This window comes from Mesoplodon densirostris, chromosome 1, assembly GCF_025265405.1.
Source record: "Mesoplodon densirostris isolate mMesDen1 chromosome 1, mMesDen1 primary haplotype, whole genome shotgun sequence".
Lineage (NCBI taxonomy): Eukaryota > Metazoa > Chordata > Mammalia > Artiodactyla > Ziphiidae > Mesoplodon > Mesoplodon densirostris.
The window spans coordinates 117638868-117699815 of record NC_082661.1 but is presented as its reverse complement, the minus strand read 5'-3'; the positions used below and the strand labels follow the sequence as shown (position 1 = coordinate 117699815).

Below are 60948 nucleotides of genomic sequence, written 5' to 3'. Positions count from 1 at the left end.
GGAAGATTAAAAATTGATTCAATTTCTTGAATAGATATATGCCTATTCCGATTTATCCTTCTGTGAGTTTTGGCAGATTGTGTCTTTCAAGGAATTGGCCCATTTCATCTAGGTTATCAAATTTGTGGGCTCAGAGTTGTCCATAACATTTCTTTATAATCCATGTCATGCTCATGGGATCAGTAGTTACGGCTCTCTTTCATTCCTGATATTAGCAATTTGTGTCTTCTGTTTTTCTTAGTTAAACTGGCTAGAGATTTATCAATTTTATTGACCTTCTCAAAGAACCAGCTTTTGGTTTTACTGATTTTCTCTATTGGTTTCCTGTTTTCAATTACTCTGATATCTGCCCTAATTCTCATTATTCTTTTGTTTTTTATCCCTTGGACTTAATTTGCTCTTCTTTGTCTAGTTTCCTAAAATGGAAGCTTAGACTCTGTGTGCAATCTAAGATCATTTGATTATGTAATCTTAGATTATTAGCTTAACCTAATTATTTACAAAATCTGATCATGTAATTTAGTATATCACCTTTGCCCCGTCAATAAAAGCACCACTCTAGTTCTACTCTGGCCCTGCTCCAGGCTCAATCCTCCTTCTCACAGAATCAATAGTCATTAAGGACCCAGATCTCTGGGTACATCAGACCCTTGAATTTACAGTCTAATTTACAGCCCTGAGTGTCATCTAGTCTGAGGCTTCTTTCCTAGACCCTGTCTTGGAAAGCAGTTGCTTACACAGGGTTTGGGTAAATTTAGGCTGAAGGCTAGAGTATTTACATATGTATACTCAAGGCACATACATCACAGTTTGCGATGCACCATGGGTGAAAAGAGAAAAGGGGTAATGGGAGTAGGGCCTAGATATCCCCATGCATAGAATACATTTTATTGAACATTCTGTTATTTTGATATATATTTTAAAATGTTAGACATTAGCTTTGTGGGCTTCCTTTTATTGAACTGTTCCTCCAGGCCCTACACACATGGGAGATGTGCCTAATGTTGTTAACAACTGCTAAACTAGGAGTATCTATTTTCTATTCACAATTTCATTAAGTTCTGTTTTGTGTAGGAAACATATATAGTTCATGTAACGTACATACCTAAGCCCTGTGAACTTAAGGAATACTTCATAGGTGTTTAATGCTGTTGCCCTAATTACTCAATTTATCTGCTTTTAAAAAGCTTCATATTCAAATGGTTGCCAGAATCAGGGTGGCAGAAAGGCTGTGATTATTAATACAAGGGAACTTCTTACTGTGAAATCCTGATTCCTTTATAATCTTAATGTAATACAGATTCGATTCCTTTTTGATTTTGCAACCTGTGAAGGTTAACTCAAATATATAAACCACAAAATTTCATAGAAATACAGACACAAACACACAGACTACATGGTGAAATATGAATAAGGTGTGTATCTGACTTAGTAGTAGAGTACCATCAATTTCTTGTACTTGAGAATTGCTATGGTTATGTAACATTACTGTTAGAGGAAGCTTTGTAAAGGGCACATGAGAATTTTATGTACTATTACTGCAACTTCTTGTGAGTCTATTTTACTATTCTTTTCCTTTAGTTTTTAAAGCTTTACATTGTACAATATACATCTATAAATTACAATGTTTCCTAAAAATAATTATGACATCAAAACCAAAACACAACTTCTAACTTCTAATGTTAGATTACCTCTAAAGAAAATCTTCAAGCCATGTCTCAAATGGACAGACTTCTCCCCAACATAAATTATGACATAACCTAGTTTGTATTTTTGCTAAAATTTTTACAAAATCAAAATTATCTGTGAGGTTTTATGCCAGTATTAGTTACGAGACGTTCAGTGGAATGTTACCTCTTAACAAGACTGTCCTATACTTGTTGCAGTCTAGAGATTTGTCCCATGTCATTACTTTGGAGTAAAATAAGGCCAGTTTGTGGATGAAGGTTACTGAACATTCAAGATGTCAACAGAGCTTTCTCCATGGTGTGAATTCTCTGAAATGCTCAACATTTCTAATATTCGCTTCAATCATAAGATTTTTCTCCTGTGTGTGTTCTCTGATGTACAATGAGGTTTGACTTCTGAGAGAACGTTTTCCCACATGTGTTACATTTATAGGGCTTCTCCCCTGTGTGTGATCTCTGATGTTTAGCAAGGTCTGATTTACGGTAAAAAACTTTCCCACATTCATTACACTGACAAGACTTCTCCCCTGTGTGAGCCCTGTTATGCACCGTGAGGGATGATTTGTGACTGAAGGATTTCCCACATTCATTACATTCATAAGGCTTTTCCCCTGTGTGTTTTCTCTGATGCAAAATAAGTCCTGATTTCACACAGAAAGATTTTCCACATTCATTACATTTATAGGGCTTTTCTTCTGTATGTGTTCTCTGATGTACAATTAGAGCTGACTTATGGCAGAAAGCCTTTCCACATTCACTACATTCATAGGGTTTCTCCCCTATGTGAATTCTCTGGTGCTGAGTGAGCTGTGATTTCTGGCAGAAGGTTTTCCCACATTCACTGCACTCATAGGGTTTCTCCCCTGTATGTGTTCTGTTATGTTTAGTTAAGTATGATTTATTATAGAAGATTTTTCCACATTCATGACATTCATAGGGTTTCTCCCCTGTATGGGTTCTATAGTGTTGAGACAGGGTTGACTTATGGCTGAAAAATTTCCCACATTCAGGGCATGCAAAGGGTTTCTCCCCTGTGTGAGTTCTCTGATGTACTGTAAGGTCAGACTTCAAGCAGAAGGTTTTCCCACATTCGTAACATTCATAAGGTTTCAACCCTGTATGAATTATCTGATGCCTGGTGAGTACTGACTTGTGGTAGAAAGTTTTCCCACATGCACTGCATTCATAGGGTTTATCTCCTAAGTGAGTTCTCTGATGTTGTGTAAGATGTGACTTCTGACAGAAAGATTTCCCACACTCAGGACACTCAAAGGGTTTCTCACCTGTATGAGTTCTCTGATGTACTGTAAGGTGTGAATTCATACAGAAGGATTTCCCACATTCATAACATTCATAGGGTTTCAGTCCTGTGTGTGTTCTCTGATGTTTAGTGAGGTCTGACTTCTGGTAAAAAGTTTTCCCACATGCGTTACACTGATAGGGTTTCTCCCCAGTATGTGTTCTCTGGTGTAATGTGAGGGCTGACTTGTGGCTGAAGGCTTTCCCACATTCACTGCATTCATAGGGTTTCTCCCCTGTGTGTGATCTCTGATGTTTAGTGAGGTTTGACTTCTCCCAGAAAGTTTTTCCACATTCATTACATTGAAAACGTTTCTCTCCTGTGTGTATCCTCTGATGTCGAGTGAGGTGTGACTTCTCCCAAAAAGCTTTCCCACATTCATTACATTCAAAGTGTTTCTCTCCTGTATGAATTTTCTGAAGCTGTGAGAGGTACAACTTCCTTCTGAAATTATTCCCACTTTCCTCACATTCATAGTATTTCAAATGTGCCCCATGATGTTTCAAAAGGGTGGACTTCACACATAAGGATTTCCCACAATTACTAAGTTCATAGTGATTTTCCTTTGGGGGAGTTATCTGATGGAACAAGAAGGATGAGTTATCACAGAACCTTCTCCCATATTCATCATATTCACAGTCATTCCCTTCAGTGATCTCTCTTTTGTGTGTATACAATACTGCCTTTTCAAGGAAGGCTTCTTGATATATGCTATATTCAAAATTTTGCTCTAAAGTTTGAATCTTCTCAAGCTGAACAGGATCCTCATTATGACTGACCATTTTCCCATTTTTAAAAAATTCACTTTTTTCTCTAGTGTGAGTTTTCTCATGTTTAATATTGAGTAGCAATTTTCCACAGGCATTAATTTCATCAGTCTTTTTTCCTAAATAGTTTTTCTTATTGATAACGAATTGTGAAACATAGTTGAAGTTCATTCCACATGAGTCACACCCACAGAGTATTTTTCTGGAAGGAAAAGAATCTGTGTCCAAGTTAAGTGGTTTTCCTATTACATTACCTTGTTCTTTAGTCAGCATTTTGTTATTGATGAATACAACTTCCCACACATGTTTAGGCTGGTTTTCTTGGCTCCTTTCATTCATGTGATCAGTCTTCCAGACTTCTAGAAACAAGAAAAATTAATCTCATCACATGAACATTAACACATTTCTTATGCAACAAGACCTATATACTATATACAAATGCCCTACATTGTAGCTGACTTTGCTTTCTTGTCTATTCACCAGGGATGAAAATAACTGCAAGTATGTATTTTTTCTATTTCTAGGGTTTCATGTGAAAATACAAAAACAAGAAAGAAAAAGGCCAGTATAGTGGAAAAAGGGAGAGGAAACTGTTATTAGAACACATACATTTGGTTTCCAACATCTGAGGAATAACAGAAACTCTTTAAATTTGAATCTCTCCATGAATCCTCCAAAAAACTAAGAAGATTGATATAAGGAGAACAAATAAAATTACCAACAACAATCCATGACTTTGGCACAACTAGGAGATACAGAATACTACTAACTTCATATCACCACTAAGTAAGGAAATAAATATTCAAATACAGAAGAAACTAAAATAGAGCTCATATCGATGAAAAGAGTCAGCTGGAGACTGTAGCAAACACATGTAAAAGAAGAGACAGAAAACTTAGAGGTGATTAACCACAAATAAAAATCACTCCCAGCAAGAAAAAGTTCCACTGTGAGTCGCAAAATACTGAGATGATGTCACAGTTCTGATAGAGCTCAGACTACTGGGAAACCCAAATGAAGGGACTTGTAGTATGTGGGACTAAGGAGACAAGCATGGGCTGGTCAAAACTGTAAAAAACACAAAGTGACTTTAGGACTTAAATTACAAAGAATCAGATACAGACTGAATTGTGTCCCCCTCCCAAATTCCTATGTTGAAGCCCTAATCCCCAATGTGGATGTGCTCGGAGACAGAGACTTTAAGGAGGTAATGAAGGTTAAATGAGGTCATAAGGGTGGAGCACTAAGCCGATGGGAATGGGATCCTTATAAGAAGAGGAAGGGACACCAGAGCTCACTTGCTCTCCATATGTACACAGAGAAAAGGCCATGTGAGGACACAGTGAAAAGGTGCTGTCTGCAAGCTGAGGAGAGAGGCCTCACCAGAAACCAAACCTGCTGGCACCTTTATCTTGAACATCTAGTCTCTGGAATGTGAGAAAATAAATTTGTTTTGTAAGCTACTCAGTCTGTGGTATTTTATTATAGCAGCCCAAGAAGACTAATAGCCCAAAGAGAAAACAGACTTGACTGAAATTTTAATAAACAGCAATGGAAAAAAAAAAGGCATAAAAGCAGCAAAAACGCAAGAAAAAACTAAAAAAAGGAGAAAACTGAATAAGAAAGTAAATTCTGGATTAAAAAAGGTAGTCTAACTGTTAGTGGGAATGTAAGTTGGTGCAGCCACTATGGAAAACAGTATGAAGGTTCCTCAAAAAGCCAAAAAATAAAGTTACCACATGATCCAGCAATCTCACTCCTGGGCATATATCCAGACAAAACTATAATTGAAAAAGATACATGCACCCCTATGTTCATAGCAGCACTATTCACAATAGCTAAGACATGGAAACAACCTAAATGTCCATCAACACAGAAATGGATAAAGATGTAGTACATATATATGATGGAATACTACTCAGACATAAAAAAGAATGAAATAATGCCATTTGCAGCAATATGGATAGAACTAGAGAATATCATACTAAGTGAAGTAAGTCAAAAAGAGAAAAACAAATACCATATGATATCACTTATATGTGGAATATAAAATATAACACAAATGAACTTATCTACAAAACAGAAACGGACTCAAACAGAGAACAAACTTGTGGTTGCCAAGGGGGAGGGGGTTGGGGGAGGGATGAAGTGGGAGTTTGTTGTTAGCAGGTGCAAACTATTATACATAATATGAATAACAGCAAGGTCCTACTGTATAGCTCAGGAAACTATACTCAATATCCTGTGATAAACCATAATGGAAAAGAATATTAAAAAAAAGAATGTTCATATATGTATAACTGAATCACTTTGCTGTACAGCAGAAATTAACACATTGTAAATCATCTATACTTCAATAAAAAAATAAATTAAAAAAGAAAATACAGAGAAGCAAATGGAAAAAATAAACACCTATAATTTCACCATCCAGAAAAAAATGTAGTCTGTGAAAATGTAATAAATAAAAATTAAAACTGTATGTATGTGTGATTGTAGTCTCTAAAGACAAAAAATAGGGACTTCCCTGGTGGTGCAGTGGTTAAGAATCTGCCTGCCAATGCAGGGGACACGGGTTTGATCCCTGGTCTGGGAAGACCCCATATGCCATGGAGCAACTAAGCCCGTGTGCCACAACTATTGAATCTGCACTCTAAAGCCCGTGAGCCACAACTACTGAGCCCATGTGTCACAACTATGAAGCCCGTACGCCCTAGAGCCCGTGTGCCACAACTACTGAAGCCCACACGCCACAATGAGAAGCCACCACAATAAGCCCACACACTGCAACGAAGAGTAGCCCCCGCTCGCCACAACTAGAGAAAGCCCGTGCATGGCAACAAAGACCCAGTGCAGCCAAAAATAAAATAAAATTTAAAAAAATAAAGAGGAAAAAATAGAAAATAATGGAATAAATCTAAAATTAAAAACCATAATCTGAGAAAATTGTCCAGAGATAAAAGACCTAATCCACATATTCAAAAGGACCACCATGAACCTGGAAAAACTGAGCTGCAAGAGTCCTAAGACATACCTTAGTAAAACTACTAAAATGAAGAAAAATCCTCTGGACAAAAAGACTAAGTCTCAACAAAAACATAAATGTAGGTTTTGCAATAAACAAAACAAAGCTCAGTGGAGCACCATTTTCAAGAAAAGGAAGTGGGAGTCAAGCGGTTTTATCCTTTATTTATAATCCTTTAAGTAAAAGGCTATGGAAAAAGGCAAACCAGTTTAGATATTCACGAAGTTAGGTAATAACTGTAATCATGAAACCTTCTAGAAGAGAATAAACTTCAAGCAACCGAGATGTGACAGGAGACACTGGCAGAAAAACTAACACTGAATACATTTAACTGTAGCTCTACGACCAAAATAAGGATGAAAACAAGGCCAGAATAATAACACATAAATGTTACGTGTCCTGGTGAAGCAGAAATAATGTAATTTAAAAACTACAGGAAACAGAGAAAAAACAGGAAATAAGAATAAGCTCAGAAATAGCCACACGAAAAATAGAGTCTAAAGGATGTCACTAAAACCTGAAAAATCAAATAGAGGGTTAAGTAAGGAAATGGGTAACTAATGCCATTATTATCAGTATAAAAGTAAAACAAAAATTTCAGAATTTCCTAATTGCCTCCCCTCCAAAAACAACAAAGGAAAAAGAACAAATAGAAAAATTCAGTAAATGTGATACACTCATTAAATGTAACAAGACAAAATTGAGACCAAACATAGGAGTCATACCAATAAATATGAATGAGCTTAACTCACCAATAAAACCAAAATGCTTTTCAAAGTGAGTCACAGACAAAACCGAAATCTATACTGTATAGGGAAAACACCCTTAGGGAAAATGACACAAGAGTAGGCTAACAACAAGGGGATGGACAGTATCATTCCAGACAAAGGGAAACAAGAGGGAAGCAGAGGTGCAATCCTGATATCAGGAAGGACAAAGAAACACTTTACAATGCTAAAATCTCTAACTTTGAGTGCAGAAATAACAGTTATGAGTACCTACACAGACCAAACAACTTTATGAAGAACTCAGAGAAGCAAGGAAAAACAGAAAAATGCTAATACGAAAAGTATTTCAAGACGGATTAAAGCAAAAAGTGAGGGGTATAGAAAACTTAAGTATAATAATTACACACATATTACAAATTCATATCTAATTTTATAATATCAAAACTTATAACAGAAAATATACTTACATCTCAAGGGTACATGAAACATTCACAAAAACTGATATAGATAACATGCATGGGTAATAATACAGTAAAAATAGAAATTAATGGGGAAGAATGACCTTTCATCTGGACCTGAAAAACAACTCTGTAGTAAATTGCTCTTTGGTGAGAGGGGAAACACAAACCAAAGCTGAGTAAGTTCTAAAACGAAAAGCTAATGAAAATATTACTTATGAGGATGTATGGGATACATGTACTGGTCAGAAGGAATTTCACAGCATTAGATATTTCTACCAATGAAAAAAGAAAGAATGAAAACAACAATTCTTGACTCAAAAAAACTAGAAAAAGACAATAGTAGTGTAAAAGAAAGTAGAAAGTATGAAGAAGGAAATAATAATGGTAAAAACAGATAAATATAAAAATAAATTAAAAATAATAAAGATAAAAACATCTTCATTTTTAAGGTCTAGAAGTTTTATTACGGTATGTCTTAGGACTATTTAAGGTATGTTTCCCCAGATTTCTGGTGGTCTCTTTGAATATGTGCATCAGGTCTTTCATTTCTGCACAGTTTTCTTAGATTAGAAGTTAATAAAACAAACAGAAAAAAAGAACACATTAAGTCAAAAGCCTGGTTCTTTGAAAAAATTCACATAGGAGGCAAATCACTGCCTAACCTAATCAACAAAACAAGGGGGAGAAATCTCAACTATACAAAACAAGAAATGATAAGGAAGAAACAATCACTGAAACAAGGTATGAAGAAATCTTAAGACTATTTTTGTACAACTTGACACAAACCCATTTGAAAGAGAAGAAGTAAATAATTTCCTTGGAAAATACAACTTATCAAAATTTACCCTGGTAGAGACAGAAAATATAAACAGAAAAATTTCCACATAAGAAGCAGAAAATAGCAAGTTTGCCGAAGCAGTAGAATAAGCACCTCTAAACCTTTCACCCAGATTCACAAATTGTTAAACTTTTGCCACATATGCTTTATCTTTCTCTATATAAACCCTTCTTAACCATTATCTATTTTAGTTAAATACTAACATCATGACCCATTACTCCAAATACGTCAGCATTCTATCTCTTAAGAATAAAGGCACAGTCACACTCAAGGAAATTGTACCCTGATAATGTATCATCCATTATACAGTCCATTCAAGAAGAGCAGTATCTCTGAAAATACCTATGTGGTTTTCAGCTATATAAATACCTTCCTTTCACTGAAAAATCCTCCAAAAACAGAGGTATTGCTATCATGAAACTGGATTTCATCAAAATTGTTTTATTTTAAAAATTTCCACATACATTCTGAAATTTATTGAAATATTATGCTATATTTCTTTGACTTATTTTTTTCACTCTAAGTTTCCAAAATTCATCCACACTGTTGTACACAGATATATATACAAGACCACTGTGAGAATGTACTGTAATTTACATACTGATTCCCCTATTTGATGGATAGTCTGGTTGATCCTAGTTTTTCTGTTATTATGAACAATATAGAGACAGACATTCTTCTATACATCCCTGATGAATATTTGGAAAAGTGTCCCTAAAGCAGTGCTACTCAAAAGTGGGGTTTGCATATTGCTGCCAGCCAATATATGTATATAACAAGATGTGATGACATAAATAAACTGAGAGCAACCATTTAGAAACTTTCACAGCAATCTCAAAATAGCTTCAGTGAGGCACAGCTGAAGAATCAACTGCATATGTTTAAACTATATAATTTGATAAGTTCTGACATAATATATATGAATGGATTTATTTCTGGGCTCCATATTCTGATCGACTCCTCTATGTGTCTTTCTTGATGCTAACACCACACTGTCTTGTTTACCATAACTTTATAGCAAGTCTTGAAATCAGGCAGTGTTATTGCTACAACTTAGCTTTTATTTTAGGAAGTTATTTGTTATTCTAGCTCCTTGGCACTTCTATATGAAGTTAAGAATCAGCTATTCAATTACTGTAAGAAAACCTGCTGGGACTTAGATTGGGATTGTTCTGAATCTACAGTTCTTTTTAATGAGAAAAATGTTAAACTATACTGAGCACCTGGATACATGAACATGTATCATATATAAATGTATACATGTACAGAACATGAAGGTATCTCTCTCCATTTATTTAGGTATTCAATTTCTCTCTGCAATGGTCTATAATATTCAGTGAGATCTTTCACATCTTTGCCAGATACATCAGCCAGAAAAATATTTTTCATGCTATTGCAAATAACACTTTTTAATTTTTCATTTTCCAATCAATCGCTAGTAGTATATAGAAATAAAACTGATTTTTGTATATTGATTTTCATCTTGCAACCTACACGCACTTAAAAGTTTTAGCCTTTTTTTTTCTTGTAGATTCCATTCTACATAATCATTTTTTTGCGAATAAAAACAGTTCTACTTCTTTTCCACTCTGGCCTCCTTTTCTTTTTCTTCCCTGATTACACTAGCCAGGTTACATTATATTAATGAGTGTGAGTAGACTACTTGTCTCATTCCTGATATTGTTAAGAAAACTATTCAGTTTTTAAATATTAAGCACAACATTGGTCAGTTTTCTATAAGATGCCCTTTATCTTATTCTTCATTTGAGAGCTTTCATCAGGAATAAATGCTGGATTTTGTCAAATGTTTTTCCTGTATCTACTAAAATGATCATATAGGTTTTTCTTTTGTTTAGTTTTAAAATACGAGGTAATGATAACTGCTTAATTGATGGGGGACAGTGCAAAATGAAAATGTGGGGCCACTTGGTCAAATATCATAAACAAAATTATACTTAAAGTTATTAAAATTATGCTTTAGTCTAAAAGTATTTCATTACTTGTAAGACTCAATAGATATAATAGTGATAGAGAACTATATAAACTTACAAACTGCACAACAGACAACATGGGCTAAATTTCTGATACATTATTTCAAAACATAAATTTTAGTATATCTAGAGATAAAGATTCTTGAGAAACAGTTTTCTAAAACCAACTCTCTAAATAATAGGTATATGTAAGAGTTTTAATTTTATATATTTTTGAATTTTTTTCCTGTGATGAGAATACTTAGGATTTACTCTCTTAACAACTTTCATATATAACACACAGCAGTGTTAATTATATGTATCATGTTGTACATCACATCCCTAGTACTTATTTATCTTATAACTGGAAGTTTGTACCTTTTGATTGCCTTCATCCAATCCACCCCACCCCACCCCCACCTATGGTAACCACAAATCTCAGCTCTTTTTCTATGAGGTTCTTTGTCTGTTTTTGAAGTATAATTGACCTATAATGTCATGCTAGTTCCTGTTATACAACGTAGTCATTCGATATTTTTATAAACGTCAAACTGAGCACAAAGATAAGTCTAGTTATATTATGTCACCATACAAAGATATATATAGTTATCAACTATTTTCACCACACTATACATTTCATAACTGTGACTCATTTATTTTGCAACTGGCAGTTTGTTTCTCTTAATCTCCCTCACCTATTTCTTTCCTCTCCCTACCTCCCTCCCCGCTGGCAAACACCTGCTCTCTGTTATCTGTAACTCCCTTTCTGTTTTGTTTGTTCATTTGCTTTGTTTTTTTAGATTCCATATATAAGTGAAATAATACAACTTCTTCTTTGTCTGACTTATTTCACTAGGCATAATACCCTCTAGGTCCATCCATGTTGTTGTTAGTGGCAGATTTCATTTTTTAGTGGCTGAGTAATATTTGTGTGTGTGTGTGTGTGTGTGTGTACTACATCTTTATCCACTCATCTATTGATGCGTGCTTAGATTGCTTTCATATCTTGGCTATTGTAAATAATGATCCAATAAACACAGGCACATATAGCTTTGCAAATTAGTGTTTTCATTTTCTTCAGATAAATACCCAGAAGTGGAACTGCTGGATTATATGGTAGTTCTATTTTTAAATTTTTGAGGAATTTTCATACTGTTTTCCATAGTGGCTATACCAGCTCACAGTCCCACCAACAGTGCACAAGGATTTCCTTTTCTCGACATCCTTGCTAACACTTGCTATTTGTTGTCTTTTTGATAAAAGCCATTCTGACAGGTGTGAGGTGATAACTCATTGTAGTTTTGAGTTGCATTTCCCTGAATGATTCATGATGTTGAGCATCTTTTCATGTGGCTGGAAGCCATCTGCATGTCTTCTTTGGGAAAATGTCTATTTAGATCCTCTGCCCATTTTTAAATCAGGCTGTTTGTTTTTTGATGTTGGGTTGTGTGAGTTCTTTGTATATTTTGGATATTAACCCCTTGTCAGATATGTGGTTTTCAAATACCTTCTCCCTTTCAGTAGGTGGCCTTTTCTTTTTGTTGACAGTTTTTTTCACTGTGCAAAACTCTTTAGTTTAATTAGTCCCGTTTAGTTTTTTGTTTCCTTTTCCTCAGGAGACATATCCAAAAAAATATTACTAAGACTGATGCCAAAGAGAATACTGCTTATGTTGTCGTCTAGAAGTTTTATGGTTTCAGCTCTTACATTTAAGTCTTTAATCCAGTTTGAATTTATTTTTGTGCATGGTGCAAGAAAGAGGCAAGTTTGATTCTTTCAAATATAGCTGTCCAGTTTTTTCAAAACTGTTTATTGAAGAGGCTGTCTTTTCCCCATTGTATATTCTTGCTTACTTTGTCATAGATTAATTGACCATATAAATGTGGGTTCATTTCTGGGCTCTATTCTGTTCTACGGATGTATGTTTCTGTTTTTGTGCCAGTACTATACAGTTTTGATTACTGAAGTTCAGCAGTATAGTTTGAAATCAGGAAGCATAATACCTCCAGCTTTTTTTCCCCTCAAGATGGTTTTGGCTATTTGGGGTCTTTTGTGCTTCTATACAAATTTTAGAATTATTTGTTCTAGTTCTATAACAAATGCCACTGGTACTTTGATAAGTATTGCACTGAATCTACAGATTGCCTTGGGTAGTATGGTCATTTTAACCACTAATTCTACCATGGGCATGGTATGTCTTTCCATCTGTGTAATCTTTAATTTCTTTCATCAGTGACTTTTAGTTTCCCAAGTACAGGTCTTTTACCTCCTTAGTTAGATTTATTCCTAGGTATTTATTCTTTTTGATGCAAATGTAATGAGAATTTTCTTAATTTATCTTTTTCATAGTCTGTTGTTAGTGTATAGAAATGCAACAGATTGCTATTGCAAAATTTGTATCAAATTTTGTATCCGGCAACTTTACCAAATTCATTGATGGGCTCTAGTAGTTTTTTGGGAGTGTCTTTAGAGTTTTCTATGTATAATATCATGTCACCTGCAAACAGTGATAGTTTTACTTCTTCCTTTCCAATTTATACTCCTTTTATTTCTCTTTCTTGTCTGACTGCTGTGGCAAGGACTACCAATACTATGCTGAATAAAAGTGGTGAGAATGAGCATCCTTGGCTTGTTTCTGATCATAGAGGAAATGCTTTTAGCTTTTCACTGCTGAATATGATGTTAGCTGTGGGCTTATCATATATGGCCACATCCCTCTACACACACTTTGTTGAGAGTTTTATTGTAAATGGATGTAGAATTTTGTCAAAAGCTTTTTCTGCATCTAGTAAGATAATCATATTATTTTTATTCTCTAATTTATTACTGTGTTGTATCACAATGATTGATTTTTAGATACTGAATAATCCTTGCATTCCTGGGATAAATCCCACTGGATCATGGTGTATGATCCTTATAATGTACTGCTGAATTCAGTTTGCTAATATTTTGTGGAGGAATTTTGTATATATATTCATCAGTGATACTGGTCTGTAATTTTTTGGGGGGGATATCACTGACTGGTTTTGGTATTAGGGTGATGCTGATCTCCTAGAATGCATTTTCTGAAAGCTTTCCTTTCTCTGTAATGTTTTGGAATAGTTTGAGAAGGATAAGTGTTAACTCTTCTCTAAATGTTTGGTAGTATTCACCTGTGAAGGCATCTGGTCCTGGACTTTTGGTTTTTATGATTTTTTTAAAAAATACTGATTCAATTTCATTACTTCTAATTGGTCTGTTCATATTTTCTATTTCTTCTTGGTTCAGTCTTGGGAGATTGTACATTTTTAGCAATTTGTCCATTTCTTCTAGGTTGTCCAGGACTAATTTTAAATGTAAATTTATACAATAGCATTTTAATGTTTCCTCTGACACTTCCTGTAATCTGTACAAGAAACCAAAAATGGCTTCAGGATTTGTATATAATTCAAAACACCTGTTTATGCAGTCTATTGCTGTATCTTCAAAAACAAGTTACAAGGGCTTCCCTGGTGGCGCAGTGGTTAAGAATCTGCCTGCCAATGCAGTGGACATGGGTTCGAGCCCTGGTCTGGGAAGATCCCACATGCCACGGAGTAACTAGGCCCGTGAGCCACAACTACTGAGCCTGCGCATCTGGAGCCTGTGCTCTGCAACAAGAGAGGACGCGATAGTGAGAGGCCCCTGCACCGCGATGAAGTGGTCCCCACTTGCCGCAACTAGAGAAAAGCCCTTGCACAGAAACGAAGACCCAACACAGCCAAAAATAAATTTAAAAAAACAAAAAAAAAGTTAAAAGTAATTTCAGGGCTTCCCTGGTGGCGCAGTGGTTGAGGGTCCACCTGCTGATGCAGGGGACACGGGTTCATGCCCTGGTCTGGGAAGATCCCGCATGCCGCGCAACGGCTGGACCCTTGAGCCATGGCCACTGAGGTTGCGCGTCCGGAGCCTGTGCTCCGCAGTGGGAGAGGCCACAACAGTGAGAGGCCTGCGTACCGCAAAAAATAAATAAATAAATAAAGTAATTTCAAAACTGACTTCCTTGTTCATAGTTGGTTCATCCTAAATTACATATGAAAATAATATTCTTTTCCATCAAGTTTAATTTCTATTTCTAAACCTCTGATACCAGCTTTGCAATGTAGCAGTTGTTTTCAAGACCAGAGTCTACACTCTGAAGATTTCTAGTGACTACCTGGTACACCCTAATGCAACATCTATGAGTATGCTTTCATTTTGTAATACCTTATTGACTATGATTACTGCCTGAGTGCCAGAGTACAGTCCCACTACTTAGCCCAGAGAGTTAATATTTTATGCAGGTGCTAAAGGGATAGGCTCCAGGGAGAAGAAGCAAGCTAGCCTCCCGCTGTGGGTTCCCTCTTGGGCCTGCAATCATTGCACTACTGCTCTGGTTCTGCTGCTGCCGTCACCAATGAGGACGAGGGTCTTGGTCACCCACTCAGGAATACAGGACACCAGACTGCACCAAGCAGCCAGACCAAAAGCTTAGTGAGCACACTGCCATTCAATGTATCCTGTCTGTTCACACATAATGCTCCACTGTCCCATGAGACTTGCCATACAAATCACAAGTTCAAAGACAAAACTGTTAGGAATTTTGAAATGGCAACTGCAGAGCATTAAACCAAGTACAGGGCCCCTTCTGAGAGTGCAGTACTGTGTTACTAAACAGGCTGCATATCCATGAAGTTGGCCTTTATACAGAGAATTACACTGACTGCTTTCCAAATGTCAAAAAAGCCTTCCTAGGATTAATTCCACTTGGTCATGATGTTGATCCTTTTAATATATTTTTGGTTTCTAATTGCTAAAATCTTATTTAGAGTTTTTGCATTTATGTTCAAAACATACACTGGTCTGTAGCTTCTTTTCTTACAATGTCTTTGTCTAGTTTTGGTATTAGGGCAATGTTGGCCTCAAAGAATGAATTTCCAGTATAGCCTCCTCCTGAATTTTCTGGAAGCATTTAGGTAGAACTGGTATTATTGCACGTCTGGCAGAATTCACTAATAAAGCCATTTGGACCTGGGATCTTCTCTGTGGAATCATTATCTATTTCCCTTGGAGTAAGCTTTGGTAGTCATTTATTTGAAGGAAACTGCCCATTTCATCTAAATTGCTGAACTTATAAAGTTATAGGCACAATAGTCCCTTATTTTTCCTCATAATATCTGTACAATTTTTAGTGATATCACCACTCCCATTCTTGATATCAATAATGTTTCATCTAGAAGTTTATCAATTTTACTGGTCTTCTCAAAGAACCAGCTTTTGATTTCACTAATTTTCTCAACTATCTTCTCTATTACATCGTTTTCCACTTTGTTTTTTATTACTTCATTTCTTCTGCTTACTATGGGTTTAACTTGTTCTTTTTTTCTGGATTTTTAAGGTAGAAGCAGCTGAAGAGACTGATTTGAGAATTTCCTTCTTATCCAACACAAATTTCACATGTGTATGTTGGATATATACTCCCATATGCATGAAATTTACATTATATATTAAATATATTATATAAAATACACTACATGTATGCCACATACACAGACTTCCATATATATTTCTCTGAGATATACACACACAAAATTAATTTGGTTGCCTAAGAAGAAAGGTCCCAAATCAATTACCTTAGCGGCTTCCACTCTAAAAAACCTGAAAAGAGCAAATTAAATCCGAAAGTAAGCAAAAGAAAACAAGTAATAAAGATCTGGATGGAAAATAATGAAATCAATGAAATATTATATCAATTTTATGTTACCTATATAAAAAAATCTTATATGTAAATTTCCCACAAATTCTTTTTTCCTTTTTTTTTGGCCGTGCCATGCAGCTTGTAGGATCTCAGTCAGTTCCCTGACCAGAGACTGAACCTGGGTCGTGACAGTGAAAGCCCGGAATCCTAACCACTAGGCCACCAAGGAATTCCCACCCACAAATTCTATTTTCATTAAAAGTTCAATATACTTTCTAATTTCCCCTTTGAATTCTTCTTTGAACCATGGGTTATGTAGAAGTGCATTACTGAGTTTCTAACTGCAGCTGATTGACTCTTGAACAATGCAGGGGTTAGGGGCACTGACCCTTCACACAGTTGAAAATCCACAGGTAACTTTACCCTCAGCCCTCCATGGCCAGGGTTCCACATCCATGGATTCAACCAACAATGGACCATGGAGTACTGTAGTATGTAGTGAAAAGAATGTGGTATAAGTGGACCTGTGTAGTTCAAACACATGTTATTCAATGTTCCACTGTATTTAGGGATTTTATAAATCTTTCTGTTACTGATTTTTAATTGAACTAGATTTAACTCTATTTTGGTAAGAGAAAATACTTTAAATGATTTGTATCCCTTTAAATTTATTCAGACTTGTTTTATGTCCAAAAATGTAGTAATCTACCTTGGTAAATATTTATGTGCCCTTAAAAAGAACATGTATTCCACTGGTTTGGGGAGGGGAGGAATACTTTATAACTGTCAATTAAGTCAATTTGGTTATTTAGTGTTCAAGTCTACTATATATTTGCTCATTTGGCATTTCCTTCTTCTATTGGTTACTGGGAGAGAGAGGCTGAAACATCTGACTATAATTATGGATCTGTCTTCTTCAAGCTGTATCAGTTTTTCCTTCACACACTTTGAAAAACTTTAATAGTGGCATTAAAGTCTAGGATTGTTAAATTCTTTTGATAAATTTTATCTCATCATTATTTAAAAAATCATTTCACTAGCAATATCCTTGGCTTTGAAATGTATTTCATCTGATACTGACACAGCACTGCAGCCTTTTAAATAAGTATTCATTCCAAGGTGCATTACTGCTCACTCTGAGGCAAGACTTTTCTAAGTATTCTACCTAACACTCTGTGAATTACGACTTTTTCCACTCTGGCTGGTGAGAACAGTCCTTTTCCGGGCGCTCTGTGAGTGCTGTGCACTGTGTCTTCCAGTTATTTTCAAATTTTCTTTAATTTTTTCACTATATGAGCTGATCAATATTCTGCTGAATACTCAAGGACAATCCACTGTAGATATCCAGACTTTTCTCTCTGTGCAGTTACTGCCTATTTTGTCCTCTATCCTGTGAACCGTAAGCAGCCTTTAATCTCTTTGGACTGTCAACTCCAATTTCTAATATAGCGAGAGTGCAAGGTTCTATCAGGGTTCAGTGACCTGGTAGGGTTATCATAGACCTCAAGTCCTATGTTTTCTGGCTCTAAGTAATTTCTGCCTTTGGTTGGTTGATGACTACTGTCTTGAAATTCACTGTTTCATTTACTTTGTGTGATCGTTTTGGTTGTTTCAGAAGGGATGGTAAATCTAGGCCCTATTATTCCATCTTGGCTGGGTGTGGAAAATTATTTTTTTTAACAGAAACTTTAAAGCATAATTTTACATTTGAATCTAATACAGGAATACCTCATTTTACTGTGCTTCACTTTATTGAGATTCACAGTTACTGCATTTTTTACAAATTTGTGGCAACAAATTGTAAAAGGAAGGTCTGTGGCAACCCTGCATCACTGTCATTTTTCCAACAGCATTTGCTCACTTCATGTCTCTGTGTCACATCTGGTAATTCTTACAATATTTCAAACTTGCCACCAGCAAAAAGATTATAACTCACTGAAGGCTCACATAATGGTTAGCATTTTTTAGCAATAAAATATTTTTAAATTAAGATACATATATTGGCTTTTTTTAGACATAATGCTATTGCACACTTAACAGTCTACAGTATAGTATAAATAAAACTTTTATATGCACTGGGAAACCAAAAGATTGTTACGACTCACTTTACTGGGATATATCGCTTTAGTGGAACCAAACCCACAATATATCCAAGGTATGCCTGTAATAAAAAAAGCAAAGCCTATATTTTGTATGTCTTGGCTCTGTATCTTTTGCTTATGTTTTATGAAAATATTTATCAATAATATATTTTAAATCTTTAAAGAAAACAGAAACACCAGTTCCTCATCACAGTTTGAGATATAAAAGTGTATCTCAAGGATATAAGTATAAAGCTAGATCAAAGGGAATGTGTATATTTAACTATAAAAGGTAATAACAAATTGTTTTCCGACGTGATCTGGCCATAGCACTGAATAAAAACATTCATTTCTCTGCACTATAAACAATATTTGGTATTGTTAGAGTCTACAGTTCTTTTTATTTAAATAGATATAAAGTGGTATTTAATTGTAGTCTTAGCATGCATTTCTCTATTACCAATGAAGCTTTGCATCTTTGCCTTATGACCATTTTTTAAAAATTGAGCTGTATTTTTTTTTTTTTGGCGGTACGCAGGCCTCTCACTGTTGTGGCCTCTCCCGTTGTGGAGCACAGGCTCCGGATGCACAGGCTCAGCGGCCATGGCTCACGGGCCCAGCTGCTCCACGGCATGTGGGATCTTCCCGGACCGGGGCATGAACCTGTGTCCCCTGCATCGGCAGGCGGACTCTCAACCACTGCACCACCAGGGAAGCCCGAGCTGTATTTTTATATTAACTTGTAAGAGGCTAACATTCATCACATTTTTGAGTATTTACTATGTGCATTATTCTAGGGAGTGGAGACATAGCTGAAAAGAAAACAGGCAAAATCTCTGCTTTCATGGACCTTACATCCCAGTGGAGAGACACAGTAATGATACATGTAAGTAACATACTACATGCATTAACTGCAATTTAGAAAACTCTCCTATCTTTTGACAATGATTTGCAGTGCCAGATCTATCCAAAGATCAAGTTCCCATACATGGAGAGGTCATCTTCCAGGCTCTCCTTGAACCAAACCAACAAACCAAATTACCACAGGCTTATTATGTATCTCAATCATTTTCTGGGTTCTAACTTTTTAAGGGGTAACTTGACTTCTTGAAAACAAAAACAAACACAACAAAGTTCATAGGAACTCCAATTAGAATTAATTGAATAGATACATGAATTTAGAGAGGAATACATCTTTATGATGTTGGCCCTTCCAGTGATCAGCCAGATACATATATTCACATATATGAAGCTTCTTTAAGTTTTTCAGTAACATTTTATATTTTTTATATAAAGGTACTCCATGTATGTTTAAAACAAGCTATCAGAAACATACACACATTTCCTACTGATCGTAAAACACGCTGTGACTTTGAGAAAAGCAGGACACTGTTCCAGCTCTTGGCTCCAGAGCAATGGTGCAGTGCTTTCACTGAGAGATAGAGGCAGGCCATAAGAAGAGAGAACTCAGAAGCTCTTCTCAAGAAAATTCACTTTGTGTGGAACAGAGTGTAGGTAAGTTCAAGCCTAAGGTCACCACTGAAAACAATGAAATTTCAGTGATAAGTAATTAAGAGGCTAGTAGCTCCATGAGAGCAAAAAGCTAAGCCACAGACCAACTAAAAAATATACCAGAAGGACCAAGGGAGAGAGCCAAGTAAGAAGAGGCATCTAAAGCTATTGGATTTGTTCCTATCTACCAAAAAACACTCAGGTAAATACACTCATACGCCCAGATTTCCTACAGTAATAATTTTCTTATATTTTCTGGGGGGTGATTTCCTAAATGGTGACATGAAGGGCAACATCAAAGACTACCATCTGAAAGGGGCTCAAATTTAATTGGACCAATCTGTACAGCAATATATGACACAGGACATTGTTGGAAACAGCAGAGCAATCAGTTAATTAGTAGAGGCTAATAAAAATAAATGAAATTGGGTCATTTGTAGATATGTGGATGGACCTAGAGTCTGTCATACAGAGTGAAGTAAGTCAGAAAAACAAATATCGTATATTAACGCATATATGTGGAATCTAGAAAAATGGTACAGATGAACCTAGGTGCAGGGCAGGAATAGAAACGCAGAAGTAGAGAACGGACATGTGGACACGGGGGGAAGGGGAGGGTGGGATGAATTGGGAGATTAGGTTCGACAGAAATGCACCACCATGTGTAAAACAGATAGCTAGTGGGAACCTGCTGTATAGCACAGGGAGCTCAGCTTGGTGCTCTGTGACAACCTAGATGGGTGGGATTGGGGTGGAGGGAGGGAGGTCCAAGAGGGAGGGGATATATGTATACATATAGCTGATTCACATCATTGTACAGCAGAAACTAACACAACATTGTAAAGCAATTATACTCCAATAAAAAAAGAAAAAAAGAAAGGGACAGGAAAAAAACCAAAACACAACAATTAGCAGAGGCTAAATGCAAGATGTGATACCAACAGAGGCAGACAAGTTAACAAAGAGATCAGAGAAAGAGATTATATTAATCAGGATTCTGCAGAGAAAGAAAACCAATAGGAGATACATATACATATATACATATATGTATATATCTATCTACAGATAGATACAGAGAGAGAAAGAGAGGTTTATTAAAGAAATTAGTTTATGCAGTTAAGGCCAAGAATTCTCACATCTGCTGTCTGCAAGGTAGAGAACCAGGGAAGCCAGTGATAATTCCCTAGTCCAAAGGTCTGAGAACTAGGGGAGCCCATAGTATAACTCCCAGTTGAGGTCAAAGGCCTGAGAACTAAGGGACTGCTGGTATAACTCTCAAAGTCTGAAGACCAAGAACCAGGAGCTCTGATGTCTGAGAGCAGGAGAAGATGGACATCCCAGCTCAAAAAGGAACAATGTGCCCTTCATCTGTCTTTTTGTTCCATTTGGGCCCCAACAGACTGGATGATGCCCATGTTGGTGAGGGTGGATCTCTTTACTCACGTCTAGTGAATCAAATGCTAATGCTTCCAGAAACACCTTCCAAGATACATCTAGGAATAATGTTTTAGCAGCTACCTAGGCATCCTTTCAGCCACTCAAGTTGACATGTAAAATTAACCATCACAGAGACACTCAATGAGCACCCTGTTAACATCATTGTCATTCTAAGAACAGTGTATATGTCCAAGGCAGAGCTCTATGACAAGTGACATTAGAGACAGCACACTGTGGGAGAAAAAGATTTCACTCAAATAGTCCAGCCAAGTCACTAAACAAATATTGATAAGTAAGCAAAAATAACAAGCTCTGCAGAGAAAGAAGGAATCACCATGAGGGTAGGTACAAAATATTATCTGAAGTATTTTTTTAAATTACAAGACATACAAAGAAACAGGAAAATTCTACATACAGTGGGAAAATAGCAGAACTAGAAAGAATGGAAACCGCTTGCGAAAGGATGCAGATACTGGACTTAGCAGACCTCAAAACAGCTATTATAAATATGTTCAAAAAACCACTAAGCCTAAGGAAGTAAATATTGGTATGAAGACACCTTGTAACATAGAGAGTAAGAATAAAGAGAGAGAACAAAGTTAAAATTCTACATTTGAAATTTATAATAACTGCAACAGAAATTCACTGGAAGGGCTCTAAAGTAGATTGAAGCTTACAGGAAGAAGAATTAGTAAACCTGATGATAGATCGATCAACAAAATGCAATCTAAAGAACAGAGAGAGAAAAGAGAATGAACAAAGCCTCAAATAAATGAAGGACACTGTTAACTACATTAACATTCATAATGGGAGGACCAGAAGAAGAGGAAAAGAGCAAGGAGCAGAAAAAATATTCAATGAAATGATGGCGAAAATCTTGCAAATGTAAAGAAAAATATTGATCTGCAAATTCAACAAGATAAACTCAAAGTGGGTAAACACAGAGATCCACGCCAAGAAGCAGCAGGTAAAAATATTTAAAAAACAAATACAAAACTTCATAAGCATCAAGAGAAATTCAACTATTAACATACAAGGAACTCCAATAAGATTAACACCTGACTTCTCATCAGAAACAACAGAATCCAGGAAGTGGGATGACATATTCAATGTGCTGGGGTAAAAAAATCTGCCAACCAAAACAGCAGAAATATTGAAAACTGAAGATGAAATAAATCCACAGATTAAAAAACTAAAAGAAAGCAAAAACAAAAAAACAAACAAGAACCCACTGCTACTAGACCAGCCTTACAAGAAATAAATTCTTCAGACTGAAAGCAAGTGATCCTAATCACTAGGCTAGTCACTAGTTCAAATCCACAAAGATTGTAGGTAAAAGTAATTACGTAATTTTAAAGGACAGTATAAAGGCAAATTTCTTCCCCTAACAATTTTACCAAGGCAGTGAATAAGTCAGCACGCATGTAATTGTATTGTGGTGCTGGGCCTGTAGCATATAAAAATGTAACATATTTGACAATAAAGCAAAATGAGGCAGAGGAACAAAGCCATGTTGGAGTAAGGAAATGACCCTGGATGGTAATGTGAATCCACAGGAACAAATGAAGCAGAAATGGTGAACAAGCAAGTTAATGTAACAGACCATAAATACATACTTGCTATCCATTCTTGTCTCAGTCCCTTTAAGAAACTTCAAATTATATAAAGTAATAAGTACAACAATGTATTGTTGGGATTTAAACATATTCAGATGTACTATGTACAAAAGTAGTAACACAAAAAGAGAAAAGAAAATATAGAGCTATATATATGAGTAATGTTTCTAGACCTCACTGGAGGTGAGGTAGTATAAACCTGAAGTCATTCTGAAAAGGTAAAAATGTATTAAGTAAATCCTATAGCAACCACTAGGAAAATAATTTTTTAAGTAAAATTATCATTAAAGGAATCAACATGCTATACTAAAATATACCCACTTAATGAAAAAGAAGGCAGTAATAAAAAGAACACAGGCTCAAAAAGGCACACGTAAACACCAAAAAGTAAAACGGCAGGTGTAAATCCAACTATATGAATAACAGAAACTTGGAATGCACTGAAAAATCCAGTAAAAAGACAGCAATAGTCAGGTTGAATAAAATGTGAGAATCCAAACACATGCTGTCTACAAGAGATACTCTTTATATTCAAAGCTACAAATAGATCAAAAATTTGAAAAACAGAAAAACATATAACAAGTACACAACATCTATAAGGCTGGAGTGGCTATGCTAATATCAGACAAAATACACTTTAACATAAAAGATGTTACTAGAGATAAGGAGGAACATTATATAATGATAAAAGAGTTAACTGATAAAGGAGACATAAATCTAAGTGCATATATGCTGCTAACAACACAGTTTCAAAATGCATGAAGTGAATACAGAATTGAAAGGTGAAACACACACATCAACAATAATAATTAGAGAGTTTAATATCCCACTTTCAGTAATGCATAAAACAACTGGGCAGAATATGAAGAAAAAACAAACAAAAAAGAAGGCACGAATAGCACTATAAAGCAACCAGATCTAACATTCATAAATACAAAACTCCACTCCAAAATCGCGGAATATACATTCTTCAAAAGTACACATGAGGGCCTCCCTGGTGGCGCAAGTGGTTGAGAGTCCGCCTGCCGATGCAGGGGATACGGGTTCGTGCCCCGGTCTGGGAGGATCCCATATGCTGCGGAGCGGCTGGGCCCGTGAGCCATGGCCGCTGAGCCTGCGCGTCCGGAGCCTGCGCGTCCGGAGCCTGTGCTCCGCAACGGGGGAGGCCACAACAGTGAGAGGCCCGCATACCGCAAAAAAAAAAAAAAAAAAAAAAAAAGTACACATGAAACATTCCCCAGAATAGATGTAAAAAGATTCTGCCAGCATGATGGAAGGAAATTACAAATCAATAATACAAAGGAATTTTGAAAATTCACAAATAGGAGCAAATTAAATAACACATCCCTACATGAAAGAGTCAAAAAAGCAGTAAACAAGGGAAATTAGAAAAATACTTTGAGATGAGTAAAAATGAAGACAAAACATACCAAGATTATGAGACACACGTAAACCAGTACTTATAGGGCAATTTATACCTGCAAATAACACTATTGAAGGAGAACGATCTCAAATCAATAACCTGACCCTCTACCTTAGAAAAACAGGGGGGAAAAAAAGCAATACAAACTCAAGGCAAGCAGAAGGAGGGAAATGAGATTAGAGTAAAAATTAATGAAACAGAGAATAGAAAGAAAATAGATAATTCTTTGAAAGGATTAACAAAACTGACAAATCCCTAGTTAGATTAACAGAGAAGATTCAAATTACTAATTACAGATGAAAGATGGTATATACACTAGGGATATAATATACTAACATTACAAAATTGTAATATTTTATACATTACAAAAACAAAAATAATTGTAAAGAAATGTTATGAACAATTATATGCCAACAAATTAGATAACTTTAATGAAAGACAAACATTCCTGAAATTAGGAAAAAGATACAGAAAGTGACTCAAGAATAAACAGAAAAATTTGAAAAAACCTATAACAAGTAAAAACACTGAATTAGACATTTTAAAACTTCCCATAAAAGGGCTCAGGTTCAGATGGTTTCACTGGTGAATTTTACCAAACACTTAGAAAATAATTAATATTAATTATTCAAAAAAATGGAAAAGATCACTTCCTAACTCATTCTATCATCCCAATATTATACCCTGGTACCAAAATCAAACATCAGAAGATACAACTACAGATTAGTATCCAAGAATACTAAGATCAACATCTTATGAGTATTGAAGACCCACAAATCCTCAACAAAACACTATCAAATTTTATCCAGTAACATATAAAAAGGATTATAAAGGATGACCACGTGGAACTTACCCCTCTAAAGCAAGGTAGGTTTATCATTTGAAAACGGTAAATGAGTGGCAACTCTGTGCTCTCCTAACTCACTCCACCTGGAGCGTGACTTCTCTGCACTGTTCCTGTGCCTCACTCCAGCTCATGGGTATCTTCCAGAAAGGAACTTCCACAGTAGTCTGGTACCCTGACTGTTGCAACTGCTACAATCTTAGAGAGACACCTCTAAGATCACCTGGCTCTGGTGGCTAGCAGGGCTTATACCTGCGGTCCCACAGAATTATATATCCACACTCTTTAAAAGGTACTGCCTGAGGGTCTGGCCTCCAATCAGCCTGAATCTAGATTCTGAGTGAGATCCTCTGCTTTGGGACACTGATAGGTCTTGGAACACCCTCACATATTGGGAGCCACTAAAAATAAATTAGGCTGTTTAGACAATAGGAAAGTTTTAAAGGACAACCAAGAGCTAGGGCAGAGTTGAAGAGTAAAACATATCTCTTACATGAGACTACACCTTCAAGAGTGGAGAGAGGCTATTTTATCTAATGCATAGAAGCCAACACAGATCATAAGGATTCAACCCAAAAGAGGATATAACATTTGTAAATATTTATGCATGCAATACAGCAGCACCTAAATATAAAGCAAATATTAAGAGACCTAAAGAGAGAAACTGATGGCAATACAATAACAGTAGGGATGATAATATCCCACTTTTGTCAATGGATAATCCACACAGAAAATCCATATGGAAACACTGGACTTAATCAACACATCAGACCAGATTAATTAACAGATATACACAAAACATTCCACCCAAAAGCAACAGAATACACATTCTTCTCAAATGTAAAAGGAACATTCTCCAGGATAGATCATGTATTAGCCCACAAAATACGTCTTAACAAATTCAAGAAGACTGAAATCATATCAAGCATCTTTTCCAACCACAATGATATAGAATGAAAAAAAACAATTACAAGAAGAAAACTGAAAAGTTCACATATATTTGGAGACTAAACAAAACATAATACAGGCCATGTATGGCAGGACCACTGCTAAAATCATACTCAATGGTAAAAAGCTGAAAGATTTTTCTGTAAGATCAGGAACAAGACAAGGATGCCCATTCTTGACACTTCTATTCAACATGGTATTGGAAGTCCTAGTCAGAGGACGTAGGCAAGAAAATGTAATAAAAGCCATCCAGGGACTTCCCCACCAGAGAAGATAAGACTCCACGCTCCCAAGGCAGGCGGCCTGGGTTCAGTCCCTGGTCAGGGAACTACATCCCACATGCATGCCACAACTAAGAGTTTGCATGCCACAACTACAGAGCCCACATGCCGCAACTAAGGAGCTGGCAAGCTGCAACTAAGGAGTCTGCCTGCCACAACTAAGACCTGGTGCAACCAAATAAATAAATTAATTAATTTTTAAAAAAGCCATCCAAATCAGAAAGGAAGAAGTAAACTGTCATTATTTACAGATAACATGATATTACACATAGAAAACACCAAAGACTCCATCAAAAAACTTTTAGAACTAATAAATGAATTCAGTAAAGTTGGAAGATACAAAATCAACATACAAAAATCTGTTGTTTCTATAGATTAATACAAACTATCAGAAAAAGAAAATAAGAAAACAATCCCATTTAAAACTGCATTGAAGAGACTGAAATACCTAAAAGTAAATTTAACCAAGTAGATAAAAGACCCACATATTGAAAACTATAAGACACTGATAAAAGAAACTGAAGAAGACACAAATAAATGGAAAGTTACTCCATGCTCATGGACTGAGAGAATTATATTATTAATATGTTCATATGACCCAATGCAATCTACAGATTCAAAGCAATCCCTATCAAAATTACAACAGCATTTTTCAAAGAAGTAGAACAAACAATCCTAAAATTTGTATGGACCCACAAAAGACTCCAAATAGCCAAAGCAATCTTGAGAACAAAGAACAAAGCTGGAAGTATCACACTTCCTGATTTCAAACTATACTACAAAGCTATAATAATCAAACAGCATGATACTGGCATAAAAACAGACACACAGATCAATGGAACACAACAGAGAGCCCCAAAATAAATCCATGCATACATAATCAATTAATTTAAGACAAAGGATCCAAGAATATACAACATGGAGAGGAGAGTCTCTTCCATAAATGGTGTTGGGAAAACTGTATAGCCACACGCAAAACTAACTCAAAATGAACTAAAGATAGGAACATAAAATCTGAAACCATAAAACTCCTAGAAGAACATATAGGCAGTAATAAGCTCCTTGATAGTGGTCTTGGCAATGATTTTTTTTTTTTTTTGGATTTGAAAACAAAAGCAAAGTCAACAAAAGCACAATAAACACGTGGGACTACATCAAACTTCAAAGCTTTAGCACATAAAAGGAAACCATCAACAAAATGAAAAAAGCAACACACTAATAGGAGAAAATATTTACAACTATGTATCTGATAAAGGGTTAATATCTAAAATACATAGAGAACTCATACAATTCAACAGCAAAAGAAAAGAAATCTGATTTAAAAATGAGCAGAGGATATGAACAGACATTTTTCCAAAGAAGACATGCAGATGGCTACAGAGTACATGAAAAGGTGCTCTACATCATTAATCATCAGGGAAATGTAAATCAAAACACTACTTTTTCTAAAATTAAAATATATTTGACATACAACTTTATAAATTTAAGGTGTACAACATGTTACCTTGACAAATTTATAAACTATACTGTGACTGCCACTGTAGCAATAATTAGCACAACTATCATGTTACATAATTATCATTTCTTTTTAGTAGTTAGAAGAATTAAGTTCTAGTCTCTTTAAGTTCTAGTCTCTTAGCAAATTTGATGATTATAATACCATACTGTTGCCTCTATTCACTATACTGTTCACTAGATCTCTAAGGCTTATCTATTGATTACAAGTTGGTACCCTTAAATAGCATGTCCTATTCCCTCATCTTTCATCCTCTGGTAACCACCACGTACGTCACTCTCTTGTTTTTAAGAGTTTGGGTTTTTCAGACTCCACATATAAGTGATATCATATAGTAACCTGTCTTTCTCTATCTGACTTATCTCACTTAGCATAATGTGTTCAAAGCCCATCCGTATTGCAAATGGCAGGATGACCTCCTTTTCTCATGGCTAGATAATATTCCACTGTGTATACATACTGTACACATCACATCTTTTTTATCCATTCATCTGTTGATGGGCACTAAGATTGTTTCCATACCCTGGCTACTGTGAATAATGCTGCAATAAACATCAGAATGCATGTATCTCTTCAATATCCTGTTTTCATTTTGGGGGCGTATACAACCCAGAAATATAATACTGGGTCATATTCTAGTTCTATTTCTAATTTTTTGAGGAAACTGCATACTGTTTTCCAAAGTGGCTGAACCAACTTACATCTTAACCAACGGTGTACAAGGGTTCGCTTTTCTCCACGTCCTTGCCAACACATCTTAACTCTTGTTTTCTTGATGCTAACCATTCTAACTGGTGTGATGTGATATGTCATTGTGGTTTTGATTTGCATTTCCCTAATGATTAGTGATGTTGAGCATCTTTTCACATGCCTGTGGCCATTAACAAAACTACTTCTATAAACTCATTAACACACATTATTTTTTTCACACTACACTCTCAGCTCTTACAGTACAGCAGGTACTCAAAACTTATTTAAGTCAAAAAATGGCCAATAACAATAGGAATGCAGAGCAATGGAGGTAGTAAGGCAGGCAACTGAAATTGCTTTGAGAATCATAGAGTAACCAAGAAAAACAACAGTAAAGATGAGATGGGCAAAAACTGGACTACTGACAAATTTCAGAATATGAATATTCAAAAAGTGAATCAAAAGGAGAACATTTTTTGTAAGAGTGGTATCTGGAGGTTTGATTCAAAAAATCAGTATTTTAAGTCACTTATAAGGATTAGACTCTCTAATGTGATATTCTTCAAAAAACATTTTAAAGTTGTCAACCTCTGGACTAATAAATTCCCGGATGTTCATTTGTTCAGTACACATTAACTCACCTGGGAAGCTCTGTCTTGGGAATTCTTCCTCCAGTATCCATGGCTCCTCTCCTTGCTCCAGCCTAAAGATCACCTCTGGTTTGGTAACACAATACCCTGTCAAAATGAAATAATTTAGGGCTTGGACCGGGTGGCCTAGACTTCAGGGCCTCTGAAAGAGGAGGAAGCTTCTAGAGCTGGTCAATGAAAGTGCCACTGAACATTTCCTTAGAGAAGTAAATACAAATGTCTTCCTGGTGCCCCAAAGTGACAAATAAACATTGACTCCTAACTTCCAATCTTAAATATCATTAAAGTCTACAGAATGTCCATATGCTTCTTAACTAAAAGCATTTTTTTTCATTATAAATTTGTGGCCAGGATGAGGGTCTGATTTAAGATTCTCATGCATTTATTATTACTTGATGCCTTAGTCAGTTCGGGCTGTTATAACAATACCACAGACCAGGAGGCTTAAACAACCAATATTTATTTCTCACAGTCTGGAGGCTGAGAAGTCTGAGATCAAGGTGCCAGCATGGTCAGAATCTGGTGAGGCCTCTTTTCCCGGTTTGCAGATAGCTATCTTTTTGCTGTGTCCTCACATGGTGGAGAACGCAGAAAGATCCCTTTTCTCCTCCTGTTTTTGTAAGTGCATTAATCCTACCATGAGGATCTAATAATTTAATCTAACCCTAATTGAGGATTAGGGTTTAAAAGAAAATTTTAAAATGCCATTTAGAATTACATAATAAACAGACCTTACCCACTGAGACAAGGTTACTGTAGTTCTCCAGCATCACATCTCTGTAAAGGGACCTCTGAGTTGGGTCCAGGTGCTGCCACTCCTCTTGGGTGAAGCCCACAGTCACATCCTTAAATGATACCGATCCCTGGAACTTCTGTTCAATCTGAAATGTTCAGAATTAAGGTGACATGGAAAAAGATGTATGGAAACAAATCCTTACCATGATTACTGTTTACAGATTGTCAAATTGGTTTGCAGAATGTTTCTTTTGCTTTATACTCTGGGAGAAGAAGAGAAATCATAGTAGAAATATTCTGCCATTGCATTAATTATTAATTATCAAGCCCCCACAATGGATCTGGAACTATGCTAGTTCTTGGAAATACTAAGATTACTAAAAATCATCCTGTATTCAAGAAGCATATAATCTGGTAAGAAAACTTGCAGTAATATGTTACAAGCACTATTGTTAAAGTACACACATAACAGATTAAATGAGAAGCAAAACTAGTTCTATTTTGAGCTTCACTGAGGAAGAACAGCTGTTGGATAAAGAGTAACATTGTGTTCTTCATGAACACAAGGCCAGGGCACAGGCAAAGGCAGTGGCCCTCTAACATCTTCAGGAAATGAGCAAAAAGGCAAACAGCAGAGGAGAAGTTGAGATAAGAAAAAGGGCCATGGACGTATTCAAGGAACAGATTACAGAGTAACTTCAGACCAACAGTCTCCAAAGTATGTGATAACTTTCCACGTTAAAGGATATTTTTGAACACTACAGAAGTTTATATTTATAAATTATAGAAATAAACTAACAATAAATTTATTATGAACTTTAGTTCTATTCTTAGACTTAAAATGTAAAAAAAGTCTATTATTTTATTTCACTACAATACATATTCTAGGTTCCAATCCTTCAATTCAGAGACAATAATTAGGATGTGTAGAAAATGAGACAGGAAAGATTTTGGAACTACTGAACTTGAAATGTCTGTAGAACATATAAGAGAAGATATTCAATTGTATTGTTTTTGATATCATCCAGAGTTCATGCCTCTACTTGAGGGATCACTGCTGCAGAGAAAGAGGAGCCAAAGAAGAGATTCAAGGATATACTGAAAGTATGTGACCAGGTTTTTATATCAGAACCAATTCTCTTTTTTAAAAAAGGGAAGGGAAAGCTAAAGGACAAAACAACACCATTTACATAAACTACTAAGGTAGAAACTGTGATGTAAGTAGAGCACTGATAAAAGGAGATAGAGGGCTTCCCTGGTGGTGCAGTGGTTAAGAGTCCGCCTGCTGATGCAGGGGACACAGGTTCATGCCCCGGTCCGGGAGGATCCCACATGCCACGGAGCGGCTGGGCCCGTGAGCCATGGCCACTGAGCCTGTGTGTCCACAGCCTGTGCTCTGCAACGGGAGAGGCCACAACAGTGAGAGGCCCGCGTACTGCAAAGAAAAAAAAAAAAAAAAAGTAGACAGACAGCAACAGAATGTGATCAGCAGTTCACGGGCAGAAAAGGAAATGTTTTCTCAGGGTATATGCATGAACAGCTGTACAGATACTAGAGTCACAAAGCAAGCCAGCAACATTAGAAGAAAATAGATTGGGCACTGTACTTTAGCAAGATATGTCTTAACTATAATAAATCTGAAGCATAATACTGGAGGTGTAGAATGAAAATAAGGACTTGGTAGACATTAATAGTTTAGTAGTGTTTGAAGTCATCAAGAATGAATCAGAAGGCTCTCAGAAAATTAAGAGTGAAAATAAAAAAGACTGGAAGCTGAGGGAAAATCACTTTTTAACTAGCTTACAGAAAAAGAACAGGTCATGAAGGCCACGACGGAATTTTCTGAAAGGTAGAATTACAAGAAAGAATAGTTTTTAAACCTAAGAGATGATGATATGACCAACTCAGTAAATACAGAAAAGCAGGATTAAAAAAAAAAAAACCTCTTGGCAAACTAGAAATAGAAAGGAATTTTCTCAATGTGATAAAGGATTTTTACAAATACCTCCAGCAAATATCACACTTAATGGTAAAATATGGAAAGTGTCCCACTTAAAATTAGGAGCAAGATAAAGACACCTACTATCTCCAATTTTATTCAACATTTTTCTGAAGTTCTTAGAGTAATATAGTACAACAGTCAAGTACACAGAAAATCCAAATAAAAGTATCCAAAATAAAAGTTTTAGAAATTAGATACAAGTTCAGCATAGCAAATTTCAGAAAATTAAATATTTTAAAGGTACAACTCACAATAGCAAGAAAAATACGAAAATCTTTTCAAAAAATAAAATGAAGGAAAATAAGAAGACCCAAATAAATGGAGGGATGTAACAAATTCCTGGACAGACAGGCTCAATATTATAAAATATTATAATATTATAAAAATATTAATTTTCTCCATGTTGATGTACAAATTCATAGCAATTTCAAACAAAATCCCAGACAAGCTAATTCTGAAATATGTGAAAATCGACAATCTTGAAAAAAAATTAAGCCAGAAAGAGTATCATTTATCATGTATAATTATCAATATACCATAATTAAAACAGTGTGATACCAGCATAAGAATTTTCATATAAACAGAATGGAAGAAGAGTCCAAAAACAGACCCACACATATATATCACTTGATTTATGACAAGGGTAATGGAAGGACAATCATTTGAATAAATGATGCTAGTTTAATTACTGATATAATGAACATTTATTGCTACCTTAAGTGTAAAGAGAAATATATTTTAGACGGTATATAGATCTAAACTTGAAAAGTAAAAGAATAAAAATTTTAGAAAATGCCATAAGAAATACCTTCATGACCTCAGGATAGGCAAAGATTTCTTAAACGGGACACAAATTATATAATAATACTATATAATATTAAGAACCTACCCTTATCAAAAGACAGAAAGAGAATAAATACTCAACACACAGAGTGGGAGAAGGCATTTGGAATACATATACCTGACAAAGAAGTCCTATCCCTAATAAAGAAAGACATTTTATAAATTAACGAGGAAAAAAAAGGGCAAGTCATCTTGGTAACTAAACTGACAGCAAACCCTTCAACAGAAACTATGAAAATGAGAAGACACTGGGTAAAAATCTGAATAGGCCATTTGCAAATAAGAAAACAAAAATGGAATTGTCATTTTAAGCAGCTAGGAAAAACGCCATGAGAAAATTCCAAATCCAGCAAAAGTATTCTTCTGAAATGAATTTATTTTCCACATAAGGGTTGAAAAAGTTATCAACAGTATACACAGATGAGAAATACTACAGTTATGGAAAACGATACCTGATGGAAGCACAAAACTTCAGGAAGTAATCAATAAAACTGAAAATGGACTTTAAAGCAACAAGTAACGTCTTCTGGAATCTGTGACAAACACAAAAGTAAAATACAGCAAAACACTAGTAAAAGGATACTTAAACTGTTTTAAGATTCTTGTATTGTCTGTCAAGTGGTAAAGCACTATTAAAGTAGGCAAAAAATAAGAAAACTGTAGAGGAAAAGCTCAATTCCTCTGTTTTACTCTACTCAGGTCACCAAATTTGTGGGAGTTTTTCCCACTCCAAGGAATTAACTCAACTCTGACACTATAGCGTCAGAGCCCAGGCTCAGTCCCACAACACCACTCCCACTTCAGACACGAACTGAAAATGCAGATTGTCACCTGTACATCTCACCAATGGATATAAATCAAGGTTCCTACACCCTCCTCTTCTGGGTCAATAATTTGATAGAGTGGCTCACAGAACACAGAAAAATGATGTACTTACTAGATTAATGGTTTATTATAAAAGGATACAACTCAGGAACACCCAGAGGAAGAGATACACAAAGCAAGAATGGGTAAAAGGATACAGAACTTCCATGCCTTCTCAGAGCTCGCCACCCTCCCAGTACCTCCACATGTTCAACAACCTGGAAGCTCTCTGAATCCCATAAATTCAAGGATTTTTATGGAGGTTTCATTATATAGTCATGATTGATTAAAGCACAGGTCATTAGCAACTAATTCAGCCTCCAGCCCCTCACCCCTCCTCAGAGAGTTCCAACCCTCTAATCACATGGTTAGTGTTCCTGGTACCCATACCTCATTCTTAGAGGCATTCCAAAAGTTACCTCATTAACACAAACTCAGGTGTGGTTGAAAGCAGCTTGTTATGAACAGCAAAAGACACCAATTCCACCTTAATTTCTCTGGAGCTACTTCAGGAACTGGGAACAAAAACTAAGTATTATAAGAACAGATGCCCCTACAGCTCTTAGGGATATTATTAGAGTTTTAGGAGCTAAGTTAAGGAATCCTGGAGGAACACCCAAATAAATATTCATTACATATAACAACATCACAAATACAAACTGTAATATCTAGAGTAAAAACTAAAAAAATACAAAATTTTATAACTAAAAAGCTACTAGATATAAAAAGAAAAAATGCCTTTCAAAAGGAGAATGGGTAAGTAAATTATAGTATTTTCATGTAGTAGAACACTATGCAGTAATACAAGGAATAAACTACTGGTACAGGCAGCAACATGGGTGAACCTAACATATATTGAATGAAAAAAGCCTCATATAAAAGTGTACACACTAATTCTATACATCTAAGTTTCCATAACAGGCAAAATTAACAAATAATGATAGAACAGTGCCACATAAGGGAAGGGAAGTTGTTAAAGATTGGAAAGGTCATAAAGGAACCTGAAGGGGTGGTGGAAATATTAAATATCTTGACCTAGTTGGTAGTTACTAGGACATACATGTGTTTTTTTTAAAAAGCAGTATACAGTTATGATGAATACACCTTACACACTTTACTGAATCATGACATAGCAAAAAACAAAACCAAAAAAACCAGAATGCAAACAAGAAGGAAAATGGCATATATGAAATGGTGAATGAATTCATAAAAGCAGCAATAACAAGATGCTAGTAAAGTGACAGCCAGCAGCTGTAGGAATTTGCAACAGGATAATTTGTACCTTTTGAAACAAAAGATATGAAGCTGTGACAATTTCTTATGCTGCTAATAAAGAACATGTAAATAAAAATTTCTTATCTGTTGATGCAGATACATATCATGAGTAACAAGGCTGAGATTCCTTAAATATCTGAAGAGGGAGAGTACACTGAATGAGAAGTAAAGTAACATAAGTTTACGAAGAGGTAAGGTGGAGAGAGATGATAAAATTTAGGCATCTTATGTTAAAACAGAATATTGCATTGTAAGCTCAGTGTTGAAAAAACAAAACAGAATAAAATAAAACATGTAATGAACAACCAACAAGAAAAAGTACAAATAAATATACCGTGGATGGAAGGACTAAAACCAAACAACAATAAATGAAAATAGGTTAAATCACTCAATGTAAAAAACAGTTATCTTAAGCTTGAAAGTCCCACTTTTTCTTTTTTTTTTTTTGACCAGAAAAATATCCTAAGGAAAACAAAACAGGATTTTGTTTACATCTCTACTGTAGGACTTGTAATAATACAAAAATTATGTGTTTGTTTTAATGCCCTACATAATTCTAAGAGTTTCTCCTTATAAGGAGTTATAAATATATATCTCATTCTTCTTAAAATCCTCAGCCTCTGGCACACAATAGGACATGTAATAAATATTCATAAATGGTTTCTGGAAGAATGAATAAAGAACCAATTAAGTTACATTAAGTGAATATTAATTTCAGGGAAAGGGAGACTTATCTGTGATAAAAATAGCTGTGGTCAAGTAGAACAATGAGCCCAGACATAAACCCACACTTATGTAGTCAACTGACTTTTGACAGGGTGCCAATAATACACAATGGGGGAAAGGACAGTCTCTGCAGTAACTGGTGTTGGGGAAACTGGATATCCACATGCAAAAGAATAAAACTGGACCCTGATCTTACACCACTCACAATAATTAACTTGAAATAGATAAAAGACTTATACATAAAAGACCTGATACCATAAAACCCCTGAAGAAAACATAGGGAAGAAGCTCCTTGACATGGTTCTTGGCAATGATTCTTGGATAAGACACCAAAAGCACAGGCAACAAAAGCTAAAATAAACTAGGAGAACTACATCAAACGTAGGAGCCTCTGCACAGCAAAGGAAACAATCAAGAAACTGAAAAGGCAACCTACAGAAAGGGAGAAAATATCAAAACATGTTTCTGATAATGGGTTAATATCCAAAATCTATAAAGAACTCATACAACTCAAAAGCAAAAAAGCAAATAATCCAATTGAAAAATGGTTAAAGGACCTCAATAAGCATTTTTCCAAAGACATATGAATGGCTAACAGGTACATGAACAGGTGTTCAACATCACTAACCATCAAATGCAAACAAAATCACAAGGAGATATCACCTCACACCTTAAAATGGCTATTATCAGAAAGACAAGAAATAACAAAATGCTGGCAAGGATGCAGAGAAAAGGGAAGCCTTGTGCACTGCTGGTAGGAATGTAAACTGGTGCAGCCACTATGGAGGACACTATAGTGGCTCCTCAAAAAATTTAAAATAGAACTACTATATGATCCAGCAATTCCACCTCTGGGTATAAACCCAAAAGAAACAAAATCACTATCCCAAAGAGATAGCTGCACCCTCATGTCCATTGCAGCATTATTTACAATAGCCAAAACATGGAAACAGCCTAAGTGGTCCATCAACATATGAATGAATAATGAAAATGTAATGGATATATACAATGGAATATTATTCAGCGACAAAAAGAAGGAAATTCTGCCACTGGAAACAATGTGGCTGGACTTATGCTAAGTGAAGTAAGTCAGACAATGAAAGAAAAATACTACTGGTGGCACTTATATGTGGAATCTAAAAATAACAACAAAAACAACAATAAAAGCCAATTTCATAGAAAGAGAATGAAATGGGGGTTGCTGGGGGTTGCCAAGGGCTGGGGGAATGGGGAAATGGAATGATGTAAGTCAAAAGGTATAAAATTTCAGTTATTATAACTTCAGAGGATCTAATGTACAGTATGGTGACTATAATTAATTATACAGTGATGTATACTTGAAATTTGCTGAGAGTATATCTCAAGCATTCTCACCGTCAAAAAAAGAGTTAACTATGTGAGATGATCAATGTGTCAATTATCTTGATCCTGGTTATCATCCCACAATATATATGCATATCATATCATCACATTGTACACTTGAAATATGTACAATTACATTTCTTGATATTATTATATTTATTGGTATAATTATATTTGTTGATACAATTATATTTGTTGACCTAATCCCCATGTATAAAATAAGTAATCTTATTCTGACTCCTGGTTTTAGCTTAATGTTATTCTTCAGATTTCTTTAGATAACTTAATTTGTCATTGTCACCTCTTTCTTTGTGATTTTTGTAATTTTTATTGAAGTATAATATATATACAAAAACAATGCACAAGTGTACTTAAGTGTACAAATGGCTCAATGAATTTTCACAGTGAACACACCCACTTAACCAGAATCCAGGTCAAGAAACAAAACTTTACCTTAAATCCAGAAGTTCCCTCATGCCCCTATCTACTGCCTACACCCTATCTTACTCTCACATGATAAACACAATGACATACCACAATACACACTTAGATGTCTAAAATGAAAAAGTCAGAAAACACCAAATGGAGATTATTGGCAAGAACATGAAGTAACTGAAACCTTCATACCTTGCTAGTGGGAGTATAAGTAAACATATACACGTTGGAAAAACATTTGGGAATTTCTTCTCAAGCTATATATAGTAATTCCTCCCCTAGTTACACACCCAACATGTGTGTTTTTCTTAACCAAAGGCCTGTAGAAAATGTTCACAGCAGTTTTGTTTATAATAGCCAAAACCTAGAGAGAGCCCAAATGCCCACCAATACAATGGAGAAATAAACGGTAGCACAGTCATATAGTGGAATACTATACAGCAATAAAAAGAAATAGATATACTTAGCAAAAGGAATGAATCTCACAGAAACTATATCGAGTGAAAGCCAGACATAGAAGCAAAAGAAATCAACAATAACAGAAGTCAGAATAATGAGGAACTTGGAGCACCAGGGAATCTCATGTGATACTTAAGTTTGACACTTAAGTTATGTACACTTTACTTCAATGAACTGAGGAAAAAAATACAAATATTTTTTGGAATTTATAACATCCGTTTGACTGAAAGTCTCTGAAATAAAACTGATATACTGTTCGTGAAATGAATAGCCTGAAACAAAAAAGTATGAAATATCAAAAAAAATCAAGGCACTTTTTTAGGAGTGACGTGGAAATAAAAAATTTTTCTGAAGTTCTTCTCTAGCTTGGATGAAAGAAGAGCAATGGACAATCAAAAAATCTTGATGAGAAAGTATTATTTAATATACATATGTTAATAAAGAAATACAGATTCAATTACAACAGTTACTAATGTGTTGGTAATCAGAACCAAAAAGCAGCAATCTACCAAATTAGAAAAAAAAGAAAATAAATGTGACTAGCAGTGCATAAAGAACCAGAAAGTATGACAAAAAATATAATATGAAGAACATAAAAAATATCAATGATGTCATACTAAGATATATATTAAACTAAATAGCAAAAACAGCAACTAAGCTATAAGATGGCATATGAATGTGCTAAATTTCTTATCGGTGACAGACATACCTGACTTGAAAAACAAAACCTGCCACAGGTTATTTGTAAGAAAAGAACATGAAAATTTGAAAATAAAATGATGGGCAAAGGGCTTCCCTGGTGGCGCGGTGGTTGAGAGTCCGCCTGCCAATGCAGGGAATGCGGGTTCGTGCCCCGGTCCGGGAGGATCCCGCGTGCCGCGGAGCGGCTGGGCCCGTGAGCCATGGCCGCTGAGCCTGTGCGTCCAGAGCCTGTGCTCCGCGACGGAAGAGGCCACAGCAGTGAGAGGCCCGCGTACCTCTAAAACAAACAAACAAACAAACAAACAAAAAAAATGATGGGCAAAAAATCAAACATGCTGCAGAAAATATAAGTAAAATAAAAGTAGGTTTGGCTATATTTACATGAGATAAGGTAACACTGAGGGCCAAAAGAATTAAATGAGCAAAAATGATTCTCCAAGGAGAGAAATACACTAAGTCCCCTACATATGAACGAGTTCTGTTCTGAGAGCACATTCGTAAGTCCAATTTGTTTGTAAGTCCAACAAAGATAGCCTAGGTACCCAACTAACACAATCGGCTATATAGTACTGTACTGTAATAGGCTTATAATACTTTTCACACAAATAATACATAAAAAACAAACACAAAAAATAAAGAAACCATTTTTCATCTTACAGTACAGTCCCTTGAAAAGTACAGTAGTACAGTACAACAGCTGCCATCCAGGGGCTGGCACTGAGTGAACAGGCAAGAAGAGTTACTGACTGGAGGAGGGAGAGGAGGTGGGAAATAGTAGAGCTGAAGGATAGTCAGCAATAGGAGACGGAGGGCAAGCTACATGTGACAATGTAAGTTAGACATGTGAACTAACTTACATGACTGGACATGAGAACACACATTTGCATCTTTGAAAGTTCGCAACTTCAAGGTTCGTATGTAGGGGACCTACTGTAATTTGGGTAATTTTCTTTTTGGCACCAGATATCATAAAAGCCAATAACATAAGGAAAAAAACTACTGTTAAGTATAAAGATACTATGATTAAGACACACTCACATATCCATGAAAATACAGGAGGTAGGAAAACAAAAGAAAATGTTATATGAAATCCCAGAGGAAATAGATGTTTTCTTTAGAAACTTTAATAAACTACCAAAATTGATTTAGAAATAGATGGAAAATTAGTCTAAAGATCAAAAGCCAAAAATATGATTTAATAATCAATTGAAGGGCTTCCCTGGCGGCGCAGTAGTTAAGAATCCGCCTGCCAATTCAAGGGACATGGGTTTGAGCCCTGGCCTGGGAAAATCCCACATGCCGTGGAGCAACTAAGCCTGTGTGCCACAACTACTGAGCCTGAGCTCTAGAGCCCACAAGCCACAACTACTGAGCCCACGTGCCACAACTACTGAGGCCTGCGCGCCTAGAGCCCATGCTCTGCAATAAGAGAGACCATGACAATGAGAAGCCCGCACACCACAACGAAGAGTAGCCCCCGCTCACCGCAACTAGAGAAAGCCCGCGCATAGCAACGAAGACCCAACACAGCCAAAAATAAAATAAAAAAATATAAATCAATAAATTTATTTTTAAAAAAATCAACTAAAGATCTTAAAGATCTACCATAAAAAACCCACCAGTGCCAGATGTTTTTAGAATTAAAAGTCTAGCCAGCAATAAATAAAATGACAACCCATGTTGTAATTTAAACAGCCCATACCATAGGAAAATACATAACTATCACATACTTAATACCAAAACAAAATATTTGTCAAGAACAGGTCATATTTAATTCTGATACAAAATTGTAAATAAAACTTCGGCAATCTCAATTCACACCAGTCTATTAAGAGAGTAATTCAGCATGTCCAACCAGAACACTCCAGATTCCAACTAGGTTTCAGTAAAGCAGATTATTTTGTTCCCACTATGTTTTCCAAACACCTAAAAACAGTCTATAATTTTGAACTAAAGTTCAAAAAATATTTGCTGAATGAATAACTTAGTATATTTTTTCCAAAAACTCAAGCTTAAGTTAGATACATGGGAGTTTCAGGTGTTGGAATTACCTGACACAGATTTAACAATTGTTTTAATCTGTGGTTAAAATAATGAAGGAAAAAAAGATGGCAAGATGGATCATGGATGAAAACTATGAGAAAGACTGAAGATAAATGGAAAATCTTAAAAGCAGCTAAAGATAAATGAAAAAATGCACCCTAAATTGCAGAATATATATACTTTTCAAGTTTACACAGACCTTTTGTACCAAAATTGACCACAGTCTGGGATACAAAGCAGATTTCAACAAACTTCAAAGATCTGACATCACACAGAGAATTTTCTTTTTACACAGTTTTTAAGATACAAAACAGTGGGTTAAATCATTTTTCAAAAATGATTATAGATAAATTGCATGGGGAAAAAAGTAACCTGATCTCTTCCACATACAAAAGTGAACATCAATTCCATTAAAAGAGGCATAAATGTGAAAGCCAAAACAATAAATATTTTTAAAATAACAAAGGAGATTAACCTCACGACTTTGGAGTAGGAAAATTAATTTTAAACAGGATACAAATAACACCTACACTAACAAACTTAATAAACTCATCTAGAGATTGGCAAACTTTTCTTTGTAAACAGTCAGATAGTAAATATTTTAGGCTTTGAGGGCCCACTGGTCTCTGTCACTTCACTACTGAACTTCTCCACTAAAGCCACAGATTATATGTAAATGAATCACCAGGGAGGTATTGGGATGGTGAGAGGGGCACAAGGGAAGCTTCAGGAGTGCTAGTAATATCTGTTTTGACCTATGTGTTAGTTACATGGGCAATGGATTTGTAATAATTCATTGAGTTCTATAGTTAAGATCTGTGACTTTTCTATAAACCTGCTATACATATACAAATAAGATTTATTAAAAACTAAGATACACTTTAATTTATTGATCAAAGAAGGCATGAGAATAGAAACAGAAGCCTGCATATAAAAAAAAAAAGCACTACATATTGATACTTGGATTTTGAAGTTAAAGTGGTACACAGGGGGTAATTACATCTTTAAATGCATACACTTAAAAGCTTTAAAATAAACTCATCTTCAACAAAAAGTTGGAAAAAAATAGCCTATAACCTAAGACAGTTGAAGCAAGGAATAAAGGTAAAAGTAGAAGTTAATGAAAATTATAGATCAATGAAGCCAAAAGCTGGTTCCTTGAAAGACTAATACATACATATCTGTAATAAAAATTAGTCACAAATGAAAAACTGTTAGAAATAAAAAGCAACATATTAAACATTTTAAAAATAATAATACTATAGACAAGTTTATGGAAAAAATACTGATGAACAGAATTATACACATCATTAAAAGAATAATGTTTCTTGACCTAGTGGGCCTTGTTTCAGAACACAAAGATTAGTTATTAAGAAATGTGGAAATATCCCCCATAAAATGTTAAGAAAGCATTTGGAAAAACTCAACTCTCATTCTTTATAAGACTCAGTGAATACTTTGTGAACATGACAAAATCTACCCAGTCCAAGCCAGCAGCATGCATAATGAAGAAATATGGCAGGCACTCCCACTCAAATCTGTTTTGTTGGTGCTTGGTCAAGAAGTGTTATCCTTTTATTGTGCTTATTCTTCACAGACAGACAAAACAAAATTAGGTCCTTTAATCACATTACATATATATATATATATATATATATATATATATATACACACACACACACACAAACACATATATATTTTTTAAACTCCAGATGGATTAAGATACTATATATTTTTTTTAAAAACATGCTTGGTATTTTTAGACAAAATAAAGAAAAATTTCATTAGGCCCTTGGGGTAAGGAAAACAGAATGAAAAATAGAAAGCAGGGACTTCCCTGGTGGCACAGGGCTTAAGAATCCGCCTGCCAAAGCAGGGGACATGGGTTCGAGTCCTGGTCCAGGAAGATCCCACATGTCACGGAGCAACTAAGCCCGTGTGCTACAACTACTGAGGCTGTGCTCTAGAGCCTGCGAGCCACAACTACTGACTCCGTGTGCCACAGCTACTGAAACACGTGCACCTAGGGCCCGTGCTCCACAGGAGAAGCCACCGCAATGAGAAGCCCATGCACCACAACGAAGAGTAGCCCCCGCTCGCTGCAACTTGAGAAAACCCTCGTGCAGCAACGAAGACCCAATGCAGACAATAATTAATTAATTAATTAATTAATTTTTTAAAAAAAGAGTCCGCCTGCCAATGCAGGGGACACAGGTTCGGGCCCTGGTCCTGGAAGATCTCACACGGTGTGGAGCAGCTAAGCCCATGAGCCACAGCTACACAGCCTGAACTCTAGAGCCTGCGAGCCACAACTACTGAAGTCCGTGTGCCTAGAATCCCTGCTCTGCAACAAGAGAAGCCACCACTGAGAGAAGCCTGCACACCTCAACAAAGAGTTGCCCCTGCTTGCTGCAACTAGAGAAAGACCGCGCGTTGCAACAGAGACCCAATGCAGCCAAAAATAAATAGAAAGCACAGGAGGATTGTATCACAACATAAAAGTTATAGAAAATATACCATTAAATTAAAAGACAAAAATCATACTGAGAAAAGATAATTAGTAACAATTATAACGAAAGATTATATTTAGAATACATACGGAAAGCTTACAAAACTCAGTGGAAGAAAACAACCTGAAAAGCCATAAATTTATGAAAACTGCACAACCTCAGTAATCAGTCACAAAATTAAACAGTGAAGTTTTTCACCCATTACTGAGGAAATAACTTTTATATCTGGTGAGGAGGGAAGAAAAGTAGTCTGCTAAAGAATAACAAGGTACATAGAAAAATTAGAAATCCTCATATCCTATAACTCAAAAATATTAATCACAGAACACTAGAGCAGTGATTCTTAAACTCAGCAGGTATCAGCATCACATGAACACCTTGTTAAAACAGACTGCTGAGCCCCACCCCTGAATTCCTTTTCCACTACGTTTGAGATAGAGCATGAGAATCTGCATTTCAAACAAGTTTCCAGGTGCTGCTGCTGCTTCTGGCCAAGAGTCTCACTTTGAGAAGCACTGCTCTAGAGTCTAGAGATACACTTGTATTTGTGCGGAGAGAATGACACGGATATTCATAGCAGCACTGTTCATATTACTGAAAAATGGAAATCATCTAAATGTCTACCAATAAAATACCTAGAATGGGAAAATATAACTTTAAAAGGAATAAAATAAACTACATATGGATAGATCTCAAATTATTAGTGAATTGGGAGAAAAATGTGTATCATACATACGTTAAAATAATTTACATATTTTTTAAAAGCACCCAAAACAATATACAGTATTGTTCAGCTAACTATATATTTTTCCAATGTACATACAGGGGTAAAATTAGAAGACTAGTAAAACTTGGAACTAGACTCGGAACTGAACTATGGGGCATAATGAGGAAGACGCCAGGAAAAAGCCATGAGAAGAGTGGTATCAGAAGTAGACAAAGGAGACTTTCCAGGAGAGAGCAGTCAGTAGGGTAATGTAGCAGTTGTTCAAGGAAGGCAACTACAATTAAGTCACTGGTGACCTGAATAGATTCTGAAGTGGAGAAGAACCAAGACAGAATGCTATGGGATGAAATCTGACTGAGAGGCTCAGAAAACATTTACCAGAGAATTTAACTTTGAACCATCTGCTGCAGAACTTGTACACACAGCTGGGCTAAGATAAAGTAATTTTGTAATAGGTGTGCAGGCCATTTATTCATCTAAACACACTAAGTTGTATACCAAAATTAGTAAGACTATCATAAAATTGATTATTTGAACCCTCTCTTGGACCCTTTTACTCCCAGTAAGGAATGGTTTGAGGCACTCATTTCAGGGAAGGTTACTCACTATGTGAGTCCCTGGAAGGTGACTCATTATGTGTCCCTACGTTAACACCAAGAAGGATATCTTCCAGTAATAAAATATGTCTTTATGCCTTGAAAGGAAACTGTCTGTATCCAAGATACAGTGTCTCCCTTTCTGCCATGGTCATCAGAAACGTATCTGCAGGTCAACTTAGAAGTTAACTTAGAAACTATACATTATATAATGATCAGTATATATCTGTAAGCCAATTTGGTCCTGCAGAACTGTGAACTTTATATTTTCTATTAAGTTTGATTTTTATCTATAACTAATTTTCCATCTTAACATATGGACTCTTACAAATCTCACAAAATCCACGGTTAAATAAAGGAATGAATGAACAAACTTACCTGGGATTTATTCATTTTCTGCTGTTCTTGGAAAAATGTAGACAACTCTCAAGATACGCTGGGTTAGAAGAAGAGGACTGGGGTCATGAAAGATCTGGCCTGTGTGGCAGCTCCTGAATTCTCCTTCCCTATAAAGCTAAACACACCACTAGATAAGGAAAAACCTTAATGTCCCTTTGACCTTTAGAAGAGTCAGAGAGACAGATGGTGGAAGACCACCTACCTAATATGACTCTAATATAGTCAGGTAGCTCTTGGGTATAAAATTGTTCAGAGTTAGGTATTTACCTTCTAAGGATATTTTAACAGTTTAAATCTCCCCTGGTGTTCACAAAAAAAGTTTAAATGATAAAATTGGTTAAAACGAATTAAAAAACACATTATGAAGTAAAAGTAACTCTTCACCAAAGCTGTTGTTAAAAAAAAAAAACACTCAAGAGTAAAGAAAAATAATAAAACTCAAAACTAAGGTGTTTATCAATTTCCCCACTAATATTACTAAACCTATGGTTACTGACTCCACAGAAAGCTATAAAAATCAGTGCTTTAAGGAAAGACCCGTGTTTTAATTTATCTTTGTTGCTGTTTCTCAAAAGGATCTTTCATAAAAAACTTGCTTTTAGTTATATGGAAAAGTAAACAGTACTGGCTTAGGAGTCGGATCTTTTAGTCTTCGCCACTAACTGATCTGAACAAGGCACTAATCTTCAGAAACAAACAAACAAAAAAAGAAATTCTATAACATGATACAAAAACCGGAAAATTCTTGAAGATCCTTCCTGAACGCTAGGGCAGGCAGAACAGAGAGACAACGTATATCAAGATGAAGTGATGGACATGACTGAAGAGCAGTTCGGAATCCAAAAAGCATAAATGGAGAACCACGGGCATGGGTATGTGTACAAAGCTAACTATTGTATTACTCAGCCTCGCGCGCTCTCCCCGCAGCACCGCCCACCTACCCCGGGGGGCTCGCTGCACCCGTCACGCATGCGTATTAAACCCTCCTCCTGCGCCCTCAAAAAGGGGGCCTCTCAGAGAGCCGCGCCCGCTCAGTGCTGGGGCTAGTCAAGGAGGGGCTTTGGCTCCTTTCCCTGACTGAGACGCCAGCTTCCCGTCGTCCCGGGGGTCCGCGGAGCTCCTCTCCACCACCGGGCACCGACCTTCTCCCTCCCGCCCTCCAAACCGAGGGCTCCCGTCGGCCCTCACCCAACCCTCCCGGGCTCACCCGCCTCTCCCTCGTCGTGTAGCACTGGCCCTAGAAGAGCGCACAGACTCGCCAGCCCCGGAACCGCTTCCCACGCAAGGCCTGAGGAAAACAGAAGTAAAGGCTGCAGTGCACAGAGGCGGAAGTGCACAAAGGTGGCTCTAGGCATGCGCAGATGGCCCGCACGCAGGGCCCGACAGTCTGCGCCGAACGTCAGAACTTGAGCCTGTTTCCCTTGAGCCTCCGCGACTGGCGGTTCGGGATTGGCTGAGAGTGCAGCCTTACCTGGCAGTGGGAAGTTTGGAGCTTTAAGTTCCCTAAACTTTAAGCCGGTCAGGGACTCCCCCAAAAGTTACGGATTACAGTTGAGTTCTCTGTGCAGCCAGAATGCTAATTTACACACAGAGCTGTAAAGGAAACGGAACCTGTATGTCAATTTCACTTTTTTTTTAATACTGGGAAATAGACCCCATTAATAAAAGAATAATATGCGCCATCATCAGCGATTTGTTCAGGAATTAAAAACCGGAGGAGGGGCGGACAAGAAAGCCAGTGTAAAATCATGAAAGCAATAAATGAAAATTGTAGATAAATAAGACACAATCCAAAAGAAAACAGTCATTTATATAAACATTCTTTCATTTGTGACATTAAAATTACTTGAATAAAGGGAGATATACCCTTTCATAAAAGATTCAAAAATTTTGGACAAAATTCGAATAAGAATCTCAACAAATTTTTGCATGTACTTTTTTCTCCTTGACTTTTTAAAGTATTGTGTACTTTACAAAAGCATTCTCAACTTCATCTGGAATAAAAATAAATCTAAATTAACAGCCAGAAAGCATTTCAAAAAGGAGAAAATTGCCTAAGAAATATCAATACGGGGCCTCCCTGGTGGCGCAGTGGTTGAGAGTCCGCCTGCCGATGCAGGGGATACGGGTTCGTGCCCCGGTCTGGGAGGATCCCATATGCCGCGGAGCGGCTGGGCCCGTGAGCCATGGCCGCTGGGCCTGCGCGTCCGGAGCCTGTGCTCCGCAACGGGAGAGGCCACAACAGTGAGAGGCCCGCATACCGCAAAAAAAAAAAAAAAAAAAAAAAAAAAGAAATATCAATACGTATAATAGTTGCTCAATTATTAAAATAGTTTGGCACCTGCTTCATGATAATACAACGTCCATGATTAAGAATGTTTTTTAAATGTAGTATAATAAACGTAGCATTTCAAAACAATGAGGGAAAGAATGAAGTATTCCAAGCATCAAGTCATTCCCAACAATTGGGAATAAAGTTTATATCCACAGATCACATGTGATTCAGTTCACATGGATTCAAGGTTTGAAATGTTTAAAGTAAACCACTAAGTTAGTAAAAGAAAATAAATTGAGATGAGAAGTTGTGACACAAAGAAACCCATAAATTTAATGTGGTACATTTTATTATAAAAAATAGCAAACAACTCAGTTCTAGTTTTTAAAAGATGTTAAAAGCAAAGAAGCCAGGAAATTATATTTTTACTATATAAAAGAAAAGATGTATTACTTAATAAGATCTTTAAATCAATAGAAAGAAAAAACTTAAAATGGGCTACAGAGCTAAGCAGCAATATAATAAAAAAAGAAAATTCAGGGCCTCCCTGGTGGCGCAGTGGTTGAGAGTCCGCCTGCCGATGCAGGGGATACGGGTTCGTGCCCCGGTCTGGGAGGATCCCATATGCCGCGGAGCGGCTGGGCCCGTGAGCCATAGCCGCTGGGCCTGCGCATCCGGAGCCTGCGCATCCGGAGCCTGTGCTCCGCAACGGGGGAGGCCACAACAGTGAGAGGCCCGCATACCACAAAAAAAAAAAAAAGAAAGAAAATTCAAATGAATAATACGTGTTTGAAAAAGTTGATTATGAGAATTGAAAAAAATGAAAATGTTTATGTAGAAACGTAAGATATCATTTACTGAGATTTAAATTTTTTAATTTAAAATTTATATATATACACAGAAGTTCATTTTAGCTGGTACAGTTTTATGAGTTCTGACACCTGCATAGATCTGTGTAACCACCACTTCAGTCAAAATACAGAACTGTTTCATTACTGCCCCCCCAAACTGCTTCATACCTTTTTGAAATAAAAACCTCTCAGCACTCTTAACTTCTGCCAACTACTATGTATTCTTCATGCCTATATGTTTGCCTTTTTGAAAAAGTATTTTTACAAATACCTACAACAAATATTACAGTTAATATGGACAGTGTTCAACTTAAAAGTAGGACAAAAATAAGGATGCCTGCTATCTCCAACTTTATTCAGCATTTTTCTAAAGTTCTTAGAGTAATATAGTAAAACAATCATATACACAGAAAATTCAAATAAAAGTATCCAAAATAAGAGTTTTAGAAATTCGATACAAGTTCAATATAAAAAATTTCAGAAAATTAAATTATTTTAAAGGTATACCTAATAAAACATGAAAAATACAAAAATCTTTACAAAAACTATAAAGTATAATGAGGGGTATAACAAATTCCTGGATAGGAAGTCTCAATGTCATAAAAATATCAGTTCTCTCTATGCTGATGTACAAATTCATAGCAATCTCAAATAAAATCCCAGTAGGAACTCCATGACTGGGGGAAGGGATTATATCAGGAAAGAGCCAAATAAGAATATCAAAGGGCATTAATGGATGTGGTTCCTGTGACTGTGCTCAAGATTTCAGCAGGGGCTTCCCTGGTGGCGCAGTGGTTGAGAGTCCGCCTGCCGATGCAGGGGACATGGGTTCGTGCCCCGGTCTGGGAAGATCCCACATGCTGCGGAGCGGCTGGGCCCGTGAGCCATGGCCACTGAGCCTGCGCATCTGGAGCCTGTGCTCCGCAATGGGAGAGGCCACAACAGTGAGAGGCCCGCGCACCACAAAAAAAAAAAAAGATTTCAGCAGGAAGTCCACCCGTGAGCTTGTGGGTGTAGCTCAGTGAGGATCTCCCCACTGGGTCCACAGGCACCACCAATGCCTCAAGTGCTAAAACACACTTCCCACCACTCTGCAGCCAGCTCCTTGTGCGTGCTCCCAAGAACAATGGCAAAAGTAAGTCCAGTAAACAGAGTGCTATCAGGAAAACAGACCAGGATCTTTTTTTTTTTTTTTAATTTTTTGGCTGAGTTGGGTCTTCATTGCTGTGCATGGGCTTTCTCTAGTTGTGGAGAGCAGGGGCTACTCTTTGTTGCGGTGCGTGGGCTTCTTATTGCAGTGGCTTCTCTTGTTGCAGAACACGGGCTCTAGGCACATGGGCTTCAGTAATTGCGGCATGCGGGGCTCAGGAGTTGTGGCTCACAGGCTCTAGAGTGCAGGCTCAGCAGTTGTGGCACACAGGCTAAGCTGCTCTGTGGCATGTGGGATCTTCCCAGATCGAACCCATGTCCCCTGCACTGGCAAGCGGATTCTTAATCACTGCGCCACCAGGGAAGTCCCAAGACCAGGATCTTTGAGCGAGGAAAAAACCACAAACTTGACGTATAGTGCCATCTTCTAGAAAAAAGAGGTTTGTAGTAGCCAGCTTGGTGACTGATAAAATTCAGAAGAGACATAAAAACTTAAGAATCCTTCCACAAGAGGGTAAGAAGAGTGGAGAAGATGTAACCATACAAAGGCAGGGGAAAAAAAATCCCTGATATATAAAAAAACTCTGAGCTCAAAGGTACAGTATAACTCACCTGAAGACAAATAGTAAAGAATTTAGAAGGTGCCTGCTACTTCAAATGTGAAAGCAGCAATGCAAAACTACAAGGAACATGAAAAATCAAGGAAACATGTCATCACCAAAAGATAGCAATAATTCTCCAAACACCAGGCTCAAAAGCACAGAATTTTGTGATTGAGCTGACAAAGAACTCAAAAGAGCTGTTTTGAATAAACTCAAAAAGCTACAAGAAAACTCAGAAAGCCAATCCAATGATATCAGAAAAAAAATCATAACCAAATGAAATATTTACCACAGAGATAGAAATCTTTAAGAAAACAAAACAGAAATTCTGGAGCTGAAGAAGTTAATGAATAAAATGAAAATGCAATAGAGAGTATCTACATCAGAGTAGATCAAATGTAAGATAGCCTAAGTGAGCTACATAATAGGAACTTTGAAATAACCCAATCACAAGAGAAAAAAGGAAAAAAATGGAAGTAAGCCTACATTATTGATGGGACTCTACAAATGTACAAGTATCAGAATAACTTGGGTTCCAGAAGGAAAAGAGAGGGAAAAGGGGAATGAAAATTTAAAGAAATAATAGCTGAGAACTTCCCAAACCTGGGGAGAGATATGGACATACAAGATCATGAGCTAATAGTTCACACTATTCTCTCAATTCAGAAAGATCTTCTCCAAGACACATTATAATGAAACTGTCAAATTCAAAGATAAAGAAAGAATGCAAATAGCAGCCAGAGGAAAAAAAAAGATTCAAACCTATCCAGGAACCCCCATTAGGCTACCAGCAAATTTCTCAGTAGAAATTCTACAGACCAGGAGAGAATGGAATGTTGTATTCACAGGATTGAAAGAAAAAATACTCCAGCCAAGAATTCTAACCAGCAAAGTTATGCTTCAGATATGAAGGAGAAATACTTTCCCAGACAAATGAAAGCTGAGGGGTTTCATCACCACTAGACATGCCTAGAAGAATTGCTGAAAGAAGTTCTTCAAGCTGAAATGAAAAGACACTAACCAGAAACATGAAAACATAAAGTATACACACATTGGTGAAAATAAATATACAATTAGACTTAGAAAACTCTAATTCTATAAAAGAATGGTGTGTTAACCACTTACCTAAAGTATAAAGCTTAAAAGAAAGGAGTATGAAAAATAATTATAGCTATTATGTGCTAATGAATATATAATATAAAGAGGTAAAAAGTGATATCAAAAATATAAAAGGGGGAGTAAAAGTATGAAGCTTTTGTAGGCAAAGTTAAGTTACTATCAGCTATAAATGGACTTTATTATCTATGAGATATTTCATGTGAGCCTCATGTTAACCACAATGTAAAAACCTAGAATAAATTCACAAAAGAAAAGAAGAAATGGGAAACAGAGGATACCACCACAGAAAATCACAAATTTACAAAGTTAGGCAAGAATAGGGGAAAAGAATATGTGGAAATACAAAACAAGCAGAAAGCAATTAATAAGATGATTTCAGTAATTCCTTACATACCAATAATAGCTCTAAATGTAGATGAACTGATTTCACCAATCAAAAGGCAGAGTGGCTGGATTGATAAGAAAAACAAGACCCAATTATATGCAGCCTACAAAAGACTCACATCAGCTTTAAGGACATATGGTCTCAAAGTGAAGGAATGGAAAAATAAATTCTGTGCAGGTTGAGAGCAAAAGAAAGCAGGGATAGCCATACAAGCCAAAAATGGTAACAAGGCAAAGAAGGTAATTACATAATGATAAAGGGGTCAATTCACCAAGAAGATACAATTGCAAATATATATGCACCCAACATCAGAACACCTAAATATATTAAGCAAATACTAACAAATCTGAAGGAAGAAATACATAACAATGCAATAATAGTAGGGGACTTCAATACCCTGTTTTCAACAAGGCTAGATCATCTAGACAGATAATAAAGATGAAAAGTTGGACTTGAACCATACATTAGACCAAATGAACTTAACAGATATTTATAGAACATTCCATTCAACAGCAGAATACATATTCTTCTCAAGTGCACACAGATTTTCTCCACAAGAGATCATATGAAAGGCCACATAACAAGTCTTAACACATTTAAGAATACTGAAATCGTATCAAGTATTTTTTTTTACCACAATGGTATGAAGCTAGGAATCAACAACAAGAAGAAAGCTGCAAAATCTAAAAATAAATTGAATTAAACAGCACACTCTGAACAACCAATGGATTAAAAAAAGCAAACGGAAATCAAAAAATATATTGAAACAAATGAAATGGAAACACAACAAACCAAAACCTCTGGGATGCTTCAAAACCAGTTCTGAGAGGGAATTTTACAGCAATAAATGCATATATTATGAATTTAGAAAGAGTTCAAACAAACCACCTAACTTTACATCTCAAGGAACTAGAAAAAGTTAAGCCCAAAGTTAGCAGAAGGAAAGAAATAACAAAAGTCAGAGCTGAAACAAATGAGAGACCACAAAAAATAGAAGAAAACAAATCTTAGATTTCAAAAATCTAAGTTTATTTTGAAAACATAAACAAAACTGACAAACCTTTAGCTAGACTCACTAAGAAAAAAAGAGAGGACTCATAAATGAAATAAAAAATGAAGTAACTGACATTACAGAAATACAGAGAAGTGTAAGAGACTACTATGAACAATTATATGCCAGTGTGTTGGATAACCTAGAAGAAATGGATAAAGTCCTAGACACGTAATTACATATATGAAAAAATATTCTCATAGTTTATGCAGATACATCCAATTCAAACTGAGAACTGTAAGGTTTTACTTAACCTCTTCTGTGACATCTGTATCTCCTTTCTTCCACACTGGAAAATCTCATTCTCAAGGACATGGGAAATAATTGAATTAGAATATCCAATTAGTTATTTGTTTCACCTCAAATGATGCACACATAAGTTCAGATTAACAATATCCATAATACCATATAAGACATTAATGAAAGAATTTGAAAAAGGCAGAACTAAGCGGCAAGACATTGCATCATCATGCATTGGAGAATCAATATTGTTAAACGTCCATGCTACCCAAAGCAATCTACAGATTTAATGCAATCCTTATCAAAATTCCAATGGCATTTTCACAGAAATAGAACAAAAAACTCCTAAAATTTACATGGAACCATAAAACACACCCAATAGCCAAAGAAATCTTGAGAAAAAGCAAAGTTGGGGGCATCACACTCCCTAATTTCAAACTATATTACAAAGCTATAGTTATCAAAACTGTATGGTATTGGCATAAAAACACACACACATAGATGAGTGGAACAAAATAGAGAACACAGAAATCAACCCATGCATATATGTTAAGCTAGTTCATGACAAATGACTAAAAATATACAATGGGGAAAGGACCACCTCTTCAGTAAATGGTGATGGGAAAACTGGATAGCTACATGTAATGGAATGAAACTGGACCACTATCTTTAAACATACACAAAAATTAACTCAGAATGAATGAAAGCCTTTAATGTAAGATCTGAAACCACAAAGCTCCCAGAAAAAAATAGGCAGTAAGCTCCTTGAACTCAGTCTTGGTGATGATTTTTTTGGATATGACTCCAAAAGCAAAGGAAACAAAAGCAAAAATAAACAAGTAGGACTACATCAAACTAAAAAGCTTCTGGATGACAAAGAAAACCATCAACAAAATGAAAAGGCCTATCCCAACTGGGAGAAAATATATGCAATTCATGTATCTGATAAGTGGTTAATATCCAAAATATATAAAGAACTCATACCACTCAATAACAAACAAACAAGCACTCTGATTTAAAAAATGGACCGAAGAACTGAATAAACATTTTTCCAAAAAAGATAATACAGGTGGCCAATAGGTATGAAAAATGCTGAGCATCACTAATTACCAGGGAAATGCTAATCAAAACCACAATGAAATGTCACCTTACACCTATTAGAATGACTATTATCAAAACAGACAAGAAATTACAGGTGCTGGAGAGGATTTTGAGACAAGGCAACCCTTCTGCACTATTGCTGGGAATGTAAACTGGTGCAGTCACTGTGGAAAAAAGTACGGAGTTTCCTCAAAAAACTAAAAGTGGAACTACCATTTGACCCAGCAATCCCTCTTCTGATACAAGGAAAACAGTAATTTGAAAAGATATATGCATCTCTATGCTCACTGCAGCATTATTTACAATAGGCAAGATATGAAACAACACAAGTGTCCAATGATGTATGAATGGATAAAGAAACTGTTGTACAGATATACAATGGAATATTATTCAGCCAAATAAAAGAATGAAATCTTGCCATGTGACAACATGGAAGAATCTTAATGGCACTATCCTAAGTGAAATAACACAGAGAAAAAGAAATACTGCATGATCTCATTTATATGTGGAATCTTTCAAACAAAAATCTTAGATACAGAGAACAGATTGGTGTTGCAGAGACAAGAGGTGGGTGGGGTGAAATGGGTGAAGGTGAAAAGGTACTAACTTTCAGCTATAATATAACATAAATAAGTCATGGAGATGTAAGAAACAGCATGGTGACCATAGTTAATAATATTATATTGCATATGTGAAAATTGCTAAGAAAGTAAACCTTAAAAATTCTCATAAAAGAAAAAAAATTTTTGTACCTATGTATCTTGACAGATCTCAACTAGACCTACCATGGTGATTATTTCACAATATATACAAATAATGAATCCTTACGTTGTACAGCTGAAACTAACATAACATTATATGTCAACTATACCTCAAAAAAAAAAACCTTTGATATCCTAGGAACAATACAATATCAGAACAAGCTGTGACTTCTGAAAAGAGTTAAAATTTTTTTTGCATGAAATTCTCTCCTTCCCTTCGTCATTTTTTGTTTGTACCGTATCTACATTCTCAGAACATAAAGCCACTGAGATAGTCTGGGACCTGGGATCCTCTACCTGTAGGCGTGTACTTGTACCTGGGCAAATGTCTCCTCCAGCAACTGAATAGTATGCAACTATAAGGGACTGAAAATAGCTGCATGCATGCCAGTTGGGGGCAATTAGGAACAGTAAGATACTAAGGGCCACAAACCAACTGCTGCTTCTGAGGTGCCAGGAACAAAAGCAGGGCACTGCACATGATCCCTGCACACAGCACCACCAAGGGGGTGGGCAGGCCACCTAAGCCACACCTCAGTCCGACCCACCAGTCCTGGCCCCACCCTCACTCCATTTAAGGAAGTAGCCTGCCCCTCTAGAAGAGTGAACAAGGGCACCTGTTACTTGTTTTCACTCCCTTGTGCTGCAGCACTAGTCCCAATAAAGGCTTGCCTGGATTCCTCCTCCGGCCTCATCAATTTCTGTGAGTAGAGTCCAAGGACTCAAGCCTGTATCAATTACATAGTATAACCTCTTCTCTTTAACCCGCATTTAATCTTAATTCTAGAAGTAACTATACATTTACTGTTCACACTAATCCTTATTGCAATGTCTCTTTAGTTATTGTGGTTTCTGAAGCTGGTTCTTCAGTAGATTCGTCAAGGAGGGCTCCTGGAACACTCTCCTGAAACGCTGTAATGAAGACAGGGTCAGTATTACTGACTTTTCTTTTTGCCTCCAGCTCCAAAATGATTCAGTATGGGACTTTTAATGATTCTGTCTTTATTTCAAAGTTTGATATTTTGTTCATCAAGGACTTTTTGACACTGAATTTAGTTTTTGAATAATTACTGCATTAAAGTCTTATTTATCTTGATTACTGAGTTGTTGGTGCCCCTGAAATTTTGTGCCCGAGGCCAGTGCCTTTCTCACCTCACTCTGGTCCAAGCACGGAGCTGGAGCTTCTCTGTCCTTTGTCTTTACTGTTCCCATCCTACTTACTTTGATAGCGCTCCCAACAGTTGCTGTGCATGCATAATCCAGTCCCAAAGGAGCCCTGGAGGCTCAATGTGAGAATTCAAAGACATTCATGCCATACCTTAGACCTCTGCCTCACTAACTGGTGGAGTAAACCAAGTTTCTCCCAGTCTCAGCTGCAGCTCCTGGCCAGGCTCCTGCGTAGCGCAAGCTCAAAGCTCTGCTGTGGTTCCTGCTTTGGTCCCTGCACCGCGCATGCGTGGGGCTCTCCTGGGAACGGGCGCGGGCAGGTTCGCTCTGCCTCTGTACTGAGCATGCGCAGGGCCCCCATGTGTCCAGCTACACGGTTGCTTCTTTCTGCTTTCCCCACACTTAGGGTGATGTTGAGCAGGTCTAATGGCTGTTGTCCACCCAGTTGTATTTTGCAGTAACAGGGGGATACCTTGTCATCTAGTCTCGTTGTAAATCTTGCCCATGGGTTTCGGTTTTAATGTCTTATGCTCTGTGTTTATATGCAGATTCTGGAACATAAAAACTATGCTTCCATGATCACACCAACTTCCCAGAATTCCTAAATATATTTTATTTTTAAAACGGTACTTCAAGAGAAAACAATGGAGAATGGAATTAATTTTTTACATACAGAAAAAAATTACATTTTTTAAAACTACATTACAAAAAAACCCCACAAAAGGCTATTTTCTGCTCAAGGCCTAGACATGTTCCCATTGTTAACAAGGTAGATTGCAACTGATAGGGATGTGGCAGTTCCTGGTCCAGGCAAGATGTAGAGCAAACACAAGGGATGGCCTGGCCCAGATCATAAGAGAGAAAGGGAAAGGCCCTGGGGGTGAAGAGAGAAGGGAAAACCGGGTAAAAGTTTGTAACCCAACGTTTCAGCTGTCAGGGTGAAGTTCCTGCTACTGGTCCACGGAGACAGGTGAGGGGCTGAGTTTCACTCCCTTTTGGTGGGAGAGGAGGCAGGGATCAGGGATGGACACACACAGAAAGCCAGGTCTGTTGGTGGACTGTGCCCCTAACAGAAGGGTGACTAGAAAACATTCTACTCACTGAGGAAGCTTTACTGTCTGGGCTCTAGGTGAGCAAGAAAGAGATCCTCCTGAGGGGAAAATCACTAGGCCTGTGCTGTGGACTGGATATTTATGTCCCCCACATTCATATGTTGGAATCTTAGCCTCAGAAGGTGATGATGTTAGGAGGTGGGGCCTGTGGGAAGTGATGAGGTCAGAAGGCAGCACCCACATGAATGGGATGAGTGCCCTCGTAAAAGAGGCCAGAAAGAGTCCCCTTTCCACTTCTGATATGTGAGGACCCAGCAAAAAAAGGACCACCTATGAACCAGAAAGTGGGCCCTCAGCAGACACAGAATCTGTAGGTGACTTGATCTTGGATTTCTCAGCATCTAAAACTCTGAGAAATAAATTTCTGTTGTTTATATGCCACCCAATCTGTGGTATTTGTTACAGCAGCCCAAAAGGAATAAGACAGCCTGTGATTCAAGCAGCCAGTGTCTGATTGTAAGTGCTATGGATATAAGTAAACAGAGGAAGAGGCTGGAGGTGGGGAGTGGGGGACGTTTTGTTTTAACTAGGGTGGTAAGTGAAGTCTTTGTATCAGGGGGAACATGAAAGAATTGATATTTAAGAAGAATTCTACATGTTCACCTCCACAGGGCCTGAAAATGCACTTAAGAAAATTCAATATCCTTTTCTAATTAAAAACCAAAATAACACAACAAAAATGGCAATAGTTAGAAATGTCCTTAACATGAAAAAGAAACATGTATACGTCAAAACCCCAAAGCCAGAAAGAATCGCTATCACCAAAACATGCCCTGATCTCACCATGAACAACAGTAAGCAGACACTACAAATGGGAGGATTAGAACTCCAACACCTTCATGAAATAGGTAATTTGATAAAACTATAAAAGAAATTACTTTAAATTGGTTAAAGACCCAGAAGTTTGCATTGGAATCGTAAGTGAATAACACACCATGAAAAAAATTACCAGGAAAATTAGAAAAACAAAACAAGATAAAAAAAATTCTAAAACTAAAAAAACACTGCCATGGAAATAAGAACACTACTGGGTGGATTAGACAGCAAGTTAACCGGGATTGAAGAGAGAATTAGTGAACCCGAATGTTGCAGAGAGATAAACTAATGGAAAATAAAAAAAAGGGCAAATACAGTGAGACAGATGAAGTGTAGAAAGAAAGAGTTTAATATTCCCTGGGATTTTACGATGAGAAATGGGAGGAGTGTTAAAGACACAGGATTTGAAGACTTTTAGAATTACTGTAAAACATGGATTTTCAGATTCAAGTCCTGAGCAGGAAAAATAAAAACAAACTTGAACCTCACCCTACAGTAATGGACTGTAGAATACTAAAGATAATTGAAGACTTTATCACAGAGCAGGGAAGGCAGACCACAGTGAGACCAAACAGCAGCCCAGTCAGCAGTCACAATTCAGGGAGGAACACAAAGCAAAGACATCTTCATGTCAAGGGAAGCATCACAGAAACATCTGTATATTTTTCTCCCTAAACTATCGCTCAAGAATAAAAGCAAAATATGAACATTTTCAGATAAAAAGGACTAAGAGTGTTTGCCTCGCTCAGGCTCTCACTGAAAGTGAGGAATGATGTATTTAAGGAAGAAGTGAGTGAATCCCAGAAGGAAGGAGCGGAGTGTGAGAGACACGGAAGCAGGAGATGGGGGAAAGCAGGTCTCAGTCAGACAGTCCTCGACTGTGTGAAACAACAGTCATGGATTAATAATAACGATAATCGGGCTTCCCTGGTGGTGCAGTGGTTGAGAATCTGCCTGCTAATGCAGGGGACATGGGTTCGAGCCCTGGTCTGGGAAGATCCCACATGCCACGGAGCAACTAGGCCTGTGAGCCACAACTACTGAGCCTGCGCGTCTGGAGCCTGTGCTCCGCAACAAGAGTGGCCGCGATAGTGAGAGGCCCGCGCACCGCGATGAAGAGTGGCCCCCGCTTGCCACAACTAGAGAAAGCCCTCACACAGAAACGAAGACCCAACACAACAAAAGTAAATAAATAAATTAATAAACTCCTACCCCCAACATAAAAAAATAATAATAATAATAATAATAACGATAATCATGACTAACTGGAGGCATAAACTTACGTGGTTCAGTGCTGTGTCCTGGCCATCACCTGCCACCCTACCAGGGCTCAGGAAGCCTGAGCTGAGGTTGGGAGCGCATATATATTTATTTATATAATAATTATTTATATCTATCTACATAATAAGAATTCTATACCATAAACAAGTGGGATTTATTCCCGAAATGCAAGAATGTTTCAACCTAGGAAAATGCATTGGTGTAATGGAATGAAGTGGAAAGAACATGACCATCTCAAGGTAGAAAAAGCAATTGAAAAAATTAAACACCTCTGCATGATGAAAACTACTCATCAAACTAGGTTTGAAGAAAATTACCATGACAGAATTCAAGCCTTATATGTAAAACCACAGCCAACATCACACTCAACGGTGAAAGACTGAAAACTTTCCCTCTGAGATCAGGAAGCATGTAAGAATGCTGGGTTTTACCACTTCTATGCAACATAGTACTGGTAGTTTTAGCCATAGCAGTTAGGAAAGACAGATCAATAAATAAGTTAATGAATAAATCACTGACATCCAGTGATTTGAAAGGAGGAAGCAGAATTATCTCTGTTCTCACATGACATGATCTCATGCATACAAATCCTAAGGACGTCACAAAAATAATGTCCAAACTAATAAATAAATTCAGCACAGTATCAGGATACAAAGTCAACATTAAAAATCATTTATTTCTTTTTTTTTTTTTTTTTTTTTTTTTTTTTTTTGCGGTATGTGGGCCTCTCACTGTTGTGGCCTCTCCCGTTGCGGAGCACAGGCTCCGGATGCGCAGGCCCAGCGGCCATGGCTCACGGGCCCAGCCGCTCCGCGGCATATGGGATCCTCCCAGACCGGGGCACGAACCCGTATCCCCTGCATCGGCAGGCGGACTCTTAACCACTGCGCCACCAGGGAGGCCCCAAAAATCATTTATTTCTATACACTAACATGATCAATCTGAAAAGGAAACTAAGAAAACAATTTTATTTACAATTGCATCAGAAAGAGTAAACGACTTAGTAATTAACGTAACCAAGGAGGTAAAGATTTACACAAGGAAAATTGCCAAACTTTGTGAAAGAGACTAAATGACACAAATCCCATTTTCACAGACTGGAAGACTGATGACTGCTAACATCTCAAAAGTACCCATTGTAATTTACAATTCCAATGCAATCTCTATCAAAACCCCATCCTAAATGGAAAACCCCATCCTAAACTTCACTTTACACTGAATAGACCCCCAAAGAGCCAAACACTTCTGAGCAAGAAAAACAATGTGGGAGGATGCATACTCCCTGATTTCAAAACTTACTGCAAAGCTACAAGAATCAAAACAGTTTCATACTGGCATAAAGACAGAATTATACATCAATGGAAAAGAATTCAGAGCCCAGAAAGAAACCCTCACATATATGGTCAAATGATTTTTGACAAGAACAGCAAGATTATTCAGGGGGAAAAGACAGTCTTTTCCACAAAAGGTGCAGGGAGAATGTGATACAAACGTGCAGAGGAACAAGGCTGGACCCTACCAACACCATTTATAAAAGTCAACTCACAAATAGGGACTTCCCTGGTGGTCCAGTGGTTAAGACCCTGTGCTCCCAATGCAGGGGGCTTGGGTTCGATCCCTGGTCAAGGAACTAGATCCCACATGCCTCAACTAAAAGATCCCGCAAGCCGTAACGAAGACCCGTTGCAGTCAAATAAATAAACATTAAAAAAAAGGGACAAAATTTCATATCTTGGACACACAGACATACATACATCCAGATAGACACGGAGATCTCACAGTGTGTCTGCTTGAGTTTAAAAAAGCCTCATTCCGTGGGGCTTCCCTGGTGGCGCAGTGGTTGAGAGTCCGCCCGCCGATGCAGGGGACACGGGTTTGTGCCCCGGTCCGGGA

At 36.8% G+C, this 60948-nt stretch overlaps 1 protein-coding gene across 2 annotated transcripts; it reads right to left on the bottom strand.

Moving 5' to 3' along the window:
• Positions 1–1931: 1931 nt before the first annotated feature.
• LOC132496124 (zinc finger protein 33B) lies at positions 1932–46465 on the bottom strand. 2 transcript variants are annotated; one of them, XM_060108325.1, is made up of 5 exons: positions 46353–46465; positions 45125–45260; positions 30204–30348; positions 29459–29554; positions 1932–4114 (listed from the first exon to the last, which is right to left on the bottom strand). In XM_060108325.1, exons 2-5 carry the CDS (start codon positions 45137–45139, stop codon positions 2028–2030), a joined length of 2343 nt encoding a protein of 780 aa, XP_059964308.1. In that variant the 5' UTR covers positions 45140–45260; positions 46353–46465; the 3' UTR covers positions 1932–2027. The 2 variants fall into 2 exon arrangements, with proteins under 2 accessions (XP_059964308.1, XP_059964317.1); XM_060108334.1 differs by having other exon boundaries at positions 1932–4111.
• Between the last annotated feature and the right edge of the window lie 14483 nt (positions 46466–60948).

Bases quoted from the DNA above. Each gene is read 5' to 3' on its own strand.
- LOC132496124 (XM_060108325.1), bottom strand. The intron at 29,555-30,203 runs GTAAGGTCTGTT...TCATTTTGACAG, and splicing joins CAGTAACCTTGTCTCAGTGG to GGTATTGTGTTACCAAACCA. The intron at 4,115-29,458 runs GTGAGTTAATGT...TCTTGTTTCTAG, and splicing joins CCCAAGACAGAGCTTCCCAG to AAGTCTGGAAGACTGATCAC.